This window comes from Pantherophis guttatus, chromosome 7, assembly GCF_059756535.1.
Source record: "Pantherophis guttatus breed Tessera chromosome 7, ASM5975653v1, whole genome shotgun sequence".
NCBI classification, from domain to species: Eukaryota; Metazoa; Chordata; class Lepidosauria; order Squamata; family Colubridae; genus Pantherophis; species Pantherophis guttatus.
Window position 1 is genome coordinate 65,630,016 of NC_142069.1, and position 60,490 is coordinate 65,690,505.

Genomic DNA, 60,490 nt, shown 5'->3' on the forward strand with positions numbered 1-60,490 from the left:
GTCCCATCGGAGGAAGAAGAGGAGCATGAGGAAGAGGAGTCAGCCAGGCCTCCCTCTCCAGGCCCCTCCCCTCTGGCATTGTCTCAGGTGCCGGCCGAGGGAGAGGAGATTAGCAGGGAGACAGGTGGCTCGGATCAGAGTGACGGAGAAACATCATTCCTGGACGCACGCCTCCGAAGGCGTGATAAACGATTGCAGCAGCTCAGGAGGCGTGCTAGGGATTAGAACTGAGTCACTGGACCACACCCCAGAGACTATATAATAGAGGGTAGTGGTCAGTGATCCTTGTGACGAACAAAAGTAAACCTTGGATAGTCACTAAAGCCTCGTCCGGAACTGCTGAGAGAAATATTATTCTGCTTGGACTTTTTGTACGCTAAGTATCTTATCTTTCTGTTTTGTGGAAATAAACGCACTTGGCAGACGGTGTGTAAATCGCTGCCAAGTTGGAGATAAGACCTGGGTGTGTGCCAAAGTGTTTCCTTAACCCTCGGCTGGCTGTGTTTGTGTGTGTGTGTAGACGGGGACAGATCATGCCTAGGTAGGTATGTTTCTGCTTCCTACTCATGCTGCATTAATATATATGCATCAGGATGCGTAGGGAAGGCTATATATCATGGCAGTGGTGGGATTCAATTTTTTTAACAACCAGTTCTGTGGGCGTGGCTTAGTTGGGGGCGTGGCTAGCTGGTCATGTGATCGGGTGGGCATGGCTATGTGCATAGAGACTACTCAGAGGGCTGAAAAAAGTCATTTCTGACTGGTCCTCGCACTTATGACCATCCTCACATTTATGCCCATTGCGGCATTCTTAACAACAGTGTCAGTCATTTCACCACTACTTCTCTTCACCACGGTGACAAGATAGGGCGCAAAACGTAAAATGTGAGGACAGTCGTAAGTTCGAGGACTGGTCAAAAGTGCAAGGACTGGTCAAAAATAACTTTTTCAGCCTTCTGACTAGTCCCTATGCACATATTCAGAGGGCTGAAAAAAGTCATTTCTGACTGGTCCTCACATTTTTGACCGATCCTCACACTTATGACCTTCCTCACATTTATGCCCATTGTAGCATTCTTAACAACTGTATCACTCATTTCACAACTGCTTCTCTTCACCATGGTGACAAGATAGGGTGAAAAACGTAAAATGTGAGGACAGTCGTAAGTTCGAGGACTGGTCAAAAGTGCGAGGACCAGTCAAAAATAACTTTTTCAGCCCTCTGAGTAGTCCATATGCATAAAAGGATACAGCAATAGAGAGGGATGAAGGAAGGGAAGGGAAATTAGAGTAGGAGGGAGGGTAAGAGAGGGAGGAAGAGAGGAGGAGAAGGAGAAAGGAAGAGGAAGTAGGGAAGAGAAGAAGAGGGGGGGAAGAGAAAGTAAGAAGAAAAGAAAAGAGAGAGGTGGTAGGTTTGAGGAGAAAGATTGCTGTACAGTAAAAAAGATGAAATGGAAGAAAGGCAACCCCAAACAAATATGAAGATATTAAGATAAAGAATGAATTGTTAAACTTTAAAGAATAAAAGAAACCAATATGAATAAATAGCAATAATTAGAAACACACATAGAAACATACAATGTATTTTCTTTGAACAGAGTATTTGGCCGGTTCACAAATTTAAACAGTGTTTAGTCATTTCAGTTAAATTTACAATTTCTATATTTCCTTTTTGCCGTATTTATTCCTTATCTATTTTTTTAAAAAAACCAATATTACCCTTCATCCTCATCTCTAATCTTAATCAAATTCAATTTTTCCCTTCTATTCTATATTATACCCCTTCCCATTGTCATCTATTTTTATATCCATCCTCACATTGGTTAATTATGTAATATTACAGTTGTTTAATATAAATTCAACATTTTAATATAAATCAATTAGTTATATAACTATCTTTTTTGTATATTAATCAATATGAACATGAATATTCCAATTATTTCCATGCAATCCAATTTCTTACAAATCAATTAATTATATTTACCAATAATAATAAACCAAATAATTTCCCCCATATATTCTCCAGACCACAACTTAACCATTTCTGCTTTCAACACAATATACAATTAACAGTATCTCAATTATTACAATTCCTTAGTTAAATAGAGCTTTTTTTCTTTTGTGTTTTAAAATCTTGAACTCTCCTCTTTTTCCCTAAATTTCCCATTGTTTGCACCTACCTTTTTTGGTGAGGAAAAAGAAATCTCTCTGCCTAATTTTCCAACGTTGCAGCAAATAGCAAAGCCAACAGCCTGCTTTACTTTCAGTTTCATTTTTCAGCATAGCTAGGGAAAAAAGAAATCTGCTCAAGCACTCTTTGCAAGCAAGCAGCAGAGCCCTGAGCAAAACAGCTGAGAGCAAATCAGCTGAGAGTCGGGAGGCGATCTAATCAACGGGCTAATTAGCCTATGCTGAAGCTCCGCGGGCAATAAAATTACAAAAAAACACCGAACCGTTTGTTAAATTGCTGGCTAATACCCCCCTCGCCCACCACAATTTATTAGCAATAAATAGTGGTGCAGAGGGGCAGGGTAAGGGGCGGGGCAAGCCAGCAATTTAACAAACGGTTCGGCCGAACCACCTAGAACCGGCAGAATCCCACCACTGTATCATGGGTGTAAAACTCGATCATATCAGATGACGTATTGCAACATTTTTTGCCTTTGGAGAACCAGGGTGGGTGTGGCCTGTGCGTGACTCATCCAGTCCATGGGCCACCAGTTTGACACCTCTGCTGTATATAATCCAATCTGGGTCACATGACCGGGAAGGACATAAACTTAGAATGAAACAGTCAGCAACATTCCGAACCACTGCTTCTCCCAAAGGGATCTGGAATATTTATCTCAACAATCCTGTATAAAAACATTCTGTCCAGGTTTTGGAAACCTCTCAGGCTGATGAAGTGACACAGTCCTGATCTCCTTTACATAATTTCTTTGCAACCTTCCACTCAGCTGGAAAGAATAAAAAGGTGTGGAGAATAAAAAGGAGTAGGAGCTATAAGTATTAGCCAGATTGTGTTGAAAACAAAATAGTATTCTAGAGAATAAAGCTCAGTGCCTGCAAAGCTTAAAAGTTGAATGGATGAGGGAGGAAGAGCATGAAGGAAGGACATGAGGAAGACAAACTGACAGCAGAAAGAAAGCTAAAGAAAACTGCTGCTTGATTTTTCTTCTTCTCTAACTCCCTCCATGTTCTCTGTCTTCCTTGAACCAGGTCACTTCCCAGAGAACTGAGCCCTTTCCTCTAGCAGAATTGCAAGGAGGGTTTAAAAAAAGGACCTTGGCACTGTAAAGGAGGAAAGGTTGCCCAGACACCCATAGATGAAGCTGACAAAGTAAACATGTCTGTTGATGGAACAGCAAAATAACTGCCGATAAACTGCTAAACAGTACATTTCCTTAATTGGACATTGTAAGTTACATTAATAATGATCCAGATTCAAAATAGTCTGTTCTTATTTTTAAGTTGTGACCCTGAGAGCTTAAGAGATGGGGTGAATAAATTTCATCCTTTGGTATGTTGGCTCCTCCAGCACCAGCTAGTCTGGTTCTCATCAATTTGCTTAAAGCGGTCATCACCAGAAACATCCATTTCCTTATTGTTAAAAGGATACTATAAACTTAAAGTTCAATTCCAGAATGTATATTGTTTTGGCCCTACATTCAGAGTACTGAAAGTTGACTCTCTCTCATTGTGTTGATAAGAACTGCACAAAAAGTTAACACTTCATTTCCACAAAGGAGAGTAAAGTTAACCTTGATGGTTGGCCACATACACTAAAAGTTTAGACTGTAAATGTGAAAGAAACCTACAGTACTGTTAGTCTCACCACTCCATTTTCTGAACTCTATTTGGAAGAGAAGGTGAAATGCCAAAATGCATCCAGCATATTATTCATGCCAATGGTTGTGAGCTCATCCCATCCTGCCTCTTCAATGTGTCTTTATATGGAAGCCAATCTATCTCCTTACTTACTGCCTGTAACAAATCCAGAGGCAACAGAAAAAAAGCCATCAGTTCTGCAAAATATTTCAAAGCACATTACAGCCACTTGATTCAATTTGCTACTTCCAAAACCAGTTGCTCTTTTTTTTTCTGAATGTCTCAAAGTATGTTGAAACAAACATCCTCTTTCACAACTCTATTTATTAAACTCCAATCAGCATATTTTGCAGGCCATGTAAGATGCTCAAAATTTATAACCATGTAAATCTTCAGGTACCCTACCAAACCCAAACATTTAACTTTTGCCTAGCAGTGGCAATGTTTCATATTAAGTATAAAAGGAATTAAAATATATGGCATTATAATGTCTTTTATAGGCATATAGTGTGACATTTAGAGCACCACATAATGTTATGACTCTTCACACTGCAAAATTTTTCCTCTGAAAGTTGACTTATTTGAGGCAAGTAGTCATGCTTAGTTTTTGGAAGAATATTTGTTTTGTTTCTTTAAAACAATGATAAAAATACATGTATATATTTAAAATCCAGATCCGTCCCAGAGATGGTGAAACAAATTGGTTTTTTCCTTCACGCTGCCTATAAGGATCGCCTGATCTCTGTATTCCATAAACATTACAGAGAAGAAAAATATGAATATCTAAAGCTGTCTCTATCATCAGAACAGGCTGAGAAAAGAACTTTCAAGCATGGCAGCTGTTGTCTGTTGTATGATTAAGTTTGGACCAGGCCAGGTCTAAGATTCAGACAAATACATACAAGGCTTGCAGATTCACATATACCCTGCACTCAATGTGCAATTTCAGCACATTTGTATGTGTTGATCACTACAAACTTCTCTATTTAGATGTTGCTAGGATTGTCCATGCAATGTTTTTTTTCTCATAAAAGCTGTTAGAGAATATCTTAGCTGTTCCACTGTTCAAAGAAGTGCCCACCTAAAGAAAAATGTCTAGCAATTCAATTTAGCCCCAGTCCTAAGTCTGTGTATAATATTTGTATTTTAGTATCCACCTCAACAATCAGATAGTACATTCATCATAAACAGTATTTGTGGTTGATCTGAAAATGAATGCAAAAGAAGAGAATAAATTAAGATGTTAATCATTTGATAGAAAGAAGGGTAGAAGGTATAATGTATGTTTTCTAATTATCTTTTACTTTTTATTTTTCATCTTCCTTTTGCATACTTTTACTGCATTTAAAAATTTATATACAGTATATGCTGCATGTGTATGTGTGTGTCCTTGCATTGAATTCAGACCACGATGCTCATACTTTATGCCCTCTGAAATTAATGGAATAATTTAGACAGGCCTATCTGGATGTTTTATAAATTTGATATAATTTCCCTTTTAGAGGAAAATCCTATCATGTCACAATTCCCAAACCTCCCTCCCCCCTTGAGAACAAAAGGCATAGCATTATGTTATTTTAGGATCTACAGCAAAAAGTGCAGGAAGAAAGGAAAAAGATTATTACTAGTCTTAAACCCACCTAGCTTGACAGTGATGATTGTAATTTGAGGCATTTCTTTCCATTTAGAGATGAAATCATATTGAAAGGAGAGGGGGGGGGAAGCTGTATTACATCATTTTACTTAATCAGGCACATATGTTCAAATAAAAAGCTATGATGTGGTTTGGCAAAAAGCTACAGTAACAACAGTTAAAATACCGTATTTTTCACAGTATAAGACGCACCTTTCCCCCCCCCAAAAGGGGGTGAAAATTTAGGTGTGTCTTATACACTGAATGTAGCCCCGCCCACCCACTGGTCTCCACCCTCTGGCCTCTGCCTTGCAGCAGTTACCTCCTTGCAAGCAAACAGCAAGAAAAAACAGCTCCTTTCAGCTTCTGCACAACCTAATTAGCACAAGTTGATTGGATCAGCCTCCTGACTCTCAGCTCATTTGCTCTCAGCTGTTTGCTGCAAAGAGGTAAATTGCTGGAGCAGATTTTTTTTTTCCTTGTGCTAATCAAGCTATGCTGAAAACAAAAATGAAAGTAAAGCAGACTGTTTGCTGTTTGCGGCAACGAGGCAAAATTGCTCAGAGGCAGAGGGATATTTCTTTTTCTTCTTTTCCTCACCAAAAAAGGTAGGTGCATCTTATACTCCAGTGCATCTTATACTCCGAAAAATACAGTATCAATAACAGAAGATTCCACAGCAACTAAAACCAGAAATGGAGAACTTAATTGCTTTTAAAAACCATCTAAACAAAAAAAATTGCCCTATTTTATGACCTTTCTTCCCACAATTGTTAAGAGAATCACTGCAGTTGTTAAGTTAGTAACATGGTTGTTAAGTGAATCTGGCCTCCCCATTGACTTTGCTTGTCAGAAGCTCACAAAAGGTGATCACATGACCCCAGGATACTGGCACCTTGCTGGTGTTCTGACCTAGGCTTTCTGAGTCATTAAAACATACGAGTAGTCCCAAAAACCTCTTTTATTGCAATAGCTGTGAATTCTGTTCATTCACAGCTGAGTCCCAATTAGTTGTAAAGAATCCTTTGGGAGAAGTCCTTCGGGATAATCACCCACCTTTATCTCCCTTGACACGCTGCCAAAAACCTAATTGGCAAAGCCACATGGAGTCCAGAATCAAACAGAGCTTCAGGCTTTAAGCTGAACAGAATGAACAAACGGTGCTTCCTGCAAAGGCCCACGTGCCTTTGCTCCTCTTTTAAGTCTTATGGGAGGGGCCAATCATCTTCCAGCCCTACTCCCAAGTCGTCCCTTTTGTTTTAGCTGTTCTTGCTTTCTGGCAGCTCTGCACATGCACGCACTGGGAACAGGCTCCCCTGTTCCTCTGCCTCGCTGAGGTCTGCCTCTGGAGGCTCTGGAGCAGTCCGTAACTCCCAGATAGCCCTTTCTCTGCCTCTGATGCAGAGCCCTTGTCCGAGCCTTCCCCAGACTCCAGGACTGGCCCATGGTCCTCCCCAGCCTCCTCACTGTCTGACTCTGCTGCCAGCTCTGCAGACTGCTGGCGGACCACAACAGCTGGGTTCTTACTATCAAAGGGGAAGGCAAGGGGGAGGCATTTTGGGCAATCCACACTTGTAAATCAAATGGAGGGAAATTGGGAGGTAGTGATGGGGAATGGGAGGGAGAAATGACAATGAAGAAGACCAGATCACCAAATCAGCTTTTAGCAGGAACTTCAAGGCTGTTTGCCTTGAGAATGGAATGTTACCAGTTTCACAGCTCAGAGTTTCTCAAAACAACTTAGTAGCATAACATTGCCTGGCCGGGGGACTGATCATGGAGGAAAGCATTGGGAATTGGAAAGAATAGTTTTGTATTTTGTGCAGGAACACCAGATTCTGCCTGACTTTGCTGCAACCAGTTTCTTTCAGTAAAATTCCTTTGCTTCAACTAAATGGAGTCACAAGTCCTACTTTCCTGAGAGAGCAAACTGGGGCAGGCCTGACATTACGTGGAATCAGCAATTTTGGTCAACCCAGAGAGGATTTTACCTCTACTATGAGGACCGGGCATATGATGTCAACTCAAAGGAACGACCAAGAAGAAATTGAAATGTGGGGAAAGGCCTCTACGAGATCCCCTCCAAGAGGACTGGATCTGTCTGAGTGACTGGGGGAAGATAACCCGCTGAGACCCCGATGGTCCTTAGAGGTCAGGAGAAAGGAAGAGTGGGAGGAGAAACCCCTGGGGGTGACATTCACCTACAGAGGCAGAGGCAGCTGCTGATGTGGAAAGCGAGCTGAGCTGGAAGGGCTGGAGGAAGAAACCAATGAAGAGCATGGAAAGAGCAACTGGACAGACTGGATGAAGGAACAAGCCATAAAGTTCATGCAGGGGGCCTTCGAGAACCTCAAGGTGCACAAAACCGTGCTCGGATTAGAAAACCTGATGTGTATCTACCCCTCACTGCAGCTAGCGAAAGAACATCCATCTCTGTTGCAATGACTGGCATTTTGGGATTCATAAACTTCTATCGGCAATTCATCTCCTTGTTTGCACAAATCACTCTCCCCATCACAAACTTGCTAAAAACAAAAGGGAGGGAATGCCCAAGCCCAGCCAGCTGCTCCAATGGACAATGGAATGTCAAGTGGCATTTGAGAAACTTAAACATCTGTTTGCAGCTGAACTGGTCCTAAAGCACCTAGACCTGAATGCTCCTTTTTTCATCCAAACCAATGCCAGCAATGGGGCAGTCCTCCTACAAAGAAGCCAGGAGGGGGCCCTACAGCCATGTGCCTATACATCCAAAAAACTCACTGACACCAACGTCAGTGGGCCATTTAGGAAAAAGAGGCATACGCAGGGTGATGGGCATTACTACATAGTGACATTTCCTGGAGGGGGTCAAGGCTCCTTTTGAAGTTTGGACAGACCACAAAAATCTAGAGGTCCAAAAAAAAAAAAAGTCACCTAAACAAGTCAGATGGGTGCAATACTTTAATTGTTTCAATTTCACTCTGAAATATCTCCCAGGAGGAAATACACTTCCTAGCTGATGTACTATCTAGAATGCCTCAGTATAATATCTCTAGTAACCACGAGGGCACAAACAAAACTGAGAGCCCCAAAAACCAAAGACATTGAAGCCATCTTAAAAGGAGCCCTGGAGAGAGACAAATGGTTCCAGAATGGCGATCCGGGTCATAATGGATCTATTTTCCCAACAAGTACTTTTTGTACCCTGCCAAAAAATTCCATCTGCCCATGCCTTCGCTAAACTTTTCATTCAATATGTTTATAGACTGCATCGGGCTCCACAATGTATAATCTCAAATCACAGAGTCCGATTCACCTCGATGTTTTAGCAGGAGTTTCTGGGACTTTTGCAGACGTCCCAGGGACTAAGCTCCAGTCACCACCTCCAAACTAATGGAATGTGTGAACGAGCCAGTGGGATTCTAGACCAGTACCTCAGGTGTTATGTAAACTGCCAGCAAGGCAACTGGAGCTCCTCCCATTTGTCAAAGTAGCATACAATAATTCCGTCCATAGCAGCATAGGCTACACCCCATTCAAAGACTTTGCCTCAATACTAGAATTACCCATGACCATCCCCCATCACCTCTCTCAAAGATTGGCTGACCCAATTACAAGACATCTGGCCAGTGGCTAGAAAATCGCTAAAAGAGGATAGGGATATCTATAAAAAACAAGCAGACAAAAACCACAAGAAGCCTAAGGAGTTTAATATAGGGGATTGAATGTATCTGTCTACCAAGTACTTGCAATCCAGGCAACCCTTGAAAAAACTGGGACCCATGTATGTTGGACCTTTTCCTATGAAACACAGTACCTGAACTCCCCAAATCATTCACGTGCATCCACCCGATTCTCCACTACAGTCTTCTGAAACCTGAGGCACTCTCCCTGCTGTGCCCAGTGCCACCACATCCACCCAAGTCTCTTATGATCGAAGGGGAGCAATATTTTGAAATCAAAGACATTCTGGATTCCTGTAAATACCACAAGAAGATCCAGTACCTGGCATGGGAAGACTTTCGCCCTTCTGAAACTGGGTGGGTCGACCTTAAACACATTAAAGCTGCCAAATTCCTTAAACACTTCCACAAAGAAGACCAGATCACCAAACTGGCTTGTAACAGGATTTTCAAGGCCGTTTGACTTGAGAATGGAATGCTACTAGTTTCACAGCTCAGAGTTTCTCAAAACATCTTACCTGGCCAGTCACATTGGCTGGCCAGGAGACTCATAGGGGGAGGGATTGGGAATTGGAAAGAATAGCTTTGTATTTTCTGTGGGAACACCAGATTCTGCATGAATCTGGTAACTTTGAACAATCACTACTGAATGAATTGTTATAAGTCAAGGACTGTGGTGTGTGTGTGTGTGTGTGTGTGTGTGTGTGTGTGTGTGTGTGTGTGTGTAATGTTGCATAAAAACATAAGGAAGCAACATTATCCATGATTAAACTGCTTTCTGCTAGCCATTGCAAGTGCAAGAGCAAAGTTTGTCCAATTATCCATTAGGTGGCAGCATATGCTTTCTCTTCAACTTTCTGGGAAGAGATTTCTGCTCTGAGCTCTTTTGCCTATAATATGCTCACTTTGATTCCATCTGTAATAAATGATAAATAGTTTTTGTAAATGCAGATTCTTGTTTATATCTTAGGGGAACAGTTTCCTTTCCAATCAGATAACCTATTGGAGAGAGATGGTTTTAAAAACCAATCCTGCATATATTTATTCCAGGATGGGAGAATGGAAAAATGTGCTCTCTGACAGAGACAGCTTTTCCAATTCATCACTTGGCAAATGCCTGATGCTGTCTTGATAAATGAGGAAGATATTTCATTACCCATCTAGGTACATCATCAATGCAAATGAGTCCAATTTCCATCTTACTGCCCAGATTCCTCTTCAACCATTATATCATATTGCTGTACACAGAACAAAATCAATTTATTTTAGGGGGCCCAGGCCAGAATGAAGGACAGGAGAGGAACAATTTGGATGCCTCCTCTGCTTCCATTCATACAACCCATTTCTGACCTCTTCCCCATACCCCAACAGACACATAATGCCCTAAGAGTCAATTGAAACCATACAATCACCCACTCTAGCCAAACCAGTCTCCTACACGTATATGATATATACAGTATGTGCTTCAAGTTCTCACTTCATGTTCTTGCCAGAAGAAACTTTAGGTTCCTAACCACCACTGCCCAATACTAGGGGTATGTGGGAATAGAAATGAAGAAGACATTTTAATTATTTACAAATGTACATTCTGCCCATTCCACAATGCAGACATTAGGAAGGAAATATTCACATTTGTATATGCATGCATATGCAAGGAACATTTATTATTAGGGTAAATGTATGTATTATGTCAAATTGCCAAATTACTATGGCTATGGCTGCAAACTTGGTTTACGTAGGAATATACCCAGTTGAAGAAAAATACATACAAAAACCTACGATAAAAGAAGAAAGCAAATACTTAGCCTCTACGGGGAGGGAATATATGGTAAGGGTGTGGCTAACTGATGACGACCAATCAGTCCAAAATAGATCTATATTAGTCTCCCAATAGGCAGCAAAATGCTTGCTTGCTGTCTGAAGAAGCCTAGGATAGTGGATGTGATTTCACTGAGCTATGGCTGCAAACTTGGTTTACGTAGGAATATACCCGGTTGAAGAAAAATACATATACATATACATATACATATACATATACATATACATATACATATACATATACATATACATACATGTATGTATGTATGTATTTTTCTCTCAGCCAGGTTTTTTCCTACGTAAATCAAGATCTTATACAGCCATAGTTCAGTAAAATCCCATTCACTAGTTTCTAGGCTTTATCAGACATCAAACGAGCATTTTGCTGTCTATTGTGAGACTTAAGGGAGTCTTAAATCTCACAATAGACTTAAGTCTCACAATAGACAGCAAAATGCTTGTTTGATGTCTGATAAAGCCTAGAAACTAGTGAATGGGATTTCACTGAACTATGGCTGTATAAGATCTTGATTTACGTAGGAAAAAACCTGGCTGAGAGAAAAATACACATAAAGGCCTACGAAAAAGAAGAATATATATATATATATTTCTTTTTCTTTCTTTTTCGTAGGCTTTTATGTGCATATTCTTTCTAGCCAGGTTTTACCTACGTAAGCTAAGATGTTATACAGCCCTGGTTCTGTGAAATCTCATTCACAAGTTTCTGGGCTTTTTGTTTCTTGCTGACAGACAGCAGCTTATACACACACACACACACACACACACACACACACACACACACACACACATATATATATATATATGTTTTCTGAGGTTTTCGCGGGTGTTTGTATGTAGGTCTTTGGTTATTCGGGTTTTCTCCCACATAAAATTGGAGGTGTCTTGGCAACGTTTCGACGAAGTCTCATTCGTCATCAAAGGGAAGAAAGGAAGAAACAGCTGCGATCACACACATTGCTCCTAGAAGCACGAAGCCGAAAACACCAGCCTGAAGATGACGAATGAGACTTCGTCGAAACATTGTCAAGACACCTCCAATTTTACGCGGGAGAAAACCCGAATAACCAAAGACCTACATATATATGTATGTGTGTGTGTGTGTGTGTGTGTGTTTTCTGAGGTTTTCACGGGTGTTTGTATGTAGGTCTTTGGTTATTCGGTTATATATATAATGTTTAGTGTTGTTAGTTGCCAAGAGTTTGCTGAGATGGGCAGCAAATAGTAGTAGTAGTAGTAGTAGTAGTAGTAGTAGTAGTAGTAGTTGTTGTTGTTGTTAAGATTTAATCTTCAATTTGATTCACAGTCTAGGGTTAGTTAAAAACTTAATAGTTCAAGTCCTAACCAAGAACCCAAGAGCTGTTAAGGTAACGTCTAAGCATCTAGGGAGTTCCGAGTAGGTGGTTTTTTGCAAATTATTTTTTAAAATCACAAATTGATACAGAAATGAATCTAAATAGATACATGGTTTGAAATGAGAAAAGGAGAGATACCAAAATTTACAGAGTTTTCTACCCTTAAAGTGAACTCCAGTTAAAACAGCTGCTGTAAAACAATTGTGGCATTCTCTCTATCACAGGACAGATAGAGGTTTCCTAATTTTCATACAAATATATCTGATCCCTGGGTTTATATTGATAGTCTGCTATTATGCACCATAGAACTAATGCCTTGGCTCATTTCTTTTTTTTCTTTTTTTTTTCCTTACACAGTGATGAAATGGTGTAAAATATCTTCCAGGAGGAAGACGGAGGGAAAATAAAATAAAAGAGTATACAAGAAACACAAAAACAGAACAAAGCAAAACTATATTTCCAAACAAATTTGGATTGCTCTTTGTTGGAAGAATTGAACACCATATGTTTTTATTCTGCTCTAATTTTGGATGTAACTATCACTCTTTAGTTTGTTAAACATAAGATATTTGTTTGTGTGTGGGTCAGTATATATGATGCACATCTGTTAAATTGCCTAAATTTAATGCAAAACTAATTTATTAAGGCTGAAAAACTATTTATGTGGCTATTTTTAAAAGAATCTGGATGGTATATAATAGCATGTAATGTCTCTTGGATTCCTCTCCTACCCTTCCCCCACCTCCAGAAATACTACTGAGACTTGTGGAAGAAATGGGTAACAAACAACATTTCTTGCCTGTATAACAAAAAGTCATTTCCTGGACATGCTTTTAAACATGACCCCAAAAACGTAGTATATCATCTCTAAAGTGTTCTTTTAATAGTTGGTACACCAACATAAGGATATCTTAAAAGTCATCATAATCCCACAGTTATTTTAAGAATTTTTTAAGAAGTATTAGATTCCCAATTATGGTCTGGCTGCAAATAACAAGAAAAAATAACCTTATGAACATAAGAACTACTTTTTTGTATATTTACTAAGTAGTATAACTAGCTTTGTTATACATGGGACTTACTTTTCAATAACTGTACTTGAAGGGAGGGGTGGCATGGCAGCCAAGTGGTTAAGATGCTGGGCTTGTTAACTGAAGATAGGCAGTTTGAGACCTAAGTACCACATAACAGAGTCAGTTTCCATTACTTGTCCCAGCTCCTACCAACCTAGCAGTTTGAAAGCAAGTAAAAATGTGGTAGAAGACCTGGCTCACACCTATTTGATTGTTGCTTGTATAAGGGGGTGAGAGACAGGTACCTTGGTCTATATACCAAACGAATGACCCATTGGGATCCCCATATCAAAACAGTTTACTTTATGTGCGGCCAGAACCTGAAAATAACATTTAACACAGCACAGTACCTAAACAAAATGGTTCAGTTGAGATCTGCCTACGTGGGACTGATTGGAGTAGATTGTAAGGGTGACACCGAAATATAATTTTATGTCATTTTATTCTATTTTATATATTTATGTATTAAATTACATTGTATTTTATCCTATAACTATTGTATTTTACCCTACTTTTATTTTAAATTGTTTGTATAGGTATTATGATAAACTGACTGCAAAATGGGAGAGGGGGGAGTAAATTTCAATTGTGAAAAACTGAAATATCAATAAATATTTCCTGATGAATAGCTCCTACCATTACACATAAGAAAATATTATGCTGCAAATCCTATCGTTCCTTCCTTTTTAATAAGAAAAAATAAATTGCAGGAAAAAAACAAAGCAGAAAGACATAAAATTTCATTAATGGGACAGAGCAATTGCCCAAAATAAATTTCATCTAGAAGGAACTTCCACTTTACAAAATAAATATGCAAAGAAGGATTATAGCCTCAATGAACTGTGGTTAATCAGCAACATTTTAATAAGGGGAAAAGAGCTATTGCTTACAAGAATACAGCTTACAAGAACACAGGTGGAGGATTTACATTCATTCCTCTGCACACAAAGAAATAAATGGAAATATCACCTAAAATGACAACGATAGACTAAGGCATAACCTGATAAGGAGCTTAAGCAGCTCTGTGGAGAAATGCGTCATTTCTGGACCCCAAAAGAACCTTAATACAACTCTACAAATTCAATATTTTACTGTCAGAGAGGGCATTAAAGGCGCTTATACTGCCTCAGATAAGCCTCTGCCTTTAAGACTCATTTCACAAGCAACATATCTACAGCAGAGACTAATAGTAATACCCACAGTCATGATAGCATCATGTCAGATTTTGGAAATATCCTGCTTTTGATTATAGCGGCATTCATGATATCTGAAAAGCATTTATCTCTTCCCAAATTCATAACAAGTGCTTTCTTTTTGTGTCAGAGTATTTCTTCACAACCATTAAATTTAGTCTTCATTTAATGACTGCCTCATATAGTGATCCTTCAGTTACAACTGCAATGAAAATGTGACTTTATCATCAATCCTCACATTTTTGATATTTATAAAGCAAAGGCAAGCTGTGGTAAGATCATAAGCACAATCATAGTTTCATTTAATTACCTTTTTGCTTAACGATTGAATTGCTGGTCCTAATTGTGGTCACTAAATGAGGACTACTTATACTGAGGCATACTTTCAAGTAATATCAGTAAAAAAAAGAACCAAAGAACCTCATGGACTTGAAAATGTAACACACTCAGGGGTGAAATGCTACCAGTTTGGGGAGGTTCGCTGGAACCAGTAATGAAAATGCTACTGGTTCGCCTGAACCAGTAGTAAACAAATGCTTTAAAAAGTAAAAAAAAAAGTTCCCACGATCGCGCAGCACAGCTGATCATCTGAATTTTTCTTTTCTTTTTTTAGCATTTTTTTACTACCGGTTCGGGCAATAGGTAGTTTTAAAAAAATGCTTTAAAAAAGTAAAAAAAAGGTTCCAACAATCAGCTGTGCCACGCAATGAACTTTTTTTTTCTTTTTAAAGCATTTTTTTACTATCTATTGCCCGAAGTGGTATTTTTGTGTAAAGTGTGATAGTTTGTTTTTGAGCTGTCTGTGACTGTGAGGTTCCTGCTTGTTGCAGGGGCCATTTTGTGTGAAGGCCAGCTGCTTTTGCATTGTGTGTGTCAGTCAGTTGTGTAGCTTTTGTGTTATTTTTGTGTAAAGTGTGATAGTTGTTTTCCCCAGTCACATGACCACCAAGCCACACCCACCCAGTCACATGACCACCAAGCCACACTCACCAAGCCAGGTCCACAGAACCGGTAAGGAAAATTTTTGAATTTCACCACAGAATACACTGATAATTAGTTTATTTTCTCATGTCATTATTACCAACACAACAGCTCCCAAATACCATTTCAATGCTGCACTGGCCTGGGATTGACAGATAATATTGTGTTCAGCAGTCCTCTCAATATTGCAGGAAGAATTTAGCCACAGAACCCTCCAGTAAAAAGGATTAGGGTGAAGTAGTATGTAAACAGATTCCATCTCACAGCACATCAGGAACAATATTGACAACTTTTACTATAGAGCAACAAACAGGGTGCTGGTGATAGAATTGAGGACAGAAAGTTGAGAAGCATTTATCTCATCTTGCATTTCATAAGTTCCATCTGTAGATTTGACTGAAAAATATCCATGTAAATTTGAAGAAGAAATGAGCAATATTACACTTTAATAGATACATTCCCCAAAGGCTCTTCCTCACTACAAGTAGGATAACCAGGAGTACATTTAATTGTTGTTCAGAGACCACAGTTTGGGGAAATGTAACTTGTTTGGGGAAATGTAATCTGTTGTTAAGTGAAGTGGTCATTAAGTGAAATCACAGCAGTACTTACAATTTTACTTCAGCTTTCCTAAATGGGAAAGTCATAAATGGGAAGACTGGCCATCAATCTTTTTCATCAACGTCATAACTGCTAAATAAAGCAGTTGCTACTCAAGGAATACCTATGTGTTGCAGCTAAAATCCTTGAAGTGAGCAAGGGGTTGAATGCAGTGCCTTCCCAATTCTTGTGTTCTGCAAATATCAGCGACACTATCACTCACTAGATTATATTTCTCAGCTCATAAAACCACTGGATTAGACTTCTTCTAAAAGAAAAAATGCAGAAATATGGTGCCATGATTAGCCACTTTTTTTAGTCAATAACTATCTGAACTTAGGTATTTATTTATATTTATTTTTTAAATATATATATAGCCACTCATCTTATAAACAAGCAACTCAAGATAGCCTATAACTGAGCTAAAAACAATTAAAATATATTAAGAAATATAAAACCAAGAATAATAGACAAAAGGATATTAAAAATTGCAGAGCCATTCTAGGATCCTCAGGCCTGCCAGCATAACCAGGCTTTGAAGGATCTCTGAAAGCTCAACAGTGATGAGACTACCTTAGTTTCATCTAAATGAGCTTACCATGTTTAGGTAAATTATGATACTTTATAATGGATGAACTTAATACATTTTTTATTTTTTCTGCTCTTAGGATCAAAAATATTCACATAAATGAATCAGAAAATATTTTTTATTACCCGATATTGCTGTCTTTCATTATGCAAAATATTGCAAAGGAACTAGTATTAGCATATAAACACACAACACTTTTAAGGTTCGAACTGTTATTTTGTTTTAAAAATGCTTTTCAATCAACAGTGATGTAAAAAAGGGCTTCTGTCTTGACACAATAGCTATAATGATTGGTTATGAAATAAAAGACCATAATGATAATGTTGTGTTTTTAAAAATGTGCTATATGCCATTTTTAAATTGTATCATCCAACATATTTCTTCCTGTTTGGAGAAATGTATTTTCAAATTCATAGAACAATGCATCGAGTGAAAAATTAGTACTGTATTTTTTGGAGTATAAGATGCTCCAGACTATAAGACACATCTACCTTTTTTGGGGAGAAAAACAAGAAAAAAAAATCTGCCTCTGCCTCCCAGCAATTTGCCTCCTTGCAGCAAACAGCAAATGCTTTAGTTTCATTTTCAGCACACCCTCATTAGCACAAAAAAAAAACCTCTGCTTCCCAGCAATTTGCCTCCTTGCAGCAAACAGCGGAGGCCTGTGCGGCAATAGGCAATGGCAATCCCTGCAGCCTGAAACAGCTGAGGGTCGGGACGCCAATCCAACCGACAATCAGCTTCTTGTGCTAATCAGGCTGTGTTGAATCTGAAATGGGCTGTTTGCTGTTTGCTGCAAGGACATACATTGATGGGAGGCAGAGGCCAAAGGGTGGGGGGCGGTGGATGGGCGAGGCTACATTCGGTGAATAAAATGCACCCAAATTTTCACCCTCTTTTAGGTGGGAAAAAGTGTTATACTCCGAAAAATATGGTATATAGCAATAAGTATCATCACAAGAAAGGAATATTAGCCTTCATATGGGATACAGGACCTCATCAGGACTTGTGCTCTTAGTTAGATTTTATCTAAACTCTTCATCACCCAAAGGCAAATGTCAGCCTCCCAATACTGAATTCTTCACAGTGTCATTAGTATTCAGCTACTGTAATGGGGAAAAAATGATTGAAAATATTTACTATCTTGCAGTTGAGAACAGCACTCAGGTCTGTAAATTTTCCAGTTATGTTTATTTTTCCCCGATCAGCAAGAAATATCAAATTACTGGAGATTTAAGCTGTTTGTGAAATATTTGAGTCTGGTGAAGCTATATAGCCATTACAGTAATAAATAAATGATACTCTTGATGGAAGCAGACAACCCAGTAGCGTTCTGAAGAACAGGAGTGACGCTGTTCCATATCGCAAGCATCCAACTATTAAGCCCTTAAGGAAAGATTGTATTGTGCAATTTGTATATTTCATTTCTTTGGAAAATTGGTTGGACTGTATATGGAAAACATAATTCTTTTCCTATATTAACCTCCCATTATCATTTACTATATTTTTTATTCATTATATTTTTATTCATTTATTATATTTTTTGTCCTTATAATAAAACCACTACAAAATGCATTGAGGAAAAAAAACGAATAGAGGCCCAATGCCTTTTGATTTAAAACATTAGAAGGTCTTGTTTGGAAGCACGAAGAAAAATTTTCCTTCTTCAAGCTATAGTTCAAGCCATTTTTATAGTTTGCATTCAAACTTTCTGACTCTTACTGCACTTCTTTTTCAATTCACACATATATTGATGTTCCAATTTGGCATCCAGATGTGTATACCCTAACCCTAATGACCATGCTAATGGAGATAACAGGAGCTATAATTGAACAGATCCAGATGCCACCATGGCAGAGGAATGCTGGATTATAGTAACTATAAGGAGAAATAGCATTCTGACTTCCGGTTTGGCATCACGGAGATGCAGTCGGGGAAATGGGGGGCTCTGATGAGCCCCACCAAAACCCCAACTGGCTAACCGCCGCTGACAGGTCTGTGGCCCTACCCTGTCCTGAAGGGGCAGGGGAAAAGAGAGGGACCCCTTGGGTGGCCGAGAGAAACGGGCAAGTTCCTCGGAGGCCAGAGGAAGCCCTCTAAGTCAGCGGCAGGGGACGGCAGCCATGGCGGCTGCCTCGAGATTGTGACAAATCGGGACAAGCAATGGAAGAAAGGACGATGTGCTTCAGAGCCGGGTGAGTGACACCAACCCAGGCGGGAAGCAATGTGTTAATAAGGTTATTTACAAATAAGATCCCCAGCCTTAGCTAGCGGCTAATGATCTGAGGGGCTTGAAGATTTTTTAAAATAAGGAAAGAAGTTAAAGACCCTTTAAGAACTTTACTTCACCACTGATTGATTGGAATGAACTGTTCATTAACTAAATAGAGCTGGATATTTGAACTTTCTTGTTAAAACCGAAATGAATTTGAAAAGAGAAAAGCGATAATTAAGGACTTGCCATCTTTAAAAGCCAGACAAAGAGATCAAACGGATTGCTACATAAATGTTTCAAAATGGCGATTGAAGCTGTGACTAAGTGAAAGTATTGATTGTGGAAACTTGTTTTTTTCCTGAAAAGAACCTATTTGACTTGTTACATATTATAGATTACTTTGAAAAGAACTATGGTTTTTTGAACTTTGGAGATTCCTATTCTGCCGTTTAATGGCTTTATAAAGAAAGAAGAAATACAATTATTAATAAGCTTTTAACTAACAGGCGCAGCAACAAAAGACTTGGCACAGGAACAGAAGTGGAGAAGCTGATGTTTTACTGGAAATAGACTTTATAATAAAATTAAAAAGGATATGCAGAGTTTTAAGCGTGGAAGTATTGACTTTGAATTGAAATGCTTATGGACAGATAAGGAAACAAAGAAGCAAAATAGATAAATCAGATAGCAATGTTTGAATGTTTAATTGTTTAAATGGTTCAAAGTTTAAGTGAGCTTTAAATAAAAACAAGAAATGTTTATGGTAAATAAAGATAGAAAGATAATTAAAATAGAAGTGGGAAGTTAAGGTGACTAAAAGTGATATTTTCACAAAAGCATAACTTGTTGTAATATGTTTTAGTTTTAATTTGATAACAAAGTGGTGGATGATAATTATGATTAATTGTTAATGATTATAGATGATATATTAAGGTACACAGATGGAAGTCATAAATTGTGATTGCATTTAACATATGTTGGAAATGATTAATATTAAGAAATAGATGGGGACGCACCCTGGAAGAGTATAGTTGAAAACAGTGGATTAATAGACAACATATTGAAAAAGATATTTTTAAAATAAGTTAGCAGAATAGTAGTTGGAGTTAATGGAGGAGAATATGCTGAGAACTCAGCCAAAATAATGTAATGCTGGAAATCAGCCAAATAATAGGTGCAGTTATGGAGGAGAATGCTGTTAATCAGCCAAAACAAAGCATGCTGGAAATCAGCCAAAACAATGAAAAATGCTGGTAATCAGCCAAATAACAGGTGGAGTTATGGAGGAGATGCAATGCTGGAAATCAGCCAAATAATAGGTCTCCACCTATTATTTGGCTGATTTCCAGCATTGCATCTCCTCCATAACTCCACCTGTTATTTGGCTGATTATCAGCATTTTATGGAGGAGAATGCTGTTAATCAGTCAAAACAAAGCATGCTGGAAATCAGCCAAAACAATGGAAAATGCTGGTAACGAGCCAAATAACAGGTGGAGTTATGGAGGAGAATATGCTCAAAACTCAGCCAAAATATGTTATGCTGGAAATCAGCCAAATAATAGGTGGAATGATGGAGGAGAATGAGGAAAATACATTGAAGAATAATTATTAATAAGGGGTGAAAAAGAAAATGTTGGGTGATAATTAAAATGAAATGGTAAATTTTGAGATGTCTGTGTAAAAGTTTAAGAACATGATAGGATGAATTGGGTCTAGAAAATGAGAAAAATAGAAAGAAATTTTGATTAATAAATTGAAATAAAAATTGAGTTGTATACTTTTGGAAATTAAGATTTGAGGTGATAAAATTGTAAGGAAAATATATAGATTAATAGATTAGATTGTTTTTGTGTTTAATGTTGATGTTAAAAGGAGCAAGGGGAAAAAATTTGATACAGCGGTATTGAACTTTGATTTATAATTGAATTTATAATTGAATATAAAAATGAGCTTTGCTTTAGTAGGAGATTAAGATGTATGATGAGATAATAGAAAGATTTATTAAGATGTTGGAATTGATGTTAAAATTGTTTGCTCTCATTTGTTAAACTAGTATATCCATTTGTGACCGGACCAGGACTTTGTTCTTGAAAAAAATTTCTTTTTTATGTTTATGTTGGGGAAAAAAAATACAAAAAAAAAAAAAAGGAGAAATGGCATTCCTTCCTGCAATTCTAAAATGCCATGTAACACATTTTACCTGGAAGGTACCAGATTGAGGATGATATAAATTGGCAAAAAGCATAGACCTACTCAGAGCTGCTTCTGTTCTTTTAAACATCAATTGTTCTTTGCAAACTCACCCAGTTACAGCTTCTCCTACTTTAATATTCATAGAAACAGCCAGTTCTGGTTATTTTCATGTTAAATGCCTTCTTCTTCAATTACAGTTTCACTTCATGTTCACTTTATTACTCATCTTTATTTGGTATGCAGCTAATACATTGGTAAAATTAGAATCTTAAACTGAAATTAAATGCAAGAAGATGTAGGTGCTGTAGGTCAATAGAAAAATTGGAATTCAACTCTTCCAGAAGTGATTGTACTTCCACATACAGAGTACATTGACAGGTAAGGAATGCTCCTTGACCCTTTTCTACCCAAGGACTTCTAGATAGGAGCAATGATAAGGACTGGTTTTATGCAGTTGTATTTAGTATGCTAACCACAAATATTCCTAAATTGCTCACCCCTGGCAACTTTTAGCATTTCTTTCCTTACATCATGGTTAGATTACTATAATGTGTTCTTCGTAGATTTATCCTTGAAGATTTCAAAGCTTCAGTTAATAGAAATGCTAGTTGTAGACTGTTAACCAATGTAAAATATTAGTTTTATATCACTCTAAAAATTGCAGTGGTTGTTGGTTGAGGTTGAACTTTCCAAGCAAGACAACATCTTGTGAAGATGTTGCAACTGGCAGACATTCGTTGAGTGGTCTTGTGGGGAAAAGTTTTATCTTGAGAAATATATTATCTTTTGTGCTGATTACTCCCCACACTCTGATTTCAGAGACAAGCATGAATGGAATGCAACCTTAGAAACCATTGGCATATGCATTAAAAGACATAATAAAGATAAGGGTTTCCCTTGTCCAGTCATGTCTGACTCTAGGGGACGATGCTCATCTCTGTTTCTTAGCAAGAATTGTCTGAAGACATTTCCATGGTGATGTGGCCAGCATGACTATATGTTGAGGCACATGGAACACTGTTACCTTCCCACTGAAGTGGTACTCATTTATCTACTTGCATTTGCACACTTTCAAACTGCTAGATGGACAGGAGCTGAAACAAATAACAGGAGCTTACCCCATTGCACTGCACTCAAGTTTCGAACATGGGCTGTCAGCTTTCCAACTGACAAGCTCAGCCTTTAACTGCTGAGCCATTGCGCCCCCAAAAAACATAACAGCAAATATTAATTACTTTATGACAACAATGTAAGACAATATTATGTTAAACTGTATTAGGATAGCTCCAAAGTAGGGAAAAATAATTTAAAGAATGCTTATTATCCCACAGATTATAGGGTTTATGTTAGCATCTTCTCATAAGTGTCTATGGAGATTCTCAGTCATCCAGGTCATGGTTGTCCCAAAGATGCTTTTTCAAGAGGCAACTGGACTTTCTGGTTTTTCTTTGAAGACATTTCGCTTCTCATCCAAGAAGCTTCTTCAGCTTTGACTAGATAGTGGGGAATGGAATGATTCATACTCCTTGCAGATAGCTGGTCATTTGCATTCTTTTAGTGAGTCATTAAGGCTACCTGGAGGTTTATCTGCATTGTCAAGGTCACCTGAGTGGTGCAAATGGATATGGAGCCTTCTTGGAACTGTTGAAAGGACTGTGTTGTAGACTGGAGATAGATGATGTCATATCCCTCCCCCTCTGTTGAGAGAGGGCGGTTCAATTTTGACATAGATGGCCTCTTTGACTACTTTTTCAAGCCAGGGGTCCTCTCTGTCCAAAATGTGGACTTCGCTGTCTTCAAAAGAGTGGCCTTTGTCTTTTATATGCAGATGGACTGCTGAATCTAGTCCTGATGGGTTTGTTCTCCTGGGTGGTGCCATGCTTTTATGAAGTGGTTATTTTGTTTCCCCAATGTACAGATCTGCACATGGCTCACTGCATTTTACTGCATATATCATGTTGCTCAATTTGTGTCTGGACGTTTTATCCTTAGAGTATTCTTGGGTTTTAAGTCTGCATATATGTTGTGTTGGCTGAAGATCCTCCTGAGCTTTTCTGATATTCCTGCAACGTATGGAATGACAACATTGCTTTATTTATTGTTCTTTTCATTGTCTGCTATTGAGGAGCTCCTGTAGGGTCTTTTTTGAGATTTGATGATTCTATACATTGCAGGAATATAATTGTAGGAAACCAGAAAGTCCAGTTGCCTCTTGAAAAAAAGCACCTTTGAGATATCTTCTCATAAGAATCACCAAGAAGTATATTTCTTTACATCTCAACTGAAATCCAAATAGCCTGTTATAGAGATAGCTGGATGGGGAGGAACAGGCTCAGACTCAACCCTTCCAAGACCGAGTGGTTGTGGCTTCCGGCGTCCCGATATAGTCAGCAGATGCCATCGCTGACTATTGGGGGTGAATCTTTGCCCCCCACAGAGAGGGCTCGCAATCTGGGTGTCCTCCTGGACGCACGGCTGTCTTTAGAAGAGCATATGACGGCCGTGGCCAGGGGGGCCTTTTATCAGGTCCGCCTGATTCGCCAGTTGCGGCCCTTTCTGGACCGGGACGCCCTGCGCACAGTCACTCATGCCCTTGTTACCTCCCGGTTGGACTACTGTAATGCTCTCTACATGGGGCTCCCCTTGAAGAGCACTCGGAGGCTCCAACTGGTCCAGAATGCGGCCACGCGGGTGGTTATGGGTGCAACCCGTTGCGCCCACGTGACACCCCTCCTGCGCGAGCTGCACTGGCTCCCAGTGGTCTTCCGGGTGCGATTCAAGGTGTTGGTCACCACCTTTAAAGCGCTCCATGGCACAGGACCCGGGTACCTTCGAGACCATCTTCTGCCACCAATAGCCTCCCACCGGCCAGTCCACTCCCACAGAGAGGGTCTCCTCAGGGTGCCATCGGCCAAGTCATGTCGGCTGGCGACACCCAGGGGGAGGGCCTTCTCTGTGGGAGCCCCAGCCCTGTGGAATGAACTGCCCCCGGAAATTTGTAAGATTTCTGACCTCCGGGTATTTCGCTGCGCACTCAAGACCCTATTGTTCCGCCAGGCTGGGTTAGCAACATAATTTTAAATTGGATGTTTTAAATTTTTGGGGTTTTAAATTAAGCCAAATTTATTTAATACTTTTAAATTATTTTAAATTGATGTCTATTCTGTTTTTAAATAGGCTGTACACAGCCCTGAGTCCTTCGGGAGAAGGGCGGTATAGAAATAAAATTATTATTATTATTATTATTATTATTATTATTATTATTATTATTATTATTATTATTATTATTATTATTATTCCTGTTACCACAATCCATTTTTAGTGCAACATGGTTGTTCTAGGACAGTGATGGCTAACCTTTTTGCCATCGAGTGCCAAAAGCGGGGGGAGTGTGGAGTGGTCACACGTGCGTGTGCCCATACCCATAATTCTATGCACCCTGCCCCCCCACGCATACACGTGTGACACACACACACACACACACTGTGCTCCTCCCGTTTTTGGCATGTGATGGCATGGTGGACCCGGTAGGCTCGTTTTTCACCCTCTCCAGGCTCCAGAGGCTTTCTAGGAGCCTGAGGTGGGTGAAAACACCTTTCCTCACCCCCCGGAGGCCCTCCGGCGGCCAGAAACAGCCCATTTACTGACTTCCGGTAGGCCCAGAAGGCCCGAAATTCAGCTGGCCAGCATACGCATGCGTGCTGGAGCTGAGCTAAGGCAACGCTTGCATGCCCACCAATATGGCTCTGTGTGCCACCTATGGCACGCATGTCATAGGTTTGCCATCATGGTTCTAGGACAGGGGTCCCCAACCTGTGGGCCATGGCCCACAACCAGGCCATGGCCTCTTCGCCACTAGGTGGCATGACTGGCCAGTGCATGCACATCTGTGCGCTCATACTCCCCACTCGCACTAGTGTCACCATGAGCAAGCAATTATTACCATGATTGCCAAAAAAGCAAAAGAGCTTCTAGTGGTAAAAGTCAAAGAGCAGAATGAAAAAAAGGGATTAAAATTAAAAGTAAAAAATTACCAAACTAATGACAATGTGTAGGACAACCAGACTTAGATTTGAGAATGAAGATACTTAAGTGAGGGTCTGCTTCTGCCTTTTGGGATCAACTATCAACAGTCATCAAGTGCAAGGAACAAGAACAACTCCATGAGTAGGTCAAAGTAGTCTCCTTCTTGTTCTTCTATTTACAAGAATCTTGCCAGAGTAACTGCGGGAACAGTTTTCTTGGGAACAAGTAGATAAAATCTTCAAGAGTCTTCTTCCCATAGAGCGACTCCAAGTTATGTTGCCTCTTTATTCTCCCCTCTACTTTAGTTGGAGATTCCACCACATCAGTAAAAGAACAAATTGTCAAGAAAAATGCCACTGACTAGTACCTGGTGAAGGGCCCACAAAAGCTGTGGAAAAGATATCCAAATGCCAGAATGTTTCTATATCTTCAAAGATCAGAATTGTGCAAACCATGATATTCCCTGTGGCATGCAGGAAAGTGAAAATTAGACTTTGAAGAAGCAAGATAGGAAGAATATATAGTTAAAGTTAAAATACATTAAAATTAAACTACTTAATATCTATGAATGGTCCAGGATGCAGCCTCCATTAAATTATAATATAGATGTCGAGCCTGATCTCCTGCTCAATAACACATATGGGAGGAGGAGAGGAGGCCATGGGAATGTGACCCAAAGATACCTGAAAGCATGGGGATACTCTTCACAGGGGCTGGTGAGGGTGGCACAGAGTGTTTTGGTGGCTGGACGTGTCGGGGGAGAGGATCAACAGTGAATGGAAGGATCACAAATGAGCAGAGGAGGCGGCAGCATTTGATGACGTCACGGGCCAGCACAGGGATAATTGATGGCCTATTTGAATGCCTCACTCAGCTGGATATAGCTCAGCTGTTCATTATGTGTGTGGGATGGGTGGAGCCTGCACAGACATATAAAAAATGCTGAGAGGCAGTTTTCAGAGATCCCATTTGCCATCTCCAGTTTCATAGTGGATTGTTTGGGGCTGTCAAGGTTTCTTTAGGAACACTGAGGGAAAGTTGGCGCTGCTCCCTTTTGTTTTACTCTGCTATCAGCTGATATTTGAGGCAGCATGGCAGAGGGAACAGACCCAGGGGTCCAGGTACCTGATTCAGCGGAGGAGGAACAGGAGCTTATGGAGACTGTAGTACAGAAGGAAAGTGAACTGCTCATGGTGAGACCGAAGGAACTTAAAGCACACCAAGAAGGTGATACAGTTGGAAGCCCAGAGGAGACAGGAACTGGCTTAGTTCAACCATCCTCTGGCAATTGGTGGCATAGTTCTGCTTTGGCAGGGCCTGTGGGGGGGGCAAGGCACCAGCAACACCCCCTGCAGGAGAGCATTGCAGGGTGGCGAGAGCGGAGGTGGGTAGAGGATGAAGAGGGTGGAGAATGGAGTTACTCCACAGGCCCTGGACCCACTACTATGGACATTTTAAGAGAAAGGATTGGGGAAGCCAGCTTTTGAGATGCGCCATCCTGTCAACCATGGGCGACAGGGTTGGAGCCGTCCACCACATGGCAGGGACACTTTGGGCCGTCTGGGACAGATACTTGGTTTCGTTTGGCCAGCCCCAAATTACGACTTGAGCAAGCCAGTGGCTGACCCAGGAAGAAGGAGAGTCAGCCCCGAGAAGGCACCGGAGCTCCAGCTTCCTCACTGGAAGAAATTATATGGGGTCCTGAAAGGGGCACACGCAGGATTCAAGTTCATGCATTGCAAGAGAGTGGGCAACCAGGTTCGGGACAACAGTTTGTTTCACGGGGGGGGGGATAGCAGATGCACAGGGCCCATGGGGGCCCCTGAGCAGGGCTCAGTTTGGGCACCAGATGTATGGCCGCAGCAAGGAATGCGGGGACCACCACCCATACAGGCATTGTTTGACGGGTGCCCAGATCGAATAGCTCTTTTCTTAAGCCAGGTGATCAGCCACCTGGATTTATATGGAAAATTTTACCCTTCTCAATGGGCTATGGTGGTGGCTGTCACAGCAGTCCTGACAGGGAAGGCAGCGGACTGGATAGCCGATCTCCATTGTGAATAAGCACGAGAACAGCAAACGTTGGTCTCTTCTTGGAGGCTCTGAGGGATCGATTTGAGGATGAGTCTCAGGCCCAATTGGTAGAAGGGGAATTGGTGGCCCTGAAACAAAGGGGCTGACCAGCTAAGGACTATGTGAATGAGTTTCGAAAGATTGCAAGAAAATTAAGAGCATGGCCTGAACATTTGCTGGTGCATCAGTTCCGGGAAGGATTGGACCATGAATTGAGACAGGCCTGCGTCTATAGAGGCTTACCAGCGCATCTATCCGATTGGTTTAGTGCAGCCATAGACTTAGATGTTGGCTTGAGGGAGTTTTGATCATGAGGCGACACTCCGCCGAGACGGGCAGTGGACAGAATTCCACAAAATAGGGAACTAAGGAGGATGGAACCAACACCTGGGGCCCCAGAACCCACCTGAAGACCATCTTTCCTATGTTTCCAGTGTAATCAGATAGGCCATAGAGCAATGGACTGTCCTCTCCCTGCACCACAACCGACAGTGGCACGAATCCCGGCAACTAGTGGGAAGACTCCAAACCGAGCACATGCAATGCCGGAACGTTCCAGAATAGCCTCGCAGACTCTCCTCTCCAATGCCAGTACACCACTTAAGGAAGTTGGAAGCACACCGGGCTTGGAAGTCCACCAGTGGTGGTGGGAGACAGCGATGAGGAGGATACAATTGATCCAATGGTAAGTGCTCCAATACGCCCCTTTGTAGTCCAGATTACTCTCCGGAACCCTCACACTACCATAGGGGTTAGGCAGGGTGCCTTAATTGATTCTGGATGCACCAGATGTCTAATGCGTAAATCAGTGGCTGTTGAGTTAGGTTTACGTGTGTTAACTCTAAAAACCCCAATCAAATTTGAACAAATGGATGGTTTGACTCTGGGGGGAACACCTGCTACCCAAGTCTCAGAACTAATGTGACTGGAAATAGGGGAGCACTGGGAGCATATCCGATTTGTGGTGGTGGAGGTGATGATCGAACCTGTTATATTGGGGTTGGCTTGGTTGGATAAATGGAAGCCGACAATCTGGTGGGAAGGGGCTATAGGAAACTCCGACTAGAGCTGGGCCCATAACCAACGGGATGCAAACCCATGGAACGGGTGAAGGAAGGAGGGCAAGTGAGACAACCACCCCAGGTTGAGGGAGTCCCGGCGGTGTACGCAGACTTGGCAGAGGTTTTAGCAAACGGGAATGTGAGGCCCTACCACATCGGCGTACCGATTGTGCCATCGAGTTAAAACCAGGAGCCAAACTGCCAAAGCCCCGTATGTATTCCATGACACCGAAGGGGATTCTAGGGGATTCATTCAACCTAGCAGGGCTCACATGGCTGCACCTGTTCTCTTCAGAGAGAAGAAAGATGGTGGTTTGCGCTTATGTGGCGACTTCCGAGATCTCAACCCAGTGAGTGTATAGCCGTTATATCCATTTTGGCTAATAAAAGATTTACTAGCCACATTAGCAACAGGTAAAATCTTTACGAAATTAGATTTAAGAAAGGCTTATTATCGGATCTGTATCAAACCAGGGAATGAATGGAAAACCACCTTTAATTGCCCCCTGGGTAGTTATAAATTCCAAGTTATGTCATTCGGTTTGCATGGCGCCCCGGCCGAATTCATGCAATTGATAAATGAGGTTCTGCATGAATATTTGTACTGGGGAGTATTGATCTATTTGGACGATATACTCATTTATACCAATACAATGGAAGAACATATCCAATTGGTTCGCAGTGTACTGGAGAAACTGCTGGCAGCCAAATTATTTGTTAAGGTTTCCAAATGCAAATTTCAACAAACTGAATTGGATTACTTGGGTTATAGAATATCACAGGAGGGGTTAAGGATGGATCCCAAGAAAGTTAAAGTGGTAATGGTGTGGCCCCAAGGACACAGAAGCAGTTGCAGAGTTTCCTTGGCTTCGCCAACTTTTATAGGCAGTTCATTCCATCCTTTGGTAAAACCGCATTACCCCTAACCAATCTGTTATGCACATGGGGTGTGGACATTAAACCAAGCTTGGAACAGCTAATAAGGTGGACCCCTGAATGTCAGAAAGCCTTTGAGGAATTAAAAGCCTTGTTTGCCAAAGAGCCCATATTACAACATCCTGACCAGAATAAGCCCTTTGTCGTACAGGCTGACGCGAGTGACGTGGCAGTAGGGGCGATCCTACTACAGAAAAACGAACATGGTCATTTACAGCCCTGTGCATATACCTCTAGAAAACTCACTCCCACAGAAAGAGGATGGGCAATCTGGGAGAAGGAGGCTTTCGCTGTACGCTAGGCACTTCTTACTTGGGAACATTTACTAGAAGGTGCACAAGAGCAGTTCGAAGTTTGGACTGACCACAAAAATCTAATAGCATTGCAAACTCAATATAACAGTAAAAGGGACGAGGTGGTACAGGCCATGATTCCCAACAATCAGCCAGCTGGACAGGTAGCTATGAATGATATACCACAAAATTGGGAGGAGGACATACGAAATGCTTTGTTAAGGGATATTTGTCTAATAGAAAATAAAACCCTCTTCACCCATAGGGATGGGTTAGCATGGAAAGGAAATAAGTTATATATCCCCAAAGAACTGCGTAAAGCAGTATTACAAAGGTGCCATGATGTAAAGGCTGCTGGTCATTTTGGTTTTATCAAAACGTTACATCTCACACGGCGCCAATTCTGGTGGCCACATATGCGCATGGACATAGAACATTATGTAAGAGGGTGTCCAGTCTGTGCCTTGACCAAACAATGACCTGGAAAACCTCTTGGGTTACAATCAGTAGCTGATCCTAGTTGACCATGGGATGAAATCGCTATGGATTTCATTGTAGACCTCCCGGAGAATAATGGCAACACGGTAATATGGACCGTAATAGACCTATTTTCCAAACAGGCACATTTTATACTATGTAGCGGGCTGCCCTCAGCTAGACGATTAGTGAAAATGTTCATTCAATATATCTATCGTCTACATGGAGTACCTTGGCGAATTATATCAGACAAAGGGGTACAGTTTACAGCTAGGTTTTGGCGCAACTTTATGCAAGCCATAGGAGCGACACAGGGATTAAGTTCAGCCTTTCACCCTAGCACCAACAGGGCAGCTGAGACAGCTAATGCTATGGTGGAACGCTACCTAAGATGTTATGTCTCCTACCAGCAATCGGACTGGTCTCCCCTCTTACCATTCGCTGAGGTAGCGTATAACAATGCTGTACATTGCAGTACAGGCCTTACCCCTTTCCAGGTTGTTACGGGAAAGGAATTCCTTGCTATCTCAGAACTGGAAATGTCACACAACAAAGGGACATTACCAAGTGAGTGGGCTGACCAGATACGGACACTATGGCCACGAGTCAAGATAGCATTAGAGAAAGCATCTACGGAATATAAACAGCAAGCAGATAAAAAAGGGGCAGAACATAAACCATTCCGGGTGGGGGATCAAGTATACCTATCCACGAAGTATATTAAACTGAGGATACCAAATAAAAAATTAGGTCCTAAATATTTAGGTCCATTTAAAATAATTAGAGTGATTAACCCAGTAACAGTAGCTCTGAAGCTCCCACCCCTACTGGGTAAGATCCACCCAGTATTTCATAGCAGTCTATTAAAGCCAATGGATGCTTTCAGAGACCCCTCAGAATACCCTGGACCACTGAAGGACAACCAGTATGAGATAGACGAAATATTGGATTCTAGGATACACAGGGGTAAAGTCAGATACCTAGTACGGTGGAAGGGATATCCCTATGAGGACGTCTCCTGGGTGGCTGCGGAAAAGATCAATGCTGACCAGCTGTTACGACAGTTCCATAGGAAAAACCCACAGAAACCGAGGGCTGGTGATAATATCTCCAATATCTCCAATATCTCTTGCAGGGGGACTTCTGGTAAAGGGGGGCTGCCTGTCGAGCCCAATCTCCTGCTCGACAACACATATGGGAGGAGGAAGAGAGGAGGCCATGGGAATGCGACCCAAAGATACCTGAAAGCATGGGGATACTCTTCACAGGGGCTGGTGGTGGTGTTTACACAGGTGTTTAGGTGGCCGGACGTGTCAGGAGAGAGGATCGAGAGTGAATGGAAGGATCACAAATGAACAGAGGCGGCAGCATTTGATGATGTCACGGGTTTGCACAGGGATAATTGATGGCCCATTTGAATGCCTCACTCAGCTGGATATAGCTCAGCTGTTCATTATATGTGTGGAACAGGTGGAGCCTGCACAGACATATAAAAAACGCTGAGAGGCAGTTGCTCTCAGCACCAACTTTAAACTAATGTAACTTAGCATTGCTGTGGAGCTACCTTGCAGCTGCAATAACCATTTGTCATCTCCAGTTTCATAGTGGATTGTTTGGGGCTGTCAAGGTTTCTTTAGGAATGCTGAGAATAGACACTAAAATTATATCAAATATAATATCTAAAATTACAAAAATAATATCTAGAATGAAATGAATTACAGTTACATAGTTACATGCATACATAGAACGCATTTAGTTAGTAGAAATTTGGCCCATCAGGGTACAACAGATTTTTTGTGCCACTGCACAAAACCTAGCTACATGCATTCTAACCACAACCAAAACCACAAATATCTGCCAAACAACCAAACAACATCTCTATACTCATCAAAGATACCATTGAGCAAGAACAAAAACGTCAAAATGATATCTTATTTTGATTAGATGACACAAATGAGCCTGATATCACAAAGGTTTGTAACATCATTAGCAGCCATAATACACCAACCATCTCCCCTGACAAAATCATCGCAGTCTCCAGAGATGGACCAGAATACAAGAACAGAGATGGCTTAGTGGCCCCACGATTCTCTAGAGTCAATTGCAAAAATGAGGCCAGCAAACGAAAGTTCATTTATACTATAAATTCAATTGCCAGATCCAACTCCAACCACAGCAAACTTCAATCACGGCCTGACCTATCCTTGCAACGGATCCACTCCTGTGAACTCCGCACCGAACTCAAAAGACTCCAAGACCAAGGCAAATCTAACCTATACATCAACTACTGCACTGACTGCATAAAAAGTAAAACCTACAATCAATCACCCAACGTTCAACCCTCCATCACCCAAAACATCCAACCATCCATCAACCAGAACATCCAACCATCCTTCATCCAAAACTAGGTACGGACACCCCTTACTTCCTCAATACCAACCACTACTGACCTTAAATGCAAACTAATAAACATAAGAAGCATTGCAAACAAAATGCCCTAACTCCTCCTCTTATTAAATACTGCTACATTTGACATCATATTTGTCTGTGAAACATGGCTAAACTCATCCCTCCCTGATTCCATTATCACAGTAAGAGAATATTACGTTTACCGGTCTGATCGTGAAACCTGCAGAGGTGGTGGAGTAGCTATCTTCTACAAAAAGTCACTAAACCTAAAGAATATTCAAGTTGCACGTGAACTAACTCTTCCAGAAACTATCATCTGCAAACTGTCCTTAAACATCACACTTCGCTTTTTACTATGTTACAGAGCCCCCGACTACGACATCGCACATGCAAACAAGTTAACCACACTACTAACATGGGTAGCCTCTTGCCCATACCCTCTCAACTTTCTGGGTGACCTCAACTTACCTCTTATTAATTGGACAATAAACAAATGTTCAACTGAATCCATCCATCCAGGAGCCTTGATAGTACAGTGGTTTAATGCACCCTGTTATTAACACAGCTGCCTGCAATTTCTGCTGGTTCGAATCTCTTCAAGGCTCAAGGTTGACTCAGCCTTCCATCCTTTCTAAGGTAGGTGAAATGAGGACCCAGTTTGTGGGGGCAATAAGCTGACTTTGTATAAAATATACAAAAGAATGAAGGCTATTGCTTAACGCATTGTAAGCCACCCTGAGTCTCCGGAGAAGGGCGGCATATAAATCAAATTTTTTTTAAAAAATCCATCCATACAACCCTATATAATGCTGTTACTAATCTAGGTCTAAATCAACTAGTAACTAGCAATACTAGGCTCAACAACTGCCTCAACCTCATCTTCTATAACAGCTTAAACTCAATTTATGGACTACAAATAAAAGAACCCTTTTCCAACAGTGACCACAGCATGATTGACTTTTGTCTCAATATTCGTCCTTACAAAAATCACCATAATAATAGGATAACCAACTACAACTTCAAAAAAGCCAACTATGATCTCATAGATACTGACCTCTCATCTCTTGATTGGCAAATTCTATTCTCTGACTATAATTCTGCTGAAGACCATTATAACATTTTCTTGCTCGAAGTCAGTAGAGTTATTAAACTATATGTACCACTAATCACCACCAAAACCAGGAAAAACAAATTACCCATATCAATAAGAAAGCTCCAAGACTCGAGATCCATCCCACCCCTAAAAGAACCTAACAGTAAAGAATGCACTGATGAAGCAGTTAAAGCAAACCTCTTGAACACGTTCATCAGCTTAGTCTTTGTAAACAGCAATGGCTCATGCCCAACATTCCCTAGTTGTACCACTAATAACTACAACAATCTAACACAAATAGATTTCACAGAAGATAACATTGAGAAGGCATTATGTAGACTTAAACCATCTCTATCTATTGGACCTGATGGATTACGTGCATACTTCTTAAAAAAGCTTTCCACTGCTATAGCAGAATCCCTAAGCATAATCTTTGAAAAATCTTTCATGACCAGCTCCCTACCCAATCTATGGTCACTAGCCACGATCATCCCTATCTTCAGAAAGGGAGATCCCAACCTAGTCAAAAATTACAGGACTTCCGGTTTGCTTCCTGTCGCCGAAAGACGGTCCCGTTTTTGGACCGCCAGCCCCGCTGCCTGTCAGAGCCGCTTCGATCAAGAGAAGCAGCTCGGAAGTTCCCGAATCCTGAAGGATTAGCGGAATAGAGTTGGTGAGAAGCAGGTTGAGCCCCTGTGAGCCCCCAGATAGCTATCCTTTGCTTCTGGGGAGGAAACAGGCGTGGCTCCCTTTCAGCTCGCCGAGACTCCAGACAGCGTGGGACGAGTCTACCCAGTGTAGAACAAGGCAGCAGGAACAACCTTTCTACTGAAAACAAAGCAAATTCAAACAAACAGGGTGGAATAACAACTTGAACCATGAAACTGCAAGTATTACTAGCCCTGTGATTAATTTTAAAACAGAAGAGTGAATGAGTGAAAGTCTCTTGAAAATGGCGCCCGGCTTCAGCGTTAACGAGCTGAAAGCGAGAGTGGATTAGCAAAGTTATTTCAACAAGTTACAAAGTAGCACTGTCTGTAACAAGTGGAGGAAAAGAAAATCTTTTTTAAAACAAGCCTGATTTTGCTTCAATTTCACCTTTAAATTGACTAAACCTGGGGGAATTTTTTAGAGGACTTTGTGGTGGAGGAAAGGGAAAAAAGATTTCCTTTTTTGGAAAAGCTAGACTATGTGGCAGGATGGCTTCTAAGCAGACTAAACAGGAAGTGAAGGCGGCAGGGGGGATCCCCCACACATAAACCTGAACAGCAGCCTCCCAGCCAGCAGAGCCAGAAAAAAGAGATTGATCTTGAAAGTCTAAAGGATTTCATTACTCAGGCTTTGATGAGGCAAGATGAAAATTTGGATGAGAAGTTTAAAAAGTCACAACAGGAAATCAAGCAGGAGATTAAAGAAATTAAAGAGGTGGTGCAAGAAAAATATGACAAGGTGACCAAAAAATTAATGACAGTGGTGACTGGATTATCAGAAGCAATTATTAAAATTGATACTAAGGTGGAAGAATTTAGATCAGAAATGAATGTCAAAATGAAGGAGACTGACTATAAAATCTTTGATGCTGACAATAAAATGCAGAGACTTGAAAATGAGATTACAATGCTGCAGTTCAGGTCTATGGAATTTGCCATAAGGCTGAGAGGCTTAAAAGAGAATGATAGACAAGACCTGAGACAGACTTGTGCTGATGCTCTAGCTGTGCTGTTAAAGATTAGCCCTGAAGAGATTTTTTGCAAAATGGATAAAGTGTACAGAGTGAATTCGTGGGTGGCCAGACAAAGACAATTGCCCAGAGATGTGGTGATATACTTTACAGATAGAAAAATGAGAAATGATATTTTGCAAAAGTCTTTTCTCTCTGCTGTGCAAGTGGAGGGAAAGGAGATTGGAGTTTACAAAGAGCTACCACATAAGATGTTAAAAGATAGAAAGGATTTTGGATTTCTAGTGAATGAATTAAAAAAACAACAAATTCCATTTAGGTGGGATGCTCCAACTGGTATAATCTTGAGGTATAAGGGAGAAAGATACCGATTAAATACTGTTGAGAAGGCAGAAGAATTCTATTCTAATGTCTTTAAAGAGAGTTCACCATTCCCACGTACATCTTCTGTGTTGGAGATAAAGGAGAGTGATAAGGAGAAGCAATTTCAGCGAGAGATGGAAGAGCAGCCTAAGCAGTTGGAACTAGAGGCAATGGAAATGCAGGGAGCTACAGGAGGTTTTCTGGATGAGCCCCTGCTAGATCTTCCTTCGAAAATTGTGACTGAACCACCTAAGATTACAAGAGAAGTGGCTCTGGACCTAGCCTGGATGTGTGAAGGTAAAGATCAGTGTATAACTCGGGCAATTTCTAAACAACTCAAAGAAAAACAACAACAGGAAAGGCCCAAGCCACAGCAATATAAGAAAGGAGTCAAGGGTAATATACAAGAATGTGAAGCCATGGGGGGAGCAAAGCCAAAGACTACCGACTCGGAAAATCTTCGGCAAATGTGCTTGTCGCTTCAAAAAAGTGTACATGACGATTAAGTTTTTATCTTGGAATGTGAATGGATTAAATTCACCATAGAAAAGGAAGAAATTATTTACATACTTGAGACAATTTAACAATGATATAATTTGTTTACAAGAAACTCATGTTAGAACACAAGATCAAAAATATCTGATAAATTCAAGATTAGGAACACATTTTATAGCTTCAAATTTGGAAAAAAAAGAATGGTGTGGTTATTTATATAAATAAAAGACTGTCAGCTAAAATTATAGAAGCAGATGAATGTGGCAGGTTTATAGCAATTGAACTGCACACAGCAAGTGGCCCAATTCTAGTGATTGGAATTTATGCTCCTAATCAACAACAGGACAATTTTTACAAAACTTTGCATTCTAAAATATTGCAATGGGACTATAGATCTATTTTAATTATGGGAGATTGGAATGGAGTAATTGATTCTAAAATAGATAAAAAGAGTTCGGCGAAGTCAAGGATTAGACTACCACAGACTTTTTTTGATATGAAAGAAGATTTGGAATTAAAAGATATTTGGAGAATACATAACCCAAAAGAATTGGACTTTACTTTTTTTTCAGATAGACACATATCCTTTTCTAGGATTGATTTTATTTTACTATCAGCTGACCTACGTGTAAAAACAAAAAGAACAAAGATTTTTCCAAGGACTTTAACTGACCATAGCCCGGTATGGATATAAGTTGAGATGGGAAAGAGTGAGAGAAGATCATGGAGATTAAATGAAAATCTGTTTAGATATGAAAAGAATATAACAGAACTTAAAAAGCAGATGAAAGAATTTTTTGAAATGAACTTGAATAAGGGTACTCCTATTGAAATCGTGTGGGATGAGAGTAAAGCGTATATGAGAGGGGTACTCATTCATATGAACTTTAAACACAAATTGAATCGACAAAAGAAAAGATTTGAAATGGAAGCAGAAATAAAGAATAAAGAACAGTTACTTATAAAAAACCCAACAGATGAAAGAATATGAGGAGCTATAAAACTTCTGAAAGATCAATTTCAAATGCTTATGGCGGAACAAACAGCAACAAATTTACAATTTGCAAAACATAATACATTTTGTAACGCTAATAAACCGGGCAGATGGTTGGCTTATACACTAAGGAAGAAGCAGAGTACACGGATCATTGATAGTATTGATACTGGAGGGAAGGAAATTTCTCAACAAAAATTAATTAAAGAAGTGTTTGTAGATTATTATACTAAATTATATGCCAAAGATGATACACAGAATGACTTATAGAGAAATATCTAGAAAATAAAAGAGTCACAAAAATTACTAGTCAACAAAAGGAGAGAATGAATCATCTTATAACAGCTGAGGAGATCATTGCCACAATTAAACAATTGAAAACAGCTAAACCTCTGGGACGGATGGTTTAACTGCGGTGTACTACAAAACCTTACAAGCAGAAATGATTGAACATCTTAAAGATCTATTTTGTAGTATACAACAAGGGGGTAAAATACCCCCATCATGGAAAACAGCTTATATTTCATTGATACCGAAACAGCAAATAGGTCCTAAAAAACCTGAGAATTTTAGACCAATATCTCTTCTGAATAATGACTATAAAATATTTGCAAAAGTATTAGCCAACAGGTTGATGCCAGTTATTCAAGAGGTGATTCATTGTGATCAAGCGGGATTTATAGAAGGCAGATACATGAAGGATAATGTAAGGCAAGTTATAGATTTACTGGAATATCTCGAGAAGAATAAACAGATCCCTGCAGTGCTGGTCTTCTTGGATGCGGAGAAGGCCTTTGATAGAGTGGATTGGAACTCTCTATTAAAGACTTTAAAAAAGATGGACTTTGGGGATCAATTTATACAGGCGGTTTCAGCAATTTATCAAGAACAAAAGGCACAGATTATTATTAATGGAAGTTTGACAACAGACTTTAATATTGAAAAAGGAACAAGACAAGGTTGTCTGTTATCCCCATTGTTATTTATTTTAACACTAGAAGTCTTGTTGAATACAATAAGGGACTCGAGCACTTTGAAAGGAATAGTGATAAAGCAAGAGGATTACAGAATAAGGGCATTTGCAGATGATCTGGTTGTTACCCTAACACAGCCGATGGAATCAATAATCCAGATGAAAGACATTATAGAACAATATGGTACAGTATCAAGATTTAGATTGAACCAGAAAAAAACTAAGATGATAGTTAAAAATATGACACAAGATCGAAAACAGGAACTTGAAAGCATGGCAGGTTTTGAGATAGTACCAAAGGTTAAATATCTAGGAGTTCAGGTTGCAGAATCAAATATGAAACTGTTTCAAAATAATTATGAGGTGTTGTGGCGAGACGTACAGAAAGATATGGAGACCTGGAAAAAACTGCAGCTGTCTTTACTTGGAAGAATAGCAGCAGTTAAGATGAATATTTTGCCAAGATTTCTTTTTTTGTTTCAAATGATTCCGGTGCTTAAAAGTGATAAACAACTGAGAGAATGGCAAAGAGGACTGAATAAGTTTGTTTGGAATGAGAAAAAACCAAGAGTTAAACTGAAAATTATGCAAGATGTTCCAGAAAGGGGAGGCCTTAAACTTCCAAACCTACAATTATATTATGAAGCAGCAGCTTTGACATATAGACTACATATGGACTACACATCTCAATCAGGGCAAAGCAATAGATGCAATTTGCATAGACTTCTGTAAAGCCTTTGATTCAGTGGTACATAACAAACTACTTCTAAAACTAAAATCCCATGGCATCTTCAGACCCCTCCATAATTGGATAACTGTGTTCCTGTCAAACAGACAACAACTGATCAAAATAGGGAGCGCCCTATCAAATCCTGCACCTGTTAATAGCGATGTCCCCCAAGGCAGCGTTCTAGGACCAACACTCTTCATACTTCATTATTATTATTATTTTAATTTTGATTTATATGCCGCCCTTCTCCGGCGACTCAGGGCGGCTTACAATGCGTTAAGCAATAGCCTTCATACTTTTGTATATTTTATACAAAGCCAGCTTATTGCCCCCACAAACTGGGTCCTCATTTCACCTACCTTAGAAAGGATGGAAGGCTGAGTCAACCTTGAGCCTTGGAGAGATTCGAACCAGCAGTAATTAGATAAATGACCTTTGTGATCATATTATAAATAACTGTGTTCTCTTCGCCAATGATGTAAAACCATTTAACACCACCACCAATGCTGCTACCCTTCAAAAAGACCTTGACTTTGTGTCGGAATGGTCAAAAAAATTGCAACTCCAAATCTCAACCAACAAATGCTGTTTTGCACAGTGGCAAAAGAGTCAGAACACAAAATATAAGCTGAGTGGACACGACCTTGTAGATGACCCTCACTCTGTCAAGGATCTTGGAGTACTCATATCAAATGATCTAAGTGCCAAAGCCCACTGTAACAACATCACCAAAAAGGCATTAAGGGTTGTAAACCTAATCTTGCGTAGCTTCTTCTCTGGTAATATTACACCACAAAACATTTGCTAGACCAATTCTCAAATACAGCTCATCTGTCTGGAATCCACACTGCATATCGGACATTAATACAATTGAACGTGTCCAGAAATATTTCACAAGAAGAATCCTCCACTTCTCCGCTCGCAACAAAATACCTTATGCCACCAAGTTTGAAATTTTGGGCTTAAAAAATTTAGAACTACACCACCTTCACTATGACCTAAGCATAGCTCATAAAATCATCTGCTACAATGTCCTACCTGTCAATGACTACTTCAGCTTCAACCACAACAATACACAAGCACACAATAGATACAAACTTAAAGTGAACTGCTCCAAACTTGATTGCAGAAAATATGACTTCAGCAACAGAGTGGTCAATGCCTGGAATGCACTACCTGTGGCTTCCGGCGTCCCGATATAGCCAGCTGGTGCCATTGCTGGTTATTGGGGGCGAGTCACTGGCCCCCACGGAGAGGGCTCGCAACTTGGGCGTCTTCCTGGACGCACGGCTGTCTTTAGAAGAGCATATGACAGCCAGGGGGGCTTTTTACCAGGTTTGCCTGATACGCCAGTTGCGTCCCTTTCTGGATTGGGACTCCTTACGCACGGTCACTCAAGCACTTGTCACTTCCCGCCTGGACTACTGCAATGCTCTCTACATGGAGCTCCCCTTGAGGTGCACCTGGAGGCTCCAACTGGTCCAGAATGCAGCCACGCGGGGGATTATGGAAGCGACGGGGCGCTCCCATGTGACACCCCTCCTGCGCAAGCTGCACTGGCTTCCGGTGGTCTTCCGGGTGCGCTTCAAGGTGTTGGTGACTATCTTTAAAGCGCTCCATGGCTTAGGGCCTGGGTATCTACGAGACGGCCTTCTGCCGCCAATAGCCTTCCACCGGCCAGTAAGCTCGCACAGAGAGAGGCTCCTCAGGGTGCCGTCGGCCAATGTCGACTGGCGACCCCCAGGGGGAGAGCCTTCTCTGTAGCGGCACCTGCCCTCTGGAACGACCTACCCCCAGAGATACGCATGATCCCAGACCTCTGGACTTTTCGTCGGGCCCTTAAAACTCACTTATTTCATCTAGCCGGGCTGGCTTGATCCCATCTTTCAGTTTTAATTTGTAATTAATTTTATTGGGGTGTTTTTAAATTGTGGGCCGAAATTATTTAATATCATTTTAAATTGTTTTAAATTTTGTATGCTATGTTTTACCTTGGCTGTTCACCGCCCTGAGTCCTGCTGGAAAAGGGCAGTATAAAAATCAAATCAAATAAAAATAAATAAATAAATAATACTTAAAGCAAATTGTAAGCCGCCCTGACTCTCCGGAGAAGGGCGGCATATAAATCATTTTTTTTAAAAAAATCACTTCTTCTATTCTATGGCCATTAAGGCTCCATGAATGGAGCTTTGGCTATTAACCAAAACCATTATCTTAATTTTCTGATAATTTATTTCCAGATGATCATTGTTGCAGTATTGGACCAAAGTTCTCAGGGATCTTTTAAGACTGATTGGTGTTCTAAAATCTACACCATTGTCTGCATGCAGTAGAAGGGCAATTCTGCAATCCCCTGGTTTAGGGGAATCTCATCATACCATTGATATAAAAATTGAAAAGCCAGGGGGGTGCCAAAACACATACCTGTTTTACCCCTTTTGAATTTAACTTCAAAAAAAACCCTTGCAATAGTGCACCTGACCTTAAAAGTCATATTAGTGTGTAGAGCATGGGTTAAGGAGAGAAGTTTACAGTCAAATGATGAGGCTTCCAGCTTGTCCCATAATTTGGTCCTGGATGCAGTAAAAAACTACCTTGAGATAAAGGCAACAAACCCTATTTAAGAGAGAGAGGCAGCACAGAAATGAAAAATCAATAAAATAAAAAAAAAAATCATGAAATGATATTGTTGGTTGAATATTTTTCAGTCATGTGCTATAAGAGCAAACATTGATCAACGGTGCTTCTATTTTCTCTAAAACCAGTCAACTCTTCTGCTATCAAATTGACTAGGATTAAATTATCCTACTTTAGACAAATTATGCAAAGAGCTAGCTCTCTGGAGAAGGGATGAAAAAAATGGAAGGAAAATTATAATTATGGTAATTATGTATACTTTTAGCAAATGTTGGAGGTATATCCCATAATACTTTTCATTGTACAATATTCAAGTATATCACATCATCTAAACTAAATTAAATTTCCCCAAATGTATTCATGAACTTGTTTTGCTATGGCTCTAAAGGTGATTAAAATAACAGTCAAGAAACAAGTGAGTTCTAGTCCCACTTTAGGCATGAGAGCCGGTTGGGGGACTTTGGGCCAGTGATTTTTCTCTCAATCTAACCTACCTCACAGAGTTGTTACTGAGAAAATAGAAGGATTAGGTATGCCTTAAGTTATTTATAAAAATAATATAAATGGGATTGTTTGCTGCCCTATTTATAACAACAAGGCCAGGATTAAAATAAAATCAGAAAAAATACTTCCCTATTCATTTTAATAGTGAGAAAAACTCTATTTACATATCCTCAGCATGTGGCAGTAATGTCAACAACATAAAGATTTCAAAGAAAAGAAGCACACTTTTTTTTTATAAAAAAGTTTTTTATTTTAAACAGATTAAAATAAACACAAAACACAAAACATACAACGCTTATATACATATCATTTTTCTGTTGTTATCAGCTTATTTAAGGTGATCCTTTCTTATTATTACATATATTCTAACTTTTTCATTAATCTGCTTAAACAATCTTAACTTGTCCATCTCTGCGCATTCGAGGATTTTTTTAATTAAGTCCTCTTCGGTTGGTGGACATTCCTTCTTCCAATTCTGCGCATATATTATGCGAGCTGCTGTTAATATATGTAGTGTTAAATATTGTATATCTTTCGTATAATTTTCTATTGGAATCCCTAGTAAAAATTGCTCTGGTTCTCCCTTTATTGGTTCCTGTATTATCTCCTCTATAAGCTTTTTAACTTTGGCCCAAAATTGCTTTGCCACCGGACAGGTCCACCAGAGGTGATAATATGTTCCATGGTTATTCTTACATTTCCAGCATTTAGGTGAATTACCAGGGAACATCTTTGCTATTCTCGCTGGCGAAAGATGCTATCTATGAAACATTTTCATCTGGTTTTCCTTGTATGCTGTTGATATTGTCAATTTTATATTTATTTTCCACATCCTTTCCCACTTCTCTAATTCTATTGTATGATTAAAATTTCTTGCCCATTTAATCATAGTGTCTTTCACTGTTTTTTATATAGATAATGAGATCTCTTCTAGACATTGTTCAGAAAGGACTTCTGCTCACCTTTCTTACTAGGTATTGACTGCAAGGTATAAATTATAGTATGAGATGCCAATCATTGGATGATGTGCTAGTGATTATTAATATATTTGCTGAAGTTTTCTCTAAGTGTAAGTGAACTCTGTGTGTACTAGTATTTTCTCATGTGATCTTTGGGAATAAGTCATTAATAAAACTTCAATACGTTTTTATTGTTTTAAAATGCTTTTATTGTAGTATATATATATTTATATTTAATTATAAACCACCCAGAGTCATTGAGATGGGTGGCTACAGAAATTGAATAAAATACATAAATAAACCACTATTACAAATCATGCTTCAGAAATTTATTTTTGCCTGTCCAGTCTACATGTGCCATACAGAATTCCTAGCAAGCCTAGAAAATGTCCTAAAATCGAAAGACCTCAACTAAGAAGCCCAACAACAAATATGCCAGACCATCATCCCAATGCTGAGACACAAACAAAACTCCAGCATCTTTACAAAACAGGAACAAGAAGCAATGAAGTTTCCCAAAAGTGACAACAATATTGTCATCCTACCTGCCGACAAAGATTGAATGACAGTCTTAGTAGACAAGACTGACTACATACAAAGGCCAAGCAACCCCCAGAGGACACATCCAACGGCACGGCAGCACCGATCTGAAGCTGACCAACAAGATCAACAAAACACTAAAAAAGTTGCAAGAGTTAAATCAAATCACCAAAGAACAATACCGGATAATGAAAGCAACTGACTCAAACATAGCACAGCTCTACAAACATCCAAAAGTGCACAAAGAAAACACCCCACTCAGACCGATTGTCTCACTCTCTGGCACACCACTTACAACCTTGCGAAAAAAATGTGGAAATGCCTCAAGTACCTAATTGGTAATTCCCAATATTCCATAAGCAATGCCACACAATTCCTGGACAAGCTGAAACACCTACATATTGACGAAGACAAAACAATGATATCATTCAACATTACCACATTATTCACATCTGTAGATCTGCAACTAGCAATCGACCTAATTAAAACACTACTGGACAATGCACAGCCACCAAGAGGACCACTCACAACAGAAAGCACATGCAAACTCCTCCAACTATGCTAAACCACTTCAGATTTGACGGAGAGATCTATGAACAACTGAAGGGATCACCAATGGGATCTCCTATATTAGGCCTAGTCGCAGAAATTATCATGCAAAAGATTGAGGAAATTGTACTTCCACAAATAAATCCCAAGCGATGGGTATGTTACTTTGATGAAACCTTTGTGATAATCAAGCACAATCAGGTCAATCAAACCTACCAAAGAATCAACAACATCTTCGCGGATATCTGATTTACAATAGAAACTGAGAACGACAACAAACTTCATTTCTTGATGTCCTAGTAACCAGAACCATGAATGGCCAACTCCTAACATCTGCGTACAGGAAAGCAATGCATACAGATCAAATCCTCAACTTCCACAGCAAGCACCCAAAATACACAAACAAAGCTGCATCAGAACACTGTTTGGAAGAGCGGAATCCCATTGTAACACCATGGAGGCCAGAACAGCAGAACAAAAACACTTATACAAAGTTTTCAAGAGAAACGGATACCCACGAAACTTCATCTGAAGATGTCTACACACAAACAATACAAACACTCAAAGCAATATAACAACCACAACAAGAACAACAATGACCAGGCAAATCACAATTCCCTACATATGCAATGTTTCAGAAAGGACAGCAAGATTACTATGTCAACATAATCTCACAGTAGCCCACAAACCAACCTCAACTATTAGACGGACCCTGTCAAAAGTGAAAGGGCAGACAGAAACAAACCAAAGATCAAGCGTCATATATCGAATCAAATGCAGAAACTGTGAAAAGAATTATGAACACTATCAATCAGACTCAGGGGTGAAATCCAACAGGTTCTGGAGAACTGGTAGCAGAAATTTTGAGCAATTCAGAGAACCGGTAGTGGAAATTTTGAGTGGTTCGGAGAACTGACAAATACCACCTCTGGCTGGCCCCAGAGTGGGGTGGGAATGGAGATTTTGCAGTATCCTTCCCCTGGAGTGGGGTGGGAATGGATATTTTGCAGTATCCTTCCCCTGCCATGCCCACCAAGCCACACCCACCAAGCCACACCACGCCCACCAAGCCACGCCCACAGAACTGATAGTAAAAAAAAATTGGATTTCACCGCTGACCAGACTGCACAAATACTTCCTGGCTATCAAAAGACATGACCTCATGCCCATCCATGAAGATTCAAAAGGACACAAATTTGATCTAACCGGGACCATAGTTGTAACCCAGGTGAAATTAAGGAGACAAAGAGAATTCCTCAAAGCCTAGTTTTCCACCAATAAGTCAATATCAATAAACAGACATATTGACATTGATCCAGTCTATCAATCGCTGAGAATGAAATAACTGTATCAACCATGATCCCAAATATAGCATTGAGAACGAACAAACAGGCACCCCACTACGCCTTCACAACCCATCAACTCACAACAAAATCGGACCACGTCTCAGTAACAACAACAGGCCATTCAAAGAGACTGAAACCAGACCATGACTCAGTATCCAAACAAACAACACTAATTTACATCACACAGATGGTACTTAAAACCAAAGACCATGCCTCAGTAACAACAGCCAGCCAATCACACAGACCAAAGTCAGACTATGACTCAGAAGTACCTGAACAAACAACATCCACACTAATTTGCATCACATAAAAAGGTATTTAAAGACCAGTGCTGACAGACTAGCACAATTCAAAGTACACTGACTATGTCTCCTCAAATGGTGATGAAACGTTTGCAACCAAATTGCCAAGCTCAGACCAAGAGCCCAGTCTGTGTTTATTTCAATTCCATCATTTATTATAATGACACTTGTAGCTGCAGGGACTTGGAATTCCCTTGGGGAAAACTTTAACACAACAGTGAAAAGTATGTTTTCAGGCATATTTAGCATTGTGTAAGGCAAGAGGGGGTCTGAAACAAGTATGACTTTGAAGGTCACATTATCTCATCCCTGCAGTTCCGGTGGTCCTGTTTCTAGAGCTTGTTCTATATAACATATTTTATTGAATGCATCTCAGAGAATAGTTCAGTTTTTCCTATCTTGAACTTATGACTACTAGGAGTTTCACACTGGTTAAAAGCTTGCGGGGGGCAAAGGAAGGCTTCACTAAAATATTCCGCCATCTGCAATATTTTGTATCTCTCATGGTTCAGTCCTGTGCATATATTTGTTCAGCAGTAAGCACAACTATGATCAAACAATATTGGTCTTATCTTCTATTAAATACGTTAAGATTCTTAGTATAATTTCTGGGACCAATGCAACCACCACTTTTGATACCAATAATCCATTGAGATAAAGCAACTGACTTAAAATCCATAGCTATTAATCTTAATTTTTTAAAATTGAGGATATGAATTTAAATGTAATCTATGATAGCTTGCAATACTTGAGTAGACAATATGAATTTATTACGTTTTATATTAAAGCCAACAAAACAACTTTAAATAACTTGAGGCCATATGCATTCCCTCCCTCCCTCCCCAAAAAGTCACAATGAAATCTAAACATACTTAGTCATAGTATTTTATGTGTCAGGAAGTAAAGCAGATGTAGAAACAGATGTAAAAATGTAGTAGAGATGACCCCAGTTGGCTGACTAGAACTACAAAAGAAAATGTTCTTTAGTCAAATTTGAAAAGGAGGTGAAAATGCACATTTCTGTGTCTAGTAAAAAAAAAAAAAAGGAAGGAAAAACCAGAACTGAAAAAAGTTATTTAGATAAAAGTTTTTAATAACTCATCTTGTTTTATTCTACATATTGTTTATCTCTAAAATATATATAAATTAATTAAGATATTAAAATTTAGATCCAAATTTCAAAGTTTTAAGACTTTTTGTTACTGTTTCATGATTATCATCCATCTCAAATTCCACAAACAAATTTTTACTTTCATTTCTCAGGTTGCTCTGGTGTATTGTCTTCAGGAATATTAGAATTAAAATCCACCCCCTCGTGGCTATTACATGCTGTTTCACACCCACAAATTGGTCCACAATCACAATGATAATAACAGGAACAGCAATCACACTGACAATAACAAAAGACATATTTACCACCTGATTCTTACCATTTACAAATCTACATTTTCACTTTCTAATGGTGTGACTTCTGTCTCAGTTATTGGTTTTACTTGTAACAAATCACTTTTACTTCTCTCATGAGTCACCAAAAATTTTTTTTTTCGTCTGGGGTCACCTGGAATTCTAATACAGTAGAGATGTTTGAAATAGGTACAGGTTCTAGTCCACCACCCATTCAAGTCCTTTTAAATGTGGCTTTCAGTACTTGTCCTGGGATGACCGTCCAACCTCTTTCAGGTCCAGTCCCCACCTTTGCTCATGTGTAGTGAGTCCAACCCTTCTCAGTCATCCGGGCATCAGATTCAGTAGTCAGTAGAGGTTCCTCCTTCCATTTATGAATCAACACCCACTGTCCCAGCTGGATCTTATGGACTGGAAATTCCAAAGAAGCTGTTTGTGCCACCAAGCCTTCCTGTCAAAGAGAAGACAGAGATCCCAATACTTGTTCCACATACCTTTTAATGAACAGATCATATAATTCAGGTAGAATGCCCCCACTTTCTATCCTTGGCAATGGCAATCAAAATACCAATTCATCCTACATCAGCCCTTTGTTTAGTTCTACTCATTGGTGGGATTCAAATAATTTAACAACTGGTTCTCTGGCCTCATGATCGGCTGGGTAGGCATGGCTGGGTAGTCATGTGATTGGGTGGGCATGGGCAACTCGACATCACTCACATCAAGAGGTGCCTCACCTCACCCGGCGTCTCCTCACCCCTCCCAGCCACTCCTTGTCATGCCTGGCCATTCCTTGTCATGCCTGGCCATTCAGCTCGCCAGAATGAGTAGTTTTCAACTAAAAAGAATGCTCGCCTTGTGCAAATAAATAACAAACATCTTGACTTGAGGTTAATTCTAATACTTTGCTAATTCTAGTCTCCTTTCCTACTAACAGGTCCATCTCAGATTGTAATTTGCTACAACCTCTCTTGTCTTTTGCATCATTCTATGGGAGATTATTTTGAAATGTTATCTGTGATGTTTGCAGCTTTACAAGTTTGTTTCTTCCAACCCTGTTTTCGCATGCAATTTTACAAGTTATTTTGACATTCCTTCCTCCTTTTTAAACAAAGTAGTGGTTAAGGTGCTGGCCTAGAAACCAAGGGACTTTGAGTTCTAGTCTCATTTTAGGCTTGAAAAAATGGCTGAGTGACCAGTCACTCTCTCCCAACCCAAACTACTTCTTAGATTGTGGTTGTGGAGAAACTAAGAGGAAGAAGGAGTATTAGACAAGTTCTCCACCCTGAGTTCCTTATAAAGTAATAGACAGGATAAACATCTAACAAAATAAATAAATCATTTGTGAGAATGATGTCCTTCTAAAGGGGAAGGGGTGCTGACTGTCTTGTCACATGGCTTACACTACTGCATTTATTTTATTTTTATGCACTTTATTTTTCTCTACTTTGTGGTTTATTTGTCAATGTTGGCATAGCCTGTGAAATTCTTACCTGTCTCACATGCAGGCTTATGTGGGAAAACATCAGGTAAACACATCCATATGACCGACAGGCAATGGCAGCAGAAATCACTAAGCAGCTAAGACAGAAAGGTGGAGGCACCAGGGTGCAAAAAGCAGAGGATCTCAGGGACAAGAGAGCTGAGACATCCACCTTTCATCAAACTGGCACAACCTAGTCAACTACAGAAAAGTAGGAAAGTCATCCATGCCTCTTTTATGTGCTCTTTCCATTGGAAAATTTGAGATTGTTTCAAACTGACAGTGCAAAAAGTGCCCCCGCTCTACAATACTGTGATCTTTTTCATGATTTTTCACTGTTTATCTAGAGAAGTGCAAATTCAACCATGCTACTTTATCCGTTTAATCAATTTTGCCAAACATCTGCCCAACTCACAATAAAATAGTGCAATACAATAGCACTGTTCCATATTTGGAGGGCTCCTACAAAAATGAGAGGGTCAATCTATTTCCCAAAGCACCAAAAGGCATGACAAGAAACAATGGATCGAAACTAACCAAAGAGAGAAGCAACCTAGGACTAAGAAGAAATTTCCTAAGGGTGAGACCAATCAACCAATGTAATAGCTTGCCTTCAGAAGTTGTGGGTGCTCCATCATTAGAGGCTTTCAAAAGAAGAAGGGACAACTATTTGTCTGAAATGATAGAGTCTCCTGCTCGAGCAGGGAGTTGGACTAAAAGACCTCTGAGGTCCCTTCCAACTCTATTATTCTATGTTCTCTATGTTCTAAATTGGGTGCTTCACATCAGAAGCAATACAGCTGGCTGGACCACATATGCATTAAATTCAGAGCCTGTATGATCAAGCTGCATCATTGTCCCATCCTGTATCTTTTCCCCCAGGAAGAAACAAAAAGTAGCCAACACTGCAGCAGCTATAAAAGGTCTAGGGGAACTCCAAGGAGTATCAGCTGATCACACAAGTGTTACTTAATACCGTTTATAATGAAAATGTTTGTAATCTTGTCCTTTTTCCTGAAGGGAAGAGGTTAATCCCATCCCTAGATGGATCATTGGGGTTTTCCTGGGTGTTTCTCTATCCTAATCCTGTCAGTTTCTATTGTTTATTCAAGGTGTGAATGTGTGCCGGAAGCATTCCTGCGGTTTTGTTATCGCAATTAAGTATTCGCCTGTTGAGTGGTTCTTGCTGTTATTAACATGCCTACACTAAGGATAGCAGAAAAGACGTTTCCAAACCCCAAGCCCTGATTGTGGCTCACAAATGGTCCACCCAGTTGCCCAGTAAGACACTGGTGGTCTCATTAGTAGGAGTCCCACGGCTCATTGTGAGCAATTTCAAAAATATTAATAGCCTGGATTGCCCATTGGCTAACCTCAATTTAGGAGGAGCCAGGGGGAATGCTGGCTTGTTGGCCGCCCGCTGGTAGCGCTCGTGGAGGCGAAGAGGGTGAAGGAGAAGGCGGTGATGTGATGACATGGCAGCCTGGAAGTGAGCGAGAAGATGGCCCGCTTGAAATTTTTCTCACCTGCCCCACCTGGAAATCTCCATGGCAGTCCCTTGGAACCGGGGATGGTGGAATTGGCATCAGCGGGGGTGCGAGACCGGCCCTGAGACTATATAGGGCCGCATCATACCCCATTAGAAACACTGGATGCTTGGCCAAATACCGGCATGAAGGGGGCTGCTGTGGAGGAAATGGAGAGGGGCATAGGCAGTTGCCTGATGGAGATGTGTGACCCCTCACAGAAGACCTTTAATGTTTGCAGAAGACCTGGAGGCCTCTCATGGTATTTAAGGGAGGCTGGGGTCTGGAAGCAATTATGCTTCCCAAAAAACTGAGGAAATAGGGTTGGGGGCGACGGATGGGCATCCCTCCGTCGCATTGATATCTATCCCCCCCTCCTCTCCCCCCTTCCCGGGCACTGCATATGTTATGAAACGGGCTAACCAGCTGCCCTGAAATTGAAGGGGTTCTCCTCTCCTTCCCCCCCACTTCCCTTTTCCCTCTTTTCCCCTCTATTGGAACTATTACTCGAATGTAATCTGCGAGTATACGACTATGCCAGAGACTATTTCCATCTCTCTCCCTGGACTGATTGGCCGACTGATAGACTGATAGCTTTTGATTCTCTGACTGTGGTTAGTCAATGAGGCAACATCCGAGGGGGACTTTATTACATCTTGACTGTACCACTGGGAGGAATACTCCGTTTCGATCTAAGGTCATTTGTAGGCCGCTCGTCGTGTGAGGGCGAGTTGGATGTTACTCCTATTGGACTGTATCTGTCAGGACCATTCCCGCTGTCGTGAAAGGACAGTGGAAGTACCAGTGCGCCTCATTGAACAATACCTGTATGTTACATCTTTTGTGAGACCCATTATGCTTCGTGCCTCCATCGTTACACCTGGAGATGTATACGACATTGGACCTTCTTGCGCTGCGAGATTCCCCCCTCTCGCAGATGTGGCCCTCCTCTCTATCGAGGGCCTACCTCAAAGATGGGTTTTGGGACCCGGAGAGGTGGCATGTGAAAACTAGGGGGTTGAGGGGTCTTTTATTCAAATTTTTAGTTAAATTTTTAAGGGGTTCTAGGGAGGGGGAGGGTTTGATTGGAACGCGGGTTGTGGGCATGGGGGATAGCCCACTAAGGGGAGGGGCGGGCCTGGCAAGGAAGCACGGCTTGGGACGTGGGGATCCCGGGGTCGAGGGGGGAGTCAGAGTTTGTCCGGATAGTGCTTTGAACATCACTACCGTGAGTGGGAGGGGTAGATATGGTGGGAGCAGGGGGCCATATCGAGTTAGGGGAATGCACACCCGCTGTTTACAAGCGGTGGTGCGCTCCGGCCCCCAAGGCTCCACCCGTTCCCCAGGTTGCACAGACCCTCAGGGCCCAGCCCTCCGGCTGATGCTGTACAATGCCAGGTCCGTAGTAAATAAAGCCCCCCTCATCTGTGACTTAATTGGTGAGGGGGGAGCAGACCTGGCAGGTATTACGGAGACCTGGTTGGGCCAGGAGGGGGGGTTCCCCTCGTTGAAATGTGCCTGCCAGGTTTCCTTGCATTCCATCGGCCGAGGTCACAGGGCAGGGGCGGGGGAGTAGCGGTTATTATTAAAGAAGGTCTGAGACCGAGGGAGGCCACTGTTCCTCAGACGGCCGGCTGTGAGTCCCTCCTTGTGAAGTGGGGTCATGGAGTTCAGATGGGTTTGCTGATCATGTACCTGGCTCCCTGCCACGTGGCAGCAGCCCTGCCCGAGCTCCTCGACGTTATCACCGCGGTGGCGGTTGATACCCCCAGACTTATGGTCATGGGGGATTTCAACCTGCCATCTTTGGGTGAGACGTCAGAGGTGGCTCGGGAGTTCATGGCTTCCATGACAGCTATGGACCTGACCCAGTTAATTCATGGCCCTACCCACACAGGGGGAAACACACTGGACCTGATTTTTGTCTCTGGACAATGGTTGAGTGATCTTGAGATAGGGGACATAGTCACCGAGCCCTTGTCATGATCGGATCACTCTCTCCTTCGCCTTGACCTTTGAACCGCTATACTCCATTGCAGGGAGGCGGAGCCGGTAAGATGGTTCCGCCCCAGGCACCTGATGCAACCTGATAGGTTCCAGATGGAGCTTGGGCCATTTCCTGAGGCTCTGGCACACGCCTCAACTAGGGACCTAGTGGCTGCCTGGGACAGGGTGGCCGCTGGAGCTCTGGATCGGGTTGTGCCTTTGTGGCCTCTGACCCGGCGTCGATCTCACCTAGCTCCGACCGGACACTAAGATCTCATATTAAGAATTACCTAGTGGCAATAAAAACAGCAAAATGTACATATTTTGCTGCTCTTATTGCGTCATCAGATAATCGCCCGGCCGCTCTGTTTAGGGTGACCCGCTCCCTGCTCCACCAGGAAGCGCGGGAGGACCCCTTGGAGGGTAGAGCCGAGGATTTTGTTCAATATCTGCATGACAAAATCACTCAGATCTAGACTCCGACTGGGTAGTTCCAGGGGGGATGACTGAGGCAGGTATTGAGAGTGTTACCTGGGATGAGTTTGATCATGTGACCCCTGACAACATGGACAGGATTCTGGGTGGACTGAACGCGACCACATGTTTATTGGACCCGTGCCCCTCCTGGTTAGTGCTGGCTTCCCGGGAGGTGACGCGAGGCTGGCTCCAGGGGATTATAAATGCTTCATTGGGTGAGGGTGACTTCCCTGCTGCCTTGAAAGAGGCGGTGGTGAGGCCTCTCCTCAAGAAGCCTTCCCTGGACCCAGCAGTGTTGGCTAATTATCGTCCGGTCTCCAACCTTCGTTTTGTTGCGAAGGTTGTTGAGAGTGTGGTTGCGCGACAGCTCCCCCAGTACCTGGATGAAACGACGTATCTGAATCCGTTCCAGTCAGGCTTCACGCCTGGGTACAGCACGGAAACGGCATTGATCGCGTTGGTTGATGATCTCTGGAGGGCTCGGGACAGGGGTTGCTCCTCTGTCCTGGTCCTATTAGACCTCTCAGCGGCTTTTGATACCATCGACCATGGTATCATGCTGCACCGGTTGAAAGAGTTAGGGATGGGGGGCACTGTATTAATAATAATAATAATAATAATAATAATAATAATAATAATAATATTATTATTATTATTATTATTATTATTATTATTTTATTTCTATACCGCCCTTCTCCCGAAGGACTCAGGGTGGTGTACAGCCAATTTAAAAACACAGGACACAATAATGATTAAAAATTAAAATAATTAAATAAATTTGGCCAATTTAAAACCCCAAAAATTAAAATACCCCAATTTAAAATTATTATATTGATAGCCCTGCCTGGCGGAACAACAGGGTCTTCAGTGCGCAGCGGAACACCCGGAGGTCGGAGATCTTACTTATTTCCAGCCACGTATTACAGTGGTTCTCCTCCTTTCTCTCCGACCGGTTGCAGTCTGTGTTGGCAGGGGGGCAGAGGTCGACCCCGAGGCCCCTCATATGTGGGGTGCCACAAGGGTCGGTCCTCTCGCCTCTTTTGTTCAACATTTATGTAAAGCCGCTGGGCGAGATCATCCATGGTTTCGGGGTGAAGTACCACCAGTACGCTGATGACACCCAACTGTACATCTCCACCCCAGACCACCCCAACGATGCCCTTGAAGTGATGTCCCGGTGTCTGGAGGCCGTGCGGATCTGGATGGTGAGGAACAGGCTCAGGCTCAACCCATCCAAGACCGAGTGGCTGTGGTTTCCGACGTCTCGATATAGTCAGTTGATGCCATCGCTGACTATTGGGGGCAAATCGCTAGCCCCCACAGAGAGGGCTCGCAACTTGGGTGTCCTCCTGGATTCACGGCTGTCTTTAGAAGAGCACTTGACGGCGGTGACCGGGAGGATTTTTCATCAGGTTCGCCTGATTCGCCAGTTGCGTCCCTTTCTGGATTGGGACTCCCTACACAGTCATTCATGCCCTCGTCACTTCCCGCCTGGACTACTGCAACGCTCTCTACATGGGGCTCCCCTTGAGGAGTACCTGGAGGCTCCAACTGGCGCAGAGTGCGGCCATGCGGGTGGTTATGGGAGCAACATGGCGCTCCAGTATGACACCTCTCCTGTGCGAGCTGCACTGGCTCCTGGTAGTCTTCCGGGTGCGCTTCAAGGTTTTGGTCACCACCTTTAGAGCGCTCCATGGCTTAGGACCTGGTTATTTACAGGACTGCCTACTACCACAAGCAGCCTCCCACCGGCCGGTACACTCTCATAGAGAGGGGCTCCTCCGGGTGCCCTCAGCTAAACAATGTCGACTGGCGGCCCCCAGGGGGAGGGCCTTCTCTGTGGGGGCACCCACTATCTGGAACGAGCTCCCCCCAGAGATACGGAGGATCCCAGATCTGTGCACTTTCCGCTGTGCTCTTAAGACTCTCCTATTCCAGCAAGCTGGCCTGGCCTAATTTCTCCCCTGTTTTAAAATTCTTTTAAATTGAAATTTTAATCTGTTTTAAATTATTGGGATTTTAATTGTCTCGGGCTAAATTATTTAATCTGGTTTTAATTATGTCTTTTAACTTTTGTATCTATGTATCTTATTTTGTGCCTGTTCACCGCCCTGAGTCCTTCGGGAGTACGGCGGTATATAAATCTAATAAAACAAACAAACAAACAAACATTTGGCTTCACAAACCCTGGATGCACTAAACTAAGAACTAAGGCAGGTTCAGGAAGCAACCCTTGGAAATTGGCAACCAGTAGTTATTTACTAAAGCAAAATCATGGCTGTGAAGAATTTTGGGGCATGTGCTTTCCTCCAACCTGGCTGGAAGCTCACAAAAAGTGACATCAAACATCTGAAAATAATTGGCATAGAAAATTGGATATTGTAAATTTCTTTCCAGAACTTTTGCCCTGGCTACTAGACCTTTATGAGTTGAAAGCTCTCCTCTCTGGAGCCACTGTAGGGATATTTTTTCTGATGCCTCTATCAATGCCTTCCCCTTTGCATCTAGTGTTTGATCAATTTTTAATCTTTTGCCAGTAAAAATGTGTGTGTCATCCACACTTATTATGGCAAAAGGGGGATTGTGGGAAGCCCCCACCCCACCCCCAGAAGAATGAAATATTTTAAAATATTAAAATATTTAATATTAAGATATTAAAAAGGTAGGATAAAATATTTTCCCTAAAGGAGAAATGGAAAAAAAACCTTAAGGGGGGCAGAAACCAGTCCCAGTTTCCCTGCCCCAAGCAGAAACTGAAGAGGCCAGCTTTTAGAAATGCAGATTTGGTAATCCATTCAGAAATACTGGGTCAAGACAGAAACTCAGATAAGCAACAAATAAAAGGTTGACAAAATTAGCTCAAACACCTAGGACCATGATGGCGAACCTATGGCACATGTGCCACACATGACACGTTAAGCCATATCTGTGGGCACACGAGCCGTTGCTCTAGCTCAGCCAACTGATTTTCAGCTGGCCACGCCTGCGCCGCCACTCCCCTCCCAGGAGTCTCCACGCAGTCCTTTTTGGATGCCAGGTAAGTACAGGGCTTGTGCAGAGGCTCTGGGAGGCCGTTTTTGCTCTCCCCAGGCTCCAGAAAAGCCTCTGAAGCCTGGGGAGGGTGAAAAATGGGCCTACCAGAAGTCTGGAAACGGGCCACGGGGGGATCGTGCGTGCATGCACAGGGAGTGCAGGGGGTGGGGCACAGGGGGCATCGAATTATGGGTGTGGGCATGCATGCATGTGCCCCCCCCCGTTTTTGGTATGTGACGGCAAAAAGGTTAGCCATCACTGACCTAGGATTTGCATTTCCCCTTTTGCTTATAGAGCCAGCCATGACCCCTACATGGCCCCGTAGGAATCCAGAAGGTATAAAAAGCTACCCACTCTAAACTCCATTTTGTCAGCCGTCCCTGAATCATATGTGGTTGGTGGTTCTGCTTCATCAATAGAGTGAACCTTTCTTTCCAATCAGCCTCCAGCCTCCATTTTATTTCGAGCACCTTTCTCCCGGCTTGGAACTGAACCAGATGGAATTTTTTTCCAACCCTACTATGGGAACTATAGTTCAAAATGAACTGGAGGTTGCTTATCCTCAGTGGTGAAGAACCTTTTGTCCATAAGCAATCCCAGATTCCTCCAGGATGAGGTAATCAATGCTTGTGTGATTTTTTTATTTTGAAAAATGAAATGGAAAAGGGGTACTGCAATTCAAAAGGCTTAACACACTTATCTCAATAGCCACCAAAACCTATCAAAAGGAACAAAATTTCCATCATGAATTCTTATCACAATTTCCTCTGCATCCTTAACAGCCAAATAAACCTTAAAAAAAAATCCAGTCCTGCCCTGAACCTAATTGTGAGATCCTCGCTCCTCCAAACCCCTTCTGAATATTCTTTGCTGTTGTACAAAATAATTTCCTATATCTGATTTTGCTCCATGCCCATCTTCTCTTATGTGTAATAGTTCCACTGTGCTTCTTAATTATTCTCCAGGTTGAAGGTGTCATTTTCCTCATCTGGACAATGGATGATTGGAAGGAACAGATCATGTAATGAGAACATGCCAGACCATAACAGGTTTTACTTGATTTTGATTTAATGTGGTCCAGTACATGAATCCAGCCTGTGTTTAGTAAACAAAGGCTTATTTATTTATTTATTTATTTATTTATTTATTTATTTATTTATTTATTTTATTAGATTTCTATACCGCCCTACTCCCGAAGGACTCAGGGCGGTGCACAGCCAGACAATAAAAACACATCCATACAAAATTTAAAAGTAGAATAAAATCAAATTAAATAGTTTTGGCTCCGACAAATTTAAAACCCCGAACTGATTAAAACCAATTTTAAAATTGAATATATAAGATACTAAAAGATATTTAAAAATTGAAAATCTTTTATGAGAGAGAGAGAAAATTAGGCCAGGCCCGCCTGGTGAAATAATAAGGTCTTTAAGGCGCGGCGGAAGGTACGCAGATCCGGGATCCTCCGTATCTCTGGGGGGAGCTCGTTCCAGATAGTAGGTGCCCCCACAGAGAAGGCTCTCCCCCTGGGGGCCGCCAGTCGACATTGTTTGGCTGACGGCACCCAGAGGAGCCCCTCTCTATGGGAGTGTACCGGCCGGTGGGAGGCTATTGGTGGTAGTAGGCGGTCCCGCAAGTACCCAGGTCCTAAGCCATGGAGCGCTTTAAAGGTGGTAACCAAAACCTTGAAGCGCACCCGGAAGACCACCGGGAGCCAGTGCAGCTCGCGCAGGAGAGGTGTTACATGGGAACGCCATGTCGCTCCCATTACCACCCGCGCGGCTCGACTCTGCGCCAGTTGGAGCCTCCGGGTGCTCCTCAAGGGGAGCCCCATGTAGAGAGTGTTGCAATAGTCCAGACGAGAGGTGACGAGGGCATGAGTGACCGTGTGTAACGAGTCCCGATCCAGAAAGGGACGCAACTGGCGAATCAGGCGAACCTGATGAAAAATCCTCCCGGACACGGCCGTCAAGTGCTCTTCTAAAGACAGCCGTGAATCCAGGAGGACGCCCAAGTTGCGCGCCCTCTCCGGGGGGGGCAATGATTCGGCTTAGCATTAGGTATGAGCCACACTGTGACTGATTTATTAAATCATGCTTAAAGGAAACTTGTATGAGTCATTCTATCAGCTTTGCAAAAGCTGCTGAACAATAAATGCTATAGGAGCTGAAAGAACCCAAAAGGCGCAGCCTCAGCTTTGCGCTTCGTTCTACTACATTCTGAAATCCTTTTCCATACTACTCCCTGGCCCCCATGTTCAAGGCCCAGTTTTTCAGAGACTTTTTCCATTTGTTTTTTCTTGCCTCAGTTCTGTAGTACCACTCCCACTAGTTAACCCCTATTCTCAAGCCATATCCTGCCAAAAAATATTTTTGTCCCTCACCTTTCTAACACTTAACAGCTTTCAATTTCAACCGGAGAAACCATTTTGTTACTCCATCCTAGAAACTACTAGAGCAAATGGCTCTGCTTCTTGAGCAAATGAAACAGCTAGAACACCCAAACCTGGGCCACAACCAAATGGCAGGTAAGAGTGACTATTCTGTGTCTTTCTACTGCCATCTTATGATTGTCCAGGTTTTTGCAGCCCTACTTTTTTCCAAGGTTTACTTCTGAACATAAATCAATCATATGAAAGAAGTCAATTAACAAAAGTATAGGATATATACTTCTATATTTAACTTCTATACTTCTATACTACTATTCTTAAGGAAAGAACACCATCTCCACGTACATCTACAGTTTTGGAGATTAAAGAGAGTGAAGAGAAGCAACCTCAACGAGAATTGCAAGAACAGTCTAAGCAGGAATTAGAGGAAATGCAAGGTGCAGAAGGAGGTTTTCTGGATGAGCCTTTGCTGGAATCTTCTCCAATCTTGGACCCGGTTCGGATGATTGAAGTTAAGGATCAACGTATAACTCGAGCTCAATCTAAGTTACTTAAACAAAAGCAACAACAACAACAGGAAAGACAAGACAAGGAGGCAGTTAAGAGTACTGCACAAGAGATTGGAGCCATGGGGGGAGCGAGATCGAAGCTTTCGGATGACCTTCAATTATTCTGCTCTTTGCTCCAGAAAGAGGGAGATGATGTTTAAATGTTTATCTTGGAATGTTAATGGGTTGAATTCAGCACAGAAAAGGAAGAAATTATTTACATATTTGAAACAATTTAATAATGATATAATTTGTTTACAAGAAACGCATATCACAACTCAAGATCAAAAATATTTGATAAACTCCAAACTAGGAACACATTTTATATCTTCAACTTCGCAAAAAAAGAATGGTGTGGTTATTTATGTAAATAAAAAGTTAACAGCTAAAGTTATAGAAGCAGATGAAGATGGTAGGTTTGTAGCAATTGAATTGCTTACAGCAAATGGCCAAATTCTTCTGATTGGAATTTATGCTCCCAATCAACAACAGGACCATTTCTATAAGATGTTACATACTAAAATATTGCAATGGGATTACAGATCTATTTTAATTATGGGAGACTGGAATGGAGTAATTGATTCTAAATTAGATAAAAAGAGTTTGGCAAAGTCTAGGATCAGATTACCACAGACCTTTTTTGACATGAAAGAAGATATGGAACTAAAAGATGTTTGGAGAATACATAATTCAAAAGAATTGGACTACACTTTTTTTTCTGACAGACACAGATCCTTCTCTAGGATTGACTTCATTTTGTTGACAGATGATTTACTTGTTAAGACAAAAAGAACAAAGATTTTTCCAAGAACTTTGACTGACCATAGCCCAGTATGGATAGAAATTGAGATGGACAAGGTTGAGAGACGTTCTTGGAGATTAAATGAGAATTTGTTTAGATATGAAAAAAATACAACAGAACTTAAAAAGCATTTGAAAGAATTTTTTGAAATAAATTTGAATAAAGGTACCCCAATTGAAATTATGTGGGACGCAAGTAAAGCTTATATGAGAGGGGTACTTATCTACATGAACTCTAAACATAGACTGTTCCGACAAAAGAAAAGATCTGAACTGGAAATAGAAATAAAGAATAAAGAACAGTTACTTATTACAAATCCAACAGATGAAAGAATACGTAGTGCTATAAAACTTTTGAAAGACCAATTTCAAATGCTTATGGCGGAACAAGTTGCAACAAACTTACAATATGCGAAGCATAACACATTTTGTAACGCTAATAAACCGGGCAGATGGTTGGCTTACACACTGAGGAAAAAACAAAGTATACGGACTATTGATAGTATTGATATTGGAGGGAAAGAAATCTTTCAACAAAAATTAATTAAAGAAGCTTTTGTGGACTATTATACCAAATTATATGCCAAAGAGGAGGTGCAGAATGGACTTATAGAAAAATATTTAAACGATAAAAGAGTTACAAAAATTACTGATCAACAAAAGGAAAGAATGAATTATCCTATAACAGAGGAGGAGATAATAGTAGCAATTAAACAGTTAAAAACAGCCAAAGCTCCTGGCACGGATGGTTTGACCGCAGTGTATTACAAAACTTTGCAAGCTGAAATGGTGGAACAACTTAGAGATTTATTTTGCAATATTCAGCAAGGGGGTAAAATACCCCCATCATGGACAACAGCTTACATATCTTGGATACCAAAAGAACAAATCCGTCCTAAAAAACCAGAGAACTATAGACCAATATCTCTTTTGAATACAGATTATAAAATCTTTGCGAAAGTACTAGCCAACAGGTTGATGCCAGTAATCCAAAAGGTGATTCATGATGATCAAGCGGGATTCATCGAGGGCAGATACATGAAGGACAATGTAAGGCAAGTAATAGATTTATTGGAATATCTTGAGAAGAATAAACAGATTCCTGCAGTGCTGGTCTTTTTGGACGCAGAGAAGGCCTTTGATAGAGTGGATTGGAATTTTCTACTAAAGACTTTAAAAAAGATGGACTTTGGGGATCAATTTATACAGGCGATTTCAGCAATTTATCAAGAGCAAAAGGCA

The 60,490-nt window shown here is 41.1% G+C and overlaps 1 protein-coding gene across 1 annotated transcript; it reads left to right on the forward strand.

Moving 5' to 3' along the window:
• The first annotated feature begins 32,481 nt into the window (after window positions 1–32,481).
• On the forward strand, window positions 32,482–41,097 carry LOC148112907 (uncharacterized). The gene is made up of 4 exons (XM_087874327.1): window positions 32,482–32,509; window positions 32,619–32,950; window positions 33,217–33,855; window positions 41,005–41,097. Exons 1-4 carry the CDS (start codon window positions 32,482–32,484, stop codon window positions 41,095–41,097), a joined length of 1,092 nt encoding a protein of 363 aa, XP_087730453.1.
• Window positions 41,098–60,490: the final 19,393 nt, after the last annotated feature.

What these genes read in the sequence shown, in the direction of transcription:
- LOC148112907 (XM_087874327.1), top strand. Translation starts at nt 32,482, where the DNA reads ATGCAAACTAATAAACATAAGAAGCATT. An exon ending in TAATAAACATAAGAAGCATT is followed by an intron (nt 32,510 to 32,618) that starts GCAAACAAAATG and finishes CCATTATCACAG; the next exon opens with TAAGAGAATATTACGTTTAC. An exon ending in CAGAAGATAACATTGAGAAG is followed by an intron (nt 33,856 to 41,004) that starts GCATTATGTAGA and finishes ATTTATTTCCAG; the next exon opens with ATGATCATTGTTGCAGTATT.